We start from the raw sequence: 68,197 nt of genomic DNA on the forward strand, positions 1-68,197 counted from the left end.
AACACTAGCTAGCTCTGTCACTTCTCTGAGCCTCAGTTTCCTTAACTGTCGAATGGGCTAATGATAGAACCCACTTTCCAGGGCTGTTTCCATGCTTGTGTAAATAAAGCCCTGAGCCCAATGCGTGGTCCCTAGTGGGCAATCCGTATTAGCTATTACGTGAAAAATATCACATGCTCCTGGGGGAGGAAGGCCAGATCATAAATGAATCAATATCTGAATATCTAAGCCACTTTAAGGAGATTAAATTTGTCACAACTCAGAGTATGACCAAGTGTCAAATTCTATTGTACAGCATCTATAAGGAAGGTGTGACTCCTGGGTTAGGGGGTGGGGTCCCCCCAAAACTCCCCCATCCCCCACCTCTGCTGTGTTCTCTGTGACTGATGGGGAGGATTGTGGAAGCCAGTCTGCTAAACTTTTGGGGGGGGGATGACTCAAATACAGCCTTCAGCTCACTAGTCAAGAATATTGCTGAAGTGCTCAGGCAGCAAGGAGTGCTGGATCAACCTTAAAGGCCCACAAGAGAACCTTCAGACCCAACCTGGGGAGTCCATAGCCTTGGAGGCAGTTTCCTGAAACTAGGCTGGGGGATGGGAGAGAGAAAGGGGACCCATGGCTTCGCCCTTCCAGGGCCTGACTTTTCTCCTCCAGGGCTCTCTCTGCACCCAACTCCCACCTCCTGTAAGAATTCAGAACCTAAGCAACCCCCATTGTGGGGTGGGGGTGGGCGTCAAGTGGGAGGTGGGTAGATGAGAACAGGGGTGATTGACAGCAGGATGCCAGGGCTGAAGAAGGAAGTATAACTTTAAAGCGGCCCGTGCAGGACTGGACAGAGGCCACATGAAACATACGGTACATTCCAGCCCCAGTGTAACAAACTGTACCAGCCTTTTTGAGAGCTGGGAGCTCCGAGGAGGGGAGGAGAGAGAGCAGACGTTCCTTAGAGGTTGGGCCAGCTTCCTCCTCCTCCACTTCTCCCACAGCTCACACCGCTGGGAAAGTCCCGATGTTACTTTTGCAACCACAGGAAACCTACTATCCCTGCTCACACTCTGTACTCAGTGTTCTTCTCAGCAGCTCCAGACTGAGGGGGAGCAATGAGCGGGCAGTGGGGAGGGGGTAGGCGCAGGCAGCCACAGCAGCCCTGGTAATAATATCAGGGGAGGTAGCAGGCCTCACTGGGACTCACAGTCACAGTCTGTAGGCGCTGCAATGGAGGTAGAGATGACAGCGAGGTGTAGGGAAGGAAGTGCCTTGGCCAAGGTCACACAGCCAGTTGTTCAGCAGGGGAGGCCCAGAGCGCATCTAGAGCTGGGCAGCGCTGGGCAGCCCTCTTGGGTGTAGTGTGTAGGAGTGGCAGGCCAGGGAACAGGCAGTACCTGGGGACTGAGGGTGGGGAGCCCCGATCCAACGTGCCTCTAAGCTCTGCTTGGCTTTGGAGAGGTCTATCTTAGGCATTGTCCCCGCCATCCTTCCCAAACCTACTCCCTTCCTTAAATATTAGAGATAATTCATGTAAAGTGCCTAGCATGGATCCTGGTTTGTGACATCAGCCACAATGAGTCACCTCCACGCCTCCTCACTCCTCCTCCACAGGCACAGGTCAAGGCCTAGAACCTCCTCGGGTCTTTCTCGCCTATCACCACCTCCTTCCTACTAAGTCCCTATAGCTCTTACAAACATTTGGCTTGGGTTATTATTTAACCTCACATGCTGTGTGTTTGTCTCTTCAACTGGCCTGGCAAACTGCCCAAGGGCAGGAAATCATATCAATGCACCCAATATTTATTGAACATCAACTCCAGGGCCAAGCTTGACCTGTGGGGGATGAGCTGAGTGACAGGGGAGGCCTCAAAGAAGCAGACTTTGTTTCTGCCTCAAGGACTTTCTAATCTGGTTAGAAGGACAAGATTAGTAAACAGATCACTAGAATATGAGACAGACCACACACTGTGCTGTGAGAAGCATACAGACCCAGTGATCTGGGCATTCAGAGGGGGGAGAAATCAGATTTGGCTGGTGCGCTTCCAAGCAGGCTTTATGAACTGGAGCTTGAGAGACGGGTGGACATGGCATGGTAAATGGCACGGCCAACTGTGAGGTGCGAAGAGGAAAAAGAAAGGGCTTGTGCCTTACATTCTTTATATTTATTTATTGATTGATTTTTAGTGATTTGAGAGAGAGGGTGGGAGGGAGGGAAGGAGAGAGGGGGAGAAAGAAAAACAATTCATTGCTCCATCCGTTTACGCATTCATTGGTTGCTTCTCCTACCTGCCCTACAGGCATCAAACTGGAAACCTTGGTGTATCAGGAGGATGCCCTAAGCAACTGAGCTATCCAGCCAGGGTCGTGTCTTAAGTTTTAAAATATAATTTAAAGACCAATATAATTTAATTTAATTTAAAGAGTCTTCCATACAGTAGGCGCTCAGTATGTTAAATCCTTGGTTTGGAGGCGGAGGAACTTTCAGGACTAGCTCTCAGTAACATCTTTCTGTAGAAGGAAGGGTAAGGAGAAAACGTGGCTCTGAATAAATATGGCTTTTGGGGCTGGACACAAAGAGAGAGGTCAGGCTCCAGCTTGGGGTCGTCTCCCTCCGCCCTACTGTCTTCCTCCTGTCTGTGCCTGGGCTCTTCCTACCCCTGGCGTCCCGCCAGGGAGTTCCCATGCTATCCAAAAAGGGCTGGGCTTGCTTTGCTAGCCCCTGGGAGTCCCTGGAGTCTCCAGGCTGGTGTGAAGAACGGATCAGAAAGGGAGCCAAGGAGCTGGGCTTCTTTGGGGGATCGCTTGAATTGGCGCCCTCTACCCGGCTTCCATTGTCACGTGACTGCATCCCAGGGCTCCCAGGGCTCCCAAGGCTCCCAAGGCTCCCAAGCCTGGGGCTGGAGCGTTCCCAGCTATCCTCCGACAGACTCCTGGGCTCAGCGCTGGTGAAGCCTGAGTGGAGCCTTCTCCCTGGTGGAGTTACACCACCTGTCCGCCCCATCCCCACCCCCAACTGTGCTACTCCGGGCCCTACACACGCCTGGGGTTTTACACCAGGGCTCAGGGTTGGGCAGGTCTGGGTGTTCTAAGGCTGGTGACCACGTAGGGTTATGGGGGCCGGTCGGCTGGGGTGCGCGTCCCTGGAGCCCGTGTCTGGCCCAGGCCCAGCGCGCTCACAGGCTGCGGCGGGGAGGTTCCGCGCCGAGCGCAAGCCGCAAGCACAAACAGAGAGAGGAGGCTGGTGTGAGCGCCTGGGCCCCGTGCCAGCGCGCCGGGGCTGGAACACAATGTCCCGAGCGGGCGTGCGAGCGGGGAGCGAGAACAGCCTGACTCAGCAGCTGGGTAAGTGGGTGTGCTCGCTCACCAGATAAACCGCTCTTGCAGCCTGCGGTCAGCAACGACCCGACTCTCAAGCGGGAGGGGCGAAGTCAAGGCTGGCTCCGGTTCCGGCCCTCTCCCCAGCCTAAGCGCTTGCTCGGGACCTCCACGTGGCCCGTTGGCGCATCCCTCTGGCTTCTCGCCCCTCCAATACAGCGGCCTACAGGCCCCAGCCTGAGCAGAGCAGACTCTGCCCACCACGCAGGGGCACTCTCCTCACGCCACCAGCAGGTGTGGCGGGGCGTACAGCTGCTAGATCCAAGTCTAATTTCCTCCAAACCCCACCACTCTGGGAGGCCTCTGGACGATGTAACTCTTCGTTGCAGATGGAGGTAGAAATTTGTTCTAGGGTGGTGGGAAGCAGAGGAAGAAGATGCTGGGAGAAATGGGATATGGGGCAAAAAGATCTCCCCCATCTCTTGTCTCAGCTGACCCAGAGTTGAGTCTCTTCTGGTCTGCAGGTCTGCACCCCTCAAAACGACTTGGCCCCTGAAGATTTCCTCAGAGGGAGGGAGAAGGTGGGAGGTACTTTGAAGCCTGAGACCCTGCTTTTCTGCCTTACCCACCCTCCTACCCAAAGCCACAGCAAAGACCTACAAATACTGCCACCCAGCCACAAAGCTGCTTCTTCTTCCTCCTCTGCGCCTTGTGTACCCTGTGGTCTGGTGGGGCCATTGTGAGGATGACAGCCAGGAGTTCAGATAGCAGCCCAGTGCAGTATTCTTCCTGGGGGGCAGGGACCTGACCCACACCCCAGCCAACTGCGGTGTCTGCAAGGTACCCCAGAGGACAAGCTGTGCCTGGAGTGTGCCAGGGCAGGCAGGGAGGGGCTCAGTCCTCTGCCGAGTTCCCGGAAAGGCCCTGGCAATCACACAGGCCTGGGCTCCTGCACTTTCGAGGGTGGGGCTGGAGGAAGGACCCTAGGCTGCTGAGTCCCCTCTGGGTCCCATCTGATGACATCTCTGGCACCCTCTGTAGCCAAAGGTGAGGAGATGGATGCCAACACAGGCATGGGCCATGGACCACCTTCGCACATAGACAGGCATACTGCCCACACATCTGCTTACCCAGCCAACACTCACAGAATCTCCCAGTCAGGAGGCATCTTCGTTGTTACTGACTGTAAACTTCTACCTGATCTATGAAATCTGTCCATGATAGTCCAAGTCATTGATTGTTCTGAAGCTGTTTGCACAAGACACTCTCTCATAATGTAGCCCACTGTCCTTCTGGACTCCTTTATCTCTAAACCCAGTCACATACAGGTCACCTGCCCTCACATGGCCTAGAAGTGACTGAACTTACGTTCCTCACACAAGCTCTTCCCCGTTGCCTACCATGGTCCTCCTATCCCCCAAATTACCATGATGGTAGATTAATTTTTAACTATTTTCTCTCTACCATATATCTGATCTTTTACCAAATTCTTCTCTTTGTTGCTTTTATTACAAGATGCATTGTTATTTTTCTGTCACCCTTTCTTCTCTAACTCCACAAATTTCACCTTTCGCCCAAATTCCTACAGCAGCTGCTACAGTCCTTTTTTTTTTTTTTTTTTTTTGGTCCAGGGTTTTTCTTCCTCCTACACACCCTGTGGAATAATCTTTCTTAAACACTGTTTATTGTGTATGTTATCAACTTTGGACTCCTCATTAAGCACATTGAGTACACCAGCTTCTAACTTGTGTGCTCCATATGAAGGGACCCGGATTCATTCATGCTGTGCCCAGACCAGAGTGCAGCACAGGGCTGGCGCAGTGCCGGAAGGCAGCAAACCACCTGTCTGTTCTGTTGCTCTTTTCTCATTGTAACAGTTCTCTCTCTAGACTTGGTCTCCCCAGCCCCATGAAATCTGTTAGCTTCCTGATGCTCACTCAGGCCCTTTGGTTTTGAGTAGCAACTATTTTTCATTTCCCAAAATCTTCAGAGACGGGTGGGGAAGGGAGAGGCTGACATCCAAGTTTGAGCCAAATACCAACTGCAAAGACCTTGAGTGCAGAGTGGAATGAGTGCAGCTGCCTCCTGGGAGCCTCTGCTGCAGTGAGAAACAAAACCACTGAGGAGGGTGGAAGGCAGAAAGGAGAGTGCATGCAGTGGCTTTGGGTTTAGAGGGATCCTGCCATTCGAGATCCCAGCCTTTCTAGCTCTGCATCCCTGGTCCCATGCCCTCAGATTGTTCTCTTTCTTGGCAGCACATCCTCCTTCGAGGAGGTAGATTTCCACCCCATTTTGATTATTTTGTCATCAACTTCCCTCTGAGCCTTATGAGCTGTCTTCAATCTGTTCTATACTTTGTTTAGTTATTACCTGTAGTACTTTAAATCCCATAGATTATAAACTCTTACTGCAGGGACAGTGTCTTTTTTAAATATCTATTTTGAGAAGGAAGCAGAGACAGATGGGACACCCAGATTTTGGAGGACATATAAACTTGGGTCTGGATCCTGGTTCCAACACTTAGCTGTTTGGCCTTGGGCAAGTCTCTTAACCTCTCTGAGCCAGTTTCTTCATCTGTAAAAGGCACTAGTGATATTTGCAGAATGAGGGGCAAAGATGACAGACTACCAAGTGCCAAGAAAGTGCCTGTTGCATAGTGAGAAGACAATAGCTTGCCTTCCCTTCTCTGCACGTTTGGAGACCCCTGAATTCAGGGATAAGGTTCCTTAACTAATGTCCGCCCCCCACCCCCGCCCCGCCGCCCCCAAATACACACACTGAGACACTTTTAAGCATGAATTGCACCACTACTACAGACCTAACTCTGGGACTTGTGGTTACGCTACCCTCCTAACTCAATAACCAGTGAGGAGGGCAGGGTTTGGATGGAGCCATGCGGTCACCCAGTGCCTGAGAGTGGCGCCAATCCTAGTTCAAGCTCAATGAACGTTTGTTGAATGAACCAGCGAGTGAATAAGAGATTGAAAAACCCGCCCCCACCTCCTCTCGGCCCCACCCGAGTCCCAATGCCTCTGGCAGCCTCCTTTCTCAAATGTCTCCTCTCGCCTCCTCCAGCTGCTCCGCCCTGCGCCCCGCCCCCAGTTGCCTTGACAACGGTGACGTGTCCGTTAGGGGCGTCCTCTCTCCATCCACCGCGGGAAGCTGGGGCCCCTTCTTATCCCAACCTGGAGAAAGGATGAGGTTGGTGTCCTCCACTTTCCCGTCCCCGCCGGGCCTGGAGCTAACTACGTCCACCTGGCTGCCCCGCTGGAGCACGTGGCTAGCGGGATGCGGGTTCCTCTCCTTCTCCCTCTCCGCCGCGCTGAACTGGCGGAAGCCAGGAGCATGTCGCCTTCAGGCCCGGGGATCTCTCTCCACCTTTTCACCCCCGACCAACCAGTGCATCCCGAGAACCCGAGCCCAGCACTCAATCCAGGCCCTCCCTTCTTCGGGCAGGCTTCGGGCTCCTGGGGGATAGGCAAGAAGGGTGGAACGCCGCGGGGAGGCTGGGCGCCACAAAGCGCGGGAAAGAGTTAAACAAGGTGCAGGCGGCGGGGGTGGGGGAGGAGAGCGAAGGGAAAGTGAGAGCGGGGACGCGGGGGAGGGGTGGGTGTGGGGAAACAGCGCGAAAGAACATCCTGTGCCCGCTGCCGGATGCGCGCGGGAGGGGGGACGGTGGACCGGGAGGGAGGGCAAGAGGGTGGCCCCAGGCCGGGAACGGCGCCGCTTCCACCCTGCCTGGTCCTCGTGCTCCTCTGGGGGCGCCGCCCCTCCGCTCCCTGCGCCTTCGCCGTGTTTCTCCCAATCCCTACGCCTCCGTGGGAGTAACGAGCTACCGAGAGGCCCCGGAGTCGGGTTCCTGGGCCGGGATGAGTTACCTGGAGAGTGGACGACCTCTGAGAGTGAGGGGCCCGCGGCAGGGCACGGCCCCCATCCTTTCACCTCTCTGCTTCTGGCTTTCTGCGGGGAATCTCGCGCGTGTTGAGTGTGTTCTGTGCACCGAGTGAGAACACATTCATTCCTGACTGCAGCACTTCCCGGTAGTGGTAGGTATTAATAGATCAGTGTTCCAGAGGAGGAAATTGAGTCTCAGATTGTGGAATTTACCCAGACTCACACCGGTTGGATTCCGAAGGCTTTTCATTAGAGCAATCTAATTTTCCCTTAGCTTCTGTGCACACGAGCCGTGGGCCCCTCCAGAGTCACCCTCCTTAATGACCTAGAACTCTGTCTTGCACCATAGGCCCCCCCCGTATTGTATTAGGTTTTTCAAATGTCTCTAATTTGCAATTGTTCGAGGCAGGCAGCAGGCGGTTAAATGGGTTAACATAGTTGAGGGTGATTAGCCTGAAGAAGACCAGGGTAGGAGGGATAGGGAGTAAGTGGAAGGGGTTGCGTGAGGTGCCTTTCAGGCCTCATTGAAGCCCATCAACGTGTGCTTACAGCCTTCCCATGCCCAACGTTTTTAAACAGGTCAAACCTGATTATAATAGTAATTATCATCATAGTCAACGATTGGTGAGCTGTGTGTGTCCGGCACTGTTCTGAATACTTAATCCCTACAAACAACCCCCTAGGTAGGTATTCCCATTTTACTGGTGAGGGAAATGCAGCGCGAAGAAATCACAAAGCTAAGTCCGTTACTGAGCTGGTTTTGGGCCTGGCAGTCTGGCTACAGTCCACACTCCCACTGGACCAAACTGTACTTGTCGGGATTGAACATCAGCTGTGAAGGTAGAAAGCTGAGGCAGATGGCAGAGAGGCGAGTGCTAGGGCAGCCAATGTCCTTTTGCCTTGATGAGGGTAGGTGAGAAACTTGGGGGCTGGCTGTGTATATGTGGAATCTCAGACTTCTCTCTTGCCAGTGGTTTCAGATTTCTGGATTTGACAGAAAAGCCAAAACAAGAAAACAAAAGCCAAGTTTACACAAAGAGTTGCAGATTTCATTTATGCTCTAAGGACATTTCAAAACACAACTACTATCTATTACCATAATTTCATAAAAGCTAGTATATTTTAATTCTTCTTAAATTAAGAAAGACATCATCCGAATCAAAAGCTGTCATTCCCAAGAAAGAGCAGTCATTGACTTTACACCAGGACATAGACATTCCTGCCTTTACTTTTTCATTGTGCTGTGGACTAGTGAAAATGGTGCAATGCAGGGACGGGGTGCTGGGGGGGCGGGGGGGTGGGAATGTCACTGCCTCTAATCTCTTTGAATCGTTTGAGGACTGAACCGAAAGAAATGGACTTTAGGTGTAGCAAGAAGGAGCTAGGTTAGAGCCAAGAAAGAGTTCTCCTTTGGAGGCCTTTAAAGAACATGTGAGCTCCACGTTTGCTCAGGATGTGAGGGTTGCAGAATCAAATCCATGGATTGGTGAAACCAGTAGCTCTGTGTCACACCCCAGAAAAGGGCAGGGACCTTGTTCTGAGGGATCTATCCACAGATCTACCAGAATAACCTTAGCACCTAAAACAGCCCTCATCAGGCAGCTGTTTCCTTCCTGTAGTTCATGGGTGGTGACTGTTGGTCCCATGGCCATGAGGAGGCCTCTGGGGGCCTCTCCTTGTAGGGAGTCCATGTGGCACTTGGGGCTGCAGGGAGGGGTAAGACTGACTCTTGAGGACCAAGGATGGCAGAGCAAAGAAGAGAATGGCTATGTAAGAGTGTTGCACTCAGCTGGGTATAATGGCGAAGGCTCTGGGCGGACAGGCCTGACTGTCTGCATCATCCTTGTGGAGGCTGTTTTCCTATTTCTCCACCTCCTTCAAGCCCTGGTGCAGCCCAGGACCCAGAGCCTTCTAACAGGAGTTCACAGCTCAGCAGGTAAAGCTCTGTTCTGGTACAACCATGCTCAGTGCTGGCCCTGGGCAAGAGCCCTGCTTGGGGCTTGTCACTTCCTGGTTCTGTACCAGAAGGTAAAGTCAGCAGATGTGGGGGCATGGAGTGAAGGAGGAGAAGTCTGGTCTCACCTGCCCCATCCTAGTAGTGAAGATCAAGGCCTCCCAAGTTGGGCTTTCATATTCCAGGGTGGTGGCATCTTCCGAGTCCAGAGGAGACCTTGAGCCTCGTCCTGCTCTGTGGTGGTAGGGGGTGCGGGGTGGGGGGTGGGGAGAACATGGTACTCACAAAGTTAGATGTCCATCGTTTAAAGGCACAGACCTACCCCAGTTTTAACCCTGGGGTTTTAGAATGGATCTCCTTGGGTTACAAATGCAGAAACTGAGACCCAAGCAAGGGCAGTCCCTTCCTCCTCTGGGGTCAAACTGGTTAAATGGGCCTGGAGCTCCTGTACCTAGATTCTCTGTCACTGTTCTGCCTTCAAGTCCTCAAAGAATGACAGAAGTCATGACTTGAGCACCTACTAAGTACAGGATTGTGCTGGATGTTGGAGGTGCAGACAAGTGCCCTTAAAAGCTCTCGGTCACACAGGTAAATGAAATATACAGGAGAACATGCAGATGCTGGAAGATGGCGGGTTTGCCTCGAGGCTCTGCAGAACTTTGTAAGGCGTGTCCCTCTTCTCAGGGGGCCCTGCCTGCAGAAGCACCTGCGGCCCAGCAGGGGGTCTGGCGAAGAGCCTGAAGATACGAGGGACAGGGAGGTGAGGGAACAGGGGCTGCCAGTGGTCACATCCCAAACACCCCTCCCAGAAACTTCTGGAGGCCCAGCCCAGAAATTGGGCCTCTGCTGCCCTCTAATGGAAGAAAGGCAGCCTCCAGAGCCACCTACTGGGGCCCCACCAACCTGGCTCCCCTAAAAAAAAAAATTGATGTGAAGACCCTTCCTGCCCTAGACTTTTTAAATCCATGGACTCGACCTTCATTTCCTACAGCCTCTAAGTTAAACTTTTCTTCCAAGCACCTCTGGCTGTTCTGCTTCCCGACTGCCCTCCATCCCACCATTTTTCCAGTTTCCTTTGTTGCCTGGGTTCTGATTCTGGGACTCTGGTTCCTGGCCCTGTCAGAGTTCTGGTTCCGGAAGGCCTTTGCCAGGTGCCTCGGGCCTAGCTCCCACCTGGGTGCAAGGCAGCACTGAGGACATGGGCAAGAGCGTCCAGCAGTGCCTGGGGCAGCTGGACATCCGCAAAAGTGTAGTGGGCCTGGCCACGGGCGCCGGGGCCATCTACCTGCTCTACAAGGCCATCAGGGCTGGCATAAAATGCCAGCCGCCCCTCTGCACCACCTCGCCCATCTGCATCGCCCGTGAGTGTCCGGGCCCTGGGGAGAGGGCCCAGCCCCAAGAGCCACCTGCTCCCGAGGCCTCCAGTATGGGAGGGCCCAAAGGTGACTCCTTCAAGTTCCTCCTTCCTCTTTCTCTTTCCCATTTTCCTTAAGCCCACCCTAGCTCAGGGTGTCTGGGTAGTGGACAGCACCTTGGGGACCCTCAGGACTCATCTGGCAGGCCTTTATATTCTACATTCACTCTAGCTTCCGGGATGCCACTGTGAGAATTGAAAAGGCACCCTTTCTGCAAGACTTTTTATTGCATCTGCTGGAATATCATTGCCTTATACTAATTATGATGAAATACTACATATGCCAGGAAATTATTATAGTAATATTAAGAACTATAATATTTATTATGTGAATAATACAGCATTAGGTATGATGCCCTTGTGCAGCACACACCCTGTTCAACTGTACATGGTGGTCCTGCATGTGGTGAGGCAACTCTTCAGAGAAGGCAAGGCAGCTTTGTCCCCAGGTCCTTCTACCCCTCTTCCCAACCCCACTGTTTCATCACTTCGGAGTCCGCAGCCTGAATGGGGCTGGGTTGGCTGTCTAGGCCTGGCAATCGAGCGAGAGCGGCACGGGCGGGACTCCGGTGAGCTCCGGAGGCTGCTCAACTCTTTGGAGTGCAAACAGGATGAGTACGCCAGGAGCATGATCCTGCACAGCATCACCCGCTGTGTGTACTTGCTGGAGGCCGAGGTGAGGGAAGGGAGGTGGGAGGTCCCTCCTAGTCAGCCTGGCCCCTGGGGCCTACAGCTGATCCCTGTCCCCTTGATTGGCCAGACTGTGTCCTGGGACTTTTCTCTCTGGCTGATGTTGGCGGGAGGGGTTGTGCTGAGAGGTCTTGGGACGTGGGGCAGGGGAGAGCACTGGGCCTGGGATAGGCACTTCTGGCTCTTCGCCTCTCCCGGCACACCCTAGGCCTCTGCTTGCACTACCGATGACATCGTGTTGGTGGGCTTGATGCTGGATGACAAGGACAACAGTGTCAAAATCCAAGCTCTGAACACACTTAAGGCTTTCTCTGGCATCAGAAAATTCAGGCTCAAAATTCAGGTGAGCCCAGGGGCAAGAGGTGGGACATAGTACCTGGGATGCCTGCAGTCCATGGGTCCTTTAATGAGCATGGGATAAGTGGTCACATTCCAGAAGTTCGTTCAGGACTGATTTTATAACCCAGAAATAGCTTTTTCCTTAGAAATAAGTGTGAAAATGGAGTATCTCCAAACCACGAACAGCAGAATGTCCCCCGAGGTTCTTTCTGACACCACCTGGGTGTTCTACAATTCAGTGCTGACACTACCTGGAGTTAGCACAGACCCCCCCAGGTCAAGCGCTTAGTCCCACCAGACTGCCCCCACCCCCACTTCAGATGCTAGTCACAAGTCTCAGTGCTTCTGACTGACTGGCTATAAGTTTGGAGGTTCCCACGACCCCCTTTTTTAGGTTTGCTAATTCACTAGAGTGACTCTCAAAACTCAAGAAAACACTATTTACATTTTCTGGTTTATTATAAAAGATAAACTGAGGAGAAGCCAGTGGAAGAGATATTTAAGGCAAAGTATGGGGGAAGGGTCAGAGATTCCATGCCTTCTCTTGGCACACCTCCCTCCTAGCACCTCCATGTGTTCAGCCCAGAAGTTCTCTGAACCCTGGCATTTTGAAGTATTTATGGAGGTTTCATTATGTAGGCATGATTGATTCATCGTTGGTCATCGGAGATTGAACTCAATCTCTGGCCCCTTTTTTCTCCCCAGAGGTCAGGGATGGGGCTCAACGTCTCAACCCTTTAATCATGGCTTGGTCTTTTTGGCCACCAGCCTCCATCCAGAAGCTATCTAGGACTATGCCACAAGTCACCGCATTAGCATAGGTGCCAGGGTGATGGAAAGAAGCTCATTATGAATAACAATAGACCTTCCAATCAGGAAATTGCAAGGATTTTAGGAGCTCTGCCTGGAACCAGGGACCACACCGCCCACGCTGTGCTGGTGAGAAGCGGGTGGCTGGGCCCCTGATGCTTTGGCTGCCACCACATAGAGAAAGTATAGCCGACCAAATGTCAGTTCCCCCAGCTTCCCGCTAGCAGGCCCCCAGCCTTACCTGTTTCCACACCCATCTTCTTGCTGGTGCCATGAAAACAGGGCTTTTTTCCTGTCTGTGGTCAATGTTAGTCTCTGCCTTCGGCCTCACCCTGTCAGCCAGTCTGTCTGACGTGGCCACTCCCACTCCTCGGCATCGTATTGAGCAAGCTCTAGTCCCTCCCATCTTAAAAAAGCACAACTAAAAAAAAAAATCTCTTTCTTGACCTCCAAACTTCTTAAAAATGGTCTCCCTCTCCCAAACTGAAAATACGTGCCACATTTAAAACTTAGAAACACTACAGGTGTACAGTAGAAAGAATAGCAATAAAAGTATGCATGAGCAGAACCCAGGCTTAGAACTCGAACATGGCCAGTAGGTTAGATGCCCTTCCCCAAACCCAGCCTCCTCCCCTACCAGAGGCAATCATTTCTCTGCATTTTGTTCATCATTTCCTTGATTTCTTTGCAGTTGTACCATGTCTGCATGGATCATCTTATATTGTAGCAGGGCAGGGCAGACAATAAATGAATAGGTAAAATATGCTTTGGAAGGTTTTTAAGCTTCCTATATCTGGAAGTATGAAGTTTGCATTGTGTGGTTTGTCTTTTCCCTCTCAACATTGAAAAATTCATCCTTATTGCTGGGGGTAGTTCTGTTTCCTTCTTTTCCACTGCAGTTTTATTTATGCATTTGCCCACGGGTAGGCATTTGAGTAGTTTGCATTTTGTGCCGTGAACATTCTATAGCATCTCTCTCTCGGGGACGCAGGAGGCTTCCTCCAGGGCCTGTGTGCAGGAGTGGAATGGCTGGGTGGGAGGCTGTGCCCAGCTTTTAGGACGGCTTCTATGTATGTGCACCCTCCACCAGCCCTGCAGGACTGTTCCCGTGGCATCATTTCCTTCCCAATTCTTGCTGTTTTCACACTTCAATTTTTTTGGCATCAAATTATTTTTGGGGGGGATAACAGGTCTCCAGGTGTTTGCTTTCTTGCTGCCTCTCTATCCCTCACCTTCCCAGTTTCCCAAAGGCTGTGGTTCTAAACATTATCAGAATTGCCTGGAGAGCTGATTAAAAATGTAGATTTGGGGGCCCCATACCCAGAGTCCAGTTCAACAGGGGATCTGTGTTTTTCACAAGCCCCTGGGCATCGCTGTTCCTTCTTTCCCCAGGGTCTGTGTCTGGAAGACCTGACCCTGTTTCCCCTCTCTCCCCGTGAAAGCAGCCACCCCTTGGCCTCAGTCTTCATCTAGATGTGCTCTCCTGCATCTCTGTCCACAGTTTGGGGACTCCCCTGGCCTCCAGACCCATGACCAGCAGCTCCACTTAGCCCAACACATTCAAAATGGAGCTCGTCCCCATTCCCTAAGTTAGACCACCCTCTCCAGATGCATCTGATCCCATCACCCCCCTGCTTGGTCTTCCTTGAGGTTCCCCACCTCCCTGCCCCAACCCCAGCCATTTACCCTGGATGTTTCATGCTCTCCCAACTCCCCAGGCTTTGCACCTGCTGTTCTCCCTGCCTGAAACCCCTTCCTTGACTTTCTAACTCCTATCTGTTCTTGAGATCTTAGCAGACAGCCAGGGGTGGGGGCAGGGAGGAGCAGGGTTCTAGAGGGAATGCTGTGGTCCTCACTCCAGGATTCTTGTTTCCCTTTTGTGTGGCTCACAAAGGCACAGCTTGTGAGGTTCTGTCTTGGGTAATACCTCTTGGTCCGAGCATCCTGTATCTCAGAGGCCAACGTCCCTTTGTCCATTCAACAAAATGTCTACTGAGCACTTACTTTGCACCAAGGCCCTGTGCTAGGCACTGGAGATATAGCAGTGAACAGAACAGGAAAGATCCATATACCAGTGGAACTTCCATTCTAGCAGGGCAAGGCAAGGGAGGCAATACGCAAAAGTAAACTATCACAAGTGCGACAGAGAAAAATATAATCAAGAAGGTTGGTAAGGAAGGCTGGGATGAAGGTGGTGTTGAAATTTCATTAGGACCTAGGGCTTGATGAAGAGTCTGTAGAAATGACACCAAAAAGCATCATCTATAAAAGAAATATATAAGTTGGACTTCATCAGAATTAAAAATATTTGCTTTATGAAATACCCTGTTGAGAGGATGCAAAAATAAGCTACAGACTGGGAGAAAATATTTGCAAACCACATATCTGACAAAGGACTCATATCTAGGTTATATGAAGGGCTTTCAAAACTCAATATTAAAAACAATTCAGTTAGAAAATGGGCAGAGGACACGGAGATATTTCACTGAAGAAGGTACACAGATTGCAAATAAACACATGAAAATACAACACTAAATGCTGGCAAAGATGTTGAGAAACTGGATACCTCATACATTGCTCATGGGAATGTAAAATAGTTTGGCAGTTTCTCTAAAAATCTAATTATACCAAAAAAATCGAACTATACATCTACCATACAAACCAGCATTTGCACTCCTGGGCATTTATTCTATTTGCTTTCTTTCAAGAAATGAAAACGAATTTGCACAAAAACCTGTATATAATTATTTATAGAGGCTTCATTTGTAGTAGCCCAAAACAAAACAACCAAAATGTATCTCAGTAGATAAATAGTTAGACAAACTGGTAGTCCATACCAATGAAACACTACTCAGTAGTAAAAAGGAATGAACTATTGATACATTCAACAACTAGGATGGATTTCAAGAGCATTGTATTGAGTGAAAAAATCTCAGATGGTCACAAAGTGTGATACCATTTCTATAACATTCTCCAAATGTTGAAGTTTTAAGAGAAAAGGCAGATTAGCGGTTGACAGTGATTAGAGCTGATTTGGTGGGGAGGGGTGTGATATAGGGGCTCCCACAGGAAAGACGTTTGTGATGATGGGATAAGTCTGGTATAACCTGTTAATTGCAGTGGTGGTTACATGAATCCACACATGTGATAAAATAACAGAATTATACACACGCATTGCACCTATACCAGTTTCCTAGTTTTGATATTGTACTGTATGGAAAATGTGACCACTGAGGGAAACAGGGCGAAAAGCACACAGGCTCTCTCCTTACTACTTTTGCTGTTTCCCCTCAAATAATTATGAATTCAACTTCCTGTGAATTCATAATTATTTGAAAATAAAAAGTTTAAAAATAAAAAGTGTTATACGTGTGTCAGTGCTATGGAAAAAAAAAAGATGGGAGATAAGAAAGACTGGGAGGGGAGTGGTGTGGCAGTTTTAAAGAAGGAGGTGGTCAGGGAAGGCCTCACTGAGGTGACATTAAAATCCCGAAGGAGGTAAGAGTGAGCTATGAAAACCAGGATTGAGAGCATTCTAAGTAGAGGGAACAGCCAATGAAAAACCCCAAAATTAGCATGTATCTGGCACGTTCCAGGAATAGCTAAGAGGCCGGTGTGATGGGAATCATGCAAGCAAAGGAGAGAATAGATGAGGCCGAAGAAATACTGGGGGAAGAGGGGCAGATTATATTGGATTGTTAGCCACTGTGAGGACTTCAGTTTTTACCCTCAATGAGCTAGGGACTCTTTTATTTTAAGATTTTATTTATTTTGAGAGAGAGGGAGAAAGAAAGGGAGAGAAACATCAATGTGAGAGAGAAATATCAATCAGTTGCCTCTGTACATGCCCCAACTGGGGACTGAACTGCAACCAGGCATGTGTCCTGACCAGGATTTGAACCAGTGACCTTTCGCCTTGCAGGACAATGCCCAAGCAACTGAGCCACACTGGTCAGGGCTAACCTAGGGACTCTTGAGCAGATGAGTGGCCTGTCTAACAAGTTTCTTGTTCTGAAAACAGGTACAGGGATGGAGTGGTGGAAACAGGAAGGCAGGAGGCTATTGCAGAGATCAGATGTGAGAACAGTGGCTTAGAACAGTGTTAGAAGGTGGGTGATGAGAAGCGGCTTAATTTTTGATAGATATTTAAAATTTATTTTTTAATTATATTTTCTTGATTATGCTATTACAAGTGTCCCAGTTTTACCCTTTTGCCCCCCTCCATCCAGCTCTGCCTCCACTCCCTCAGACATCCCCAACACAGTTGTCTATGTCCATGGGTCCATGCATATATGTTCTTTGGCTACTCTGTTCCCTATGCTGTACTTTACATTCCCATAACTATTCTGTAACTACCAATTTGTAGTTCTTAATCCTTTCACCTTTTTTGCCCATCCCCCTGGCTCCCATCCCACCTGGCAAACCATCAAAACTTTCTCTATATCTATGATTATGTTTCTGTTCTGCTTGTCAGTTTATTTAATACCTTAGTCTCAATTGTTGATAGATATGTACTTATTGCCATTTTATTGTTGATATTTTTGATCTTCTTATTTTTGTTTGCATCCATCTTGTTTGGGACTCTCTGTGCTTCCTGGACTTGTATGTCTATTTCCTTCACGAAGTTAGGGAAGTTTGCTGTTGTTATTTTTTCAAATTGGTTTTCAATTTCTTGCTCTCTCTCTTCACCTTCCAACGCTCCCATATGTTGGTATGCTTGAACTTGTCCCAGAGGCCTCTTACACTATCCTCATTTTTTATATTCTTTTTTCCTTCTGGCTGTTCTGATTGGGTGTTTTTTGCTTTCTTATATTCCAAGTCGCTGACATGATGCTCAGCTTCATCCACTCTACTGTTGATTTCCTGTAAATTGTTCTTCATTTCAGTTAGTGTATACTTCAAATTAGACTGGTTCTTTTTAATGGTTTCCATGTCCTTCTTTATGCTGTTGAAGTTCTCTCTAAGTTCACTTCCTCTTCCCCTAAGCTCCTTGAGCATCCTTATAACCAGTGTTTTGAACTCTGCATCTAGTAGCTTGCTTGTCTCCACTTCGTTTACTTCTTTTTCTGGAGTTTTTTTCTGTTCTTGCATTTGGGCCATGTTTCTTTGTCTCCTCATTTTGGCAGCCTCTCTGTATTTGTTTCTGTGTATTAGATAGAGCTGCTATGTCTCCCAGGCTTGGTAGAGTGGCCTAATGTAGTAAGAGTCCTGTGGGATGCAGTGGAACAACTACCCCTAGCACCTAAGCTGGGTACTTGAGGTGCACCCACCATGTGGGCTCTGTACCCCCTCCTCTTGTAGTTGAGCCTTGATTGCTGTTGGCAGGTCAGTTTACCCAGGCCAGTCAGCTGCCAAGACTGGCTGTAACCACTGACCACCAACCTCTTATCACTGGGGGAGATCAGCTGTGCAACGCCCATTCCACAAAGCAGGACTTACTTCAGCAGGGCTTTGGTGCCCACTGAGTTAATCTCTTCAGTGTGTCACTTGTGGAAGTGGATAGGTGGTGCTCCAATGTGGTCTGTAGCTGTCCATTGGTTGCACAGGCTCTGAAGCTTCCTGGGAGATGCAGGCCAAAGTCAGCCACTGATTGCATTCTGTCCAGGGCTGCCTGGCATAAGCTACAAAGCAATCCTGCAGATGGCTGCTACTTGTGCTAGGCTTGGAGGTGCTCCAGCAAGGCCAAGCTCTGAACCAAGGCCAGCTACTGCTAGTGCTATGCCTGGGGCCACTTAGCAAGAGGTATGGAGCTTGCTGAGTCCAGATGCTGCTTGTTTGAGAGGATTTAGGAAAATCTGAATCATGAGTCAAGACAAGCCATTCATATGGAAAAGTCAGGGGAAACAGCTTGGGTGGGCCCTAAAGTTGGGTGGGATGGAGCCTCAAGGCATCTCCAGGGTGTGGCAAACAGTGTGAGCCATATTGATAGAGTTTCAGATATTGCGCCTACCTGCCAGCCAAGTGGCTCTGTGCAGGGGCAGGCTCATAAAAAGAACAATGGCCTCTGCCAGCAGTACTGCCTGGGAGAAAGCTGTCTCCCAGCTCTTGCCCTGACGCCAGACACTAGAGTTCCTTCCTGTATGCCTCTGGTGCCTTTCAAGCTGCTGCCCCAATGTTGGAGCTCAGAGGGAGTGAGTCTGAGTAAGTCCATGTATGGGCCCTTTAAGAGGAACTGCCTGGGAATCCAGCAGTTTCTGTCTTCTACAACCTCATTTCCCACTGATTTTTACAGCCAGAAGTTATGAGGGCTTATCTTCCTGGCACTGGAACCCTGGGCTGGGGGGTCCACTGTGGGGCTGGGACCCCTTACTCCTGAGATATCTCTCCCAACTTTTATCTGCCACATGTCAGTGTGGGACCAGCCTGCTCTGTATCTCTGCCCCTCCTACCAGTCTCCATGTGGTTTATTCTTTAATTCTATAGTTGTAGGACTTCCATTCAGCTTATTTTCTGGTGGTTCTGAATGATGGTTGTTCTGCAGTTTAGTTGTAATTCTGATGTGATTATGTGAGGAAGCAAGCCATGTTTACTTAGGCTTCCATCTTAACTTTCTCCTGTTGATAGATTTTTGGAGGTAGAGCCAATAGATTTTTCTGAAGGATTGGAAAATGGCTGTGAGAAAGAAAGTAGTCAAGGAGGACCACAGATTTTTGGCCAGATTTTTGGAAGGCAGGCCAAAAGACAGAAGCTGAGACACGGAAGGTGGTGAAAGTAGCAGGTTTTGGGTTGGCAATGTGTTAACTCTGAAAGGTCTATTAAACATTCTGGGAAAGAGGTGGAATTGGCACCTGAATATATGGCAAGTTCAGGGAGAGGTCTGGAACAAACTTGAAAGGTGTTAGCATATGGATAGTACTTAACACTTAGCCTGGATGGCATCACTTCACTAAGGGAGTGATGAAGATAGAGAAGAGGGGTTGGGCAGAAGAACCAGGAAAGAAGTCTGTGAAAGAGAAGCCAAATGAAGAAAGAATTTCAAGAATATGGGAATGGTCAACTGGGTAAAATAATGTCAGGCATTTAAGTTAGAGGGAATTGTCTACTGAGTTTGACTCAGGCATGACGGGTGGGGCAGGGAAGTGTGAAGGCAGAGGCTGGGGTAGTATTGGAGATGATCATACAATAGCAGACCCTCCCTCCCTCCCGCAGGAACACTTCATCAAGGTCCTAGAACTGATATCCACCATCTGGGACTCAGATCTGCATGTTGCAGGCCTCAGGCTCCTCAACAACCTTCCACTGCCTGACTTTGTGCACCCACAGCTGCGACGGGTGATGCCTGCGTTGATGGAGATTCTTCAGTCGGACTATATCCTGGCGCAGGTGCCTCAAGACCATGGCCCAGGCCCTGCCCCCCTGACCAGCCCTGGCACAGCATCTAGAGGGAGGAGGCCCAGACTTACCTGCCTTCCTTTACTATTTCCTTTATTTAGGTACAAGCCATACGACTGCTGAGCTACCTGGCACAGAAGAATGACCTTCTCTATGATATTCTCAACTGCCAGGTGAGAAGGGAAGTGATGAGGGGCTGATGGACATCAACTCAGATACTGGGAAAGGAGGAATTGTGGATTCTCCAGACAGACTTAGCCTTGACAAGGTTGTCTTGTTCCTTTTCCTGCCTCTGCACTAGATACATTGAAAACCACTCTCTTTTCTGTTATCCCAGTAGAATCGTAATCAATTTTGTTGGGAGGGGGATCTTCTTTGAGGGGCTTTCTAAACTCTGAGAATCAGGAGTACAGGTGACAAAACAAAAATTAATGTAGTTATTTTAGTATTTGGGAAAAGTTACTTATAACAAAAACCATTAAGAGAAATAGACAAGGTAGCTACATAATAATTAATCTTTCAGAAGGATAAATCAACTCTAAACTTATATGAACCTAATGATATAATCTCAACAGAGAGATGGCAAAACTTTATAGAATTACAAGGAAAATTTTTTCTATTTTTTTCATGTTTTATTAAGGTATGATTGACAGCTAAATTTGTAGGATATTTAAAGTATACTTTGTGCTGATGTGATATATGTATACATTGTGAAGGAGTCCCACCATCTAGTCAATTACCACACCTATCACCTCACACCTTTTTTGGGGGAGGGGCAGTGAGAAAATTTAAGTTCTAATCTTTTAGCAAATTTCACAGATATAATACAGTGTTTTCCACTATAGTCCCCATGTTTTACATTAAATATATATCCCACCTCCAACCCCTGGCAACCATTTTTCTCTGTTTTTATGAGTTTGATTTTTTTTTTTCTTTTAAATTCCACATAAAAATAAAAGTGATACCAGGTAGTATTTGTCTTTCTCTGTCTGGCTTATCTCACTTAACATAATGTCCTCAAGGTCCACCCATGTTGTTATAAATAGCAGGATTTCCTTCTTTCTCACAGTGGAATAATTATAAAGAAAAATTGACACATCCACTACCACGGTGGAAAATTTGGAAGATTACTCTTTCAGCAATTAATAGATAAAAACCTAAAACTAGTTAAGGGTACACTTACTGGTAATAATACAAATAAGCTTGAGCCATGAGACATACCCAGAATGTTCTGCAATTGGTAAATGCACATTCCCCTCAAACAAACAAAATATTTATAAAAAATTAACCACACCGTAAACTTTAAAATTTGTCTTATTTCTCAGAATCAATATTATTACCAAATTTCTCATTTCTCATGACCACAATGTAATTATGTTAGAGAATGATAATGGAAGGAAAACTAAAAAAAATATTCCATACAGTTGAACCTGAAACTTAAGTATATTGGGGTGTTGAGGCAATAGAAAGATGAAAGAAGAACTTTAGGACTTGCCTTGGATTTCATTCCCATCCTCGCTCCATCCCCATCACAGGTGCACTCCAACTTCCTGAACCTGTTCCAGGCCGCACAACCGGGGAGTCTGCTGTTCGAAGTACTGGTGTTTGCCGAGCGGCTGAGCGAGGGCCGGAACACGCCGCACTACCGCGCCGTGAAATGGCATTACAACGAGCAGTCTCTGCACGAAGCTCTCTTCGGGGACGAGTCACGACTGGCAGACCGGCTGCTCGCCCTGGTTATCCACCCGGAGGAGGAAGTTCAGATCCAGGCCTGCAAGGTCATAGTCAGCCTGCAGTGCCCCCAGCATATGCGTGTGCGGCCCTCCTCCTGCCAGACCAGTCATTCCTACTTTAATAATGGGGAATAAAATTAAGGAGAGCCAATAAATGAGTGCAAGAGAGAAACTTGAGGGGCAGTGTCTTTCCAGGGCCTTCCAGGGCTGTGGAGCGATTTTGTCCAACCTAACCCTGGCCCTAGAGCATGGCAAAGCAGGGGCACACCTCCCAAAACACACCCCCACTTCCCTGTTTAGGGGACAGACTCCCCTCTTCTCTTACTGCCTTTCAAGTTGCAATGTGAAGCCAATCCTTTCAGGTGGCTGCAGGGAGAAGGCAAGTTTGGGGACTGAGGCCAGAGATAATCAACAAAAGACAGTATAACATTGGGTTACTGAGGATGGACTAGGCTGTGCCTCACTAACAAACGACTTCCAAATTTTAGCAGCCTAAAAATGATTAAGGTTTTTCCTTATTCACACTATGTGTCCATCAGGTGTGTGGGCGGGGTGGAGGAAGGGCAGGCATCTGTCTCACATCATCTTCTCTCAGGGACCCAGGCTGAGGGTGGCTCTTTGTCATGTTTCTGCAACTCCTAGAGAAAGCAAAGGAAACGTGGCAGTGGTCACTGTCCCTTAAAAGTTCCACCAGAAGTGGTGCTCACCACTTCTGCTCACATTTCACTGGCCGAAAGGGATAGGGGAGATCAATCTTACCATGTATCCAAAGAAGAACTGAAGATATTTGGTGACAGCGTTAATGGCAGAGAACTGCAGGTACATTGGGGAAGAGTGAGAGCTCTGGAATCAGACTCTCAGGTTCAGATCCCAGCTCTGTCACTAGCTGTGTGGCCTTGGGCAAGCCATTGACCCTATTGGAGCCTCAGTCCCCTCATGTGTAAAGATGAACATAGTCTCTTTCCTCTGCCACTGCAGAGTTGCACAGAGGCAGAGGCTTGCGTGCCTTCAAGATTCTGCTCCACCCATAACCCACCGCCATGGCCTGGGAAGGCACTGCTGCTGGAGGTGTAATGCGCGCTAATACTGCTTGACAAGAGGAGCCGAAGACTGCCTCCTCCATGATGGCCTAGCATGTGGAATTCACAAAGCCGCCAAAGCCTTAGACAAGGGCCAGTCCCACCTTTGTGTGCTTGCATCCAACTGTGATGAGCCTAAGTATGTCAAGTTGTGCTGAACACCAAACCCACCTAATTCAGGTTGATGACAACAAGAAACCAGGGGAGTGGGGAGGCCTCTGTAAAATCAGCGAAGCAGGAAAACCCCGTAAAGTGATTGGCTGTGCTGTGTGGTGGTTAAGGACTATGGCAATGGGTCTCAGGCCAAGGATGTCACTGAGGAGTATTTCAAATGGAAAAAATGAACAAATAAACTTGGCTTTTGTTTCTCAAAAAAAAAAAAAAAAAATTGCAATAGTTCTTATCTCGTGAGTCCCTCGGGGGGATTCTATGGAGATTACCTGAGTTAAGGAATAGAAGTCACGATGTCCTGCCTAAAGAGTATATTCATCAAAGCTTGGGTCTGAGGAGCTAACAAATCGTCACCAAGAAAATGAAAAATTAGCAGTGGGAAGGTCCTTGGAAGGCACTGAGTCTGATGTTTCTCCAGTCTCTTTGCGTTATAGGCACTAAGGAGTTCCAGGGCCCTCTGTCAAGCACCTTGAAATGCTCCTGGAACCAGAGTGATTGTGTAACATATAACCATGCCGTGAGGTCTCCAGAAGCAAGAAGACTGTCAAACCAGTATGGTCACCCCTTCTCAGGTTTTCCCATTCACTGCATTTCCCACTGTTCATTCATTGTGTTATCTGTGATCCCTTGCTGGCACACAAACAAACAGTACTAGTACTGATTGCTAATGGTTTAAGAAAACATTATGGGAGAAAGCCTGAAAATTGGAGTTATTCACAGTCTGCTACTACTTGATTTAGGAGGCAGAACATGGTGACCCAGTTATAGAACTCCAGTGTTCCTTAGAGGTAGGGTTTGTGTGGGGAGCACGTAGTCCAAGGCCAAGCCTGGCATTTTGCTGAAGGGAAAACAAGCCCAAATAGGACAAGTGACTTGCTCGAGGTCACATGACTGGTCTGGGGCAGAAATAGGATTAGAACCATTTAGTCTTGGGCTTTTCGCTTTCATATTCCTTGGCCTGAGCCGCATGAGAGTGGACCATGCATTCCAAGCCAGAGTCTGTGGCAGATGGGAAATAACTCAATGCTTCTGGCTTTCAGGGGCCAGTTTAGGACTGACCTACTTGAGGCTATCTGTCCCTGACCTAGGACCTCATCACTTGGGTGGGTGGGGGTGTGGTGGGTAGAGGGTTATGGATGAGGATGGGCTGATCAGAGAGAGCCAGGTCCTACTAAGGGACGGTCCTTGTCACCATCTCCCAAAGACTGACTTGTCTCTTCTCGGGCAGTCATTATCAGATCTGTGTCACCAGCCCTCATCTTTCTTTTGAGTTCAGGCCTGAGGCTGCTCCTTCCTGATACTTGGGTACACTACTGTCACCCCATTGGAACTTTCAAAAGCCAACACCACCCCGCCCACTCCTCAGCCAGCTCCCTGTGTTCCCATGCTCAGTACTGAACACCACGTTTAGCTGCTTCTCCCCACTACAGCCCACCAGCCATTCTGAATATCTCTCATCTATTCAGTTCTGCAATTTCCACAGCTGCTACCCTGTTCCCTACATCAGGACTTTTGGATGGTCATTTTCTTACTTCTGGTCTCCACCCTCTCCAGCCCTACACATTCCAAGATACTCTTAGAAACTCACATTGCATCATCCTCAAAAACCTTCAGGAGTTCCCCTGTGCCACAGTGAACTTCCAAAGCTAGGCCCCAGAGCTAAGTCATATGACCGGACAAGTATAAATGTACTTATAGCCAAAACAGGTTGAGTTTTGTTCTCAGAGATATGGTCACTCACCCCTTCTATCATGGTAACCACAAATAGATTAGGTTTGCATTTAAGGCACTTCACAATGTGGTCATCTTGCCTGCTACTAGCCTAGCATGTCAAGTCCTTCTCTAGCCAAACGAGCAAATTAGCCTTGCCTCTGGGTTTTTGATACAAACTTCTCCTGCCAACAATGCCCTTCTTTCTCCTCTGCACTGGGCTGCTCCTAAGGCATCTACTGCAGCCTAGAGCCTCCTTCAGCTGTGCCAGCCTTTGCAGCTTCCTGCAGCACTTCTCACGCGAACCTCTCATTTGGCGTTTGTCAAACTAAAGCTTGAGTCTTATCAGACTTGTTCCTTTTGCAGTGGGTCATATCTGCTTAAAGGCCTTGCAGGCAGAGCCTGCTCTGGGTTGGCACGTGACAACAATTGGCTGGTGGTAATGACAGGAGAGTGGGCAGTGGGCGATGAGATGGGGAGGGATGTGATGGTTCTTTGTTCCTATGTAACCAATTATGACAAAACTTAGCATATCAAGCCCAGATTAAAAAAAAAAAGCTGAAGCAGTTCATCACCACCAAACCAGTATTACATGTTAAAGAGACTTAAGAATAAAAAAAAATATGAATAAGAAAATATCACAAAGAAAAAATTCTCGTTGACAAAGGCAAACATAAAAAGCAATGGATCAACCAACACTAAAGCTAGTATTAGTACAAAGGTTAAGAGGCAAAAGTAGGAAGATTGTGCGTAATTACAACAGCAAATTAGGGGATACACACTAACATCCACAAAAGAAGTAAAAAAATATAACAAAAACATAAATGTAAAGGGGGTGAGTAAAAATGGTAGTGATTTTGGAATGTGTTTGAAGTTAAGTGATTGTGAAGACATGGTAACCAAAAATGTAAAAGAGATATACAAGAAATAAAGAGAAAGGAATCCAAACACAACACTACAGAAAGTCTACATAGAAGAACAAAACAGAATAAAAAAGGAACAGAGGCCTACAAGTCAATCAGAAGACAATAAAATGGCAATAACTAACATACCTATCAATAATTACTTTAAATGTAAATGGGTTGAGTGCTCCAATCAAAAGACAAATGGGTAAGGAAGATGATGTACATATATACAACGGAATATTACTTAGCTATAAAAAGAATGAAATCTTACCATTTGTGACAACATGAATGAAACTAGAGGATATTATGTTAAGTAACTCAGACAGAGATTGACAAATACCATATGATTTCACATATATGTGGAATCTGAGAAACGAAAGAAAATGAACACAAAACAGAAACAAACTCAGAGATGCAGAGAACAAACTGATGGTTGCTAGATGGAAGGGGGTTGAGGGGCTGGGTGAAAAAGGGGAAGGGTTAAGAAGTACAAATTGGTACGTACAAAATAGTCACAGGGATGTAAAGCACAGCATAGGAAATATTGTCAATAATATTGTGAAAACTGTGTATGAGAAAAACTATATATGATGTTAGGTGGGTACAAGCCTTATTGGGGGGATCACTTTGTAAGTTACATAAATGTCTAACCACTATGCTGTATACCTGCAACTAATATAATATTGAACATCAACTGTAATTGAAAAAAGCTTTTTAAAAACTTAGTATATCAACCTGGGTCCAGTTAAGAGAAAGAAAACTCGCAGTAATTTGAACAGGGAAATTCTACCACAGGGGTTGCAGCAACAAAGAATCGGTTGGTAAGGAGTGCATGAGGAACAGGCCTGGGAGCAGGCCCCGCCTCCAGGGCTGAGGACAGGGCATCCAAAGACGAGACAGCACCCTGCCCCACCAAGGCTCAAACCCAGACCTTGTTGAGGAGAACACAGCCTCTGGCTCACCAGGTGGTGGAAAAGGCACTCTGGTGTCAATGAAGTGGAACTTGCTGGAAATCTGCCCTCTAGGATGCCAGGGAAAGCCCTTTGTTGGGAGGTGTCATAACAAAGATACTCCTCTACAAGACTGCGTGGAAGCAAGGAAGCGTCCACTAGCTGGGGGCTGCTGGCCTCCATGTACTGCTGGAGCCCTGTGCCAAAGACCCTGAGTGCTGCAGGAGCCTCATGCTGGAGCAGCCACTCATACAGCACGTACTGGGGGCTGCGGAAACTGCAAAAGCTGTGGGAGGTGGAGAGTCCTTGCTTACCCTACACCCTAGGGGGCAGTGCCAGGACAAGCAGCTAGCCATTGGGAGTTATTGGCCACTCCAGGAACTGAGCACTGGCAAAGTGTTCGCCCTGCTGGAGCCTGCCAATCAAGCACGCTAGAACCACGAAGCAAAAACATCTCCCCCTTGCAATATCCCTCCAACTCCCTCCCTTGCGGCAATTTAAAACATCAATAAGCATTTGTTATCTTTCACAGGAATTCAGGAGCATCTTGGCTGGGTGTTTCTGATTCAGTCCAGCTGTGGCTGCAGTCAAGCCTTGGCTGGGGCTGTGTCATCTGAAGGCTTGACTGGGGCTGGAGGAGCTGTTTCCAAGATGACCCACTTATGTGCCTGGCAAGTTGGTGCTGGCTGTTGACAGGAGGCCTCTGTTTCTCTACAAAGGGCATCTCTGCAAGGATGCCTGACAGTCCTCATGACTTAGCAGCTGGCTTCCCCCAGAGTGAATCATCCAAGAGAGATCAGGACAAAAGCTGCAATGCCTTTTCTGACCTAACTTCAGAAATCATACATTATCCCTCCACCATTCTATTCATTAGAGATGATTCTCCAGAGATGAGAGGAGAGAGAAGGAAGAGTTTCTGGGATGGGAAACCAGTTGAACTTGACCAAAAGAGAAACTAATCAGAGTTTCCCTCTGATGGGATTCTGGTGGGGGCTGGGGTGCTGGTAGATGGTATTGGCCATCCAAACTGCCACGACTCCTATAACCGATTTCCTGAAGAAGACGTGTGAGAGTCAGACAATGCAAGCCCCACTACACAGCTTCCAGCAGGACCCCGAACCACACGCATGCATGCACGCACACACACGGCAAGGAATGCTAGGCTAAGGCCCATGCCTGATTTTTGTCTGGGCGCATGGCTGCCTAGAATAAATGTTACATTTCCCAGCTTTTCTTGCAGCTGGGAATGGCCATGTAACTATGGCTGGTCAATGGAATGGAAGAGTCCTTAAAGGGAGGAGTCAGGCCCTTTCCTCCCCCATCCTCCATTCCAGGGCCTGAAACACGGACAGGGTGGTAAGCAATCTTGGCCCATGCTTATGGAGACAATACATATAAGTGCCAGAGCAACAAAATTAAAGCAGCCTGGACCGCTGAGGCTGTGGAGCTGCCATATAGCCCTGCACTGTGTATACTTAGAATGTTACATGAAAGAGAAATAAACTATCTTACACCAAGTCATTTATTCTGTGGTTTCTTTTACTGCAGCTAAGTCTATTTGTCTTGATACAGGAGATTCCACCATTAGTAATTCATTTGTTTTATAATTTATTTATTGGACAAATAATATTTATTGAGTTTTGAGTGCTCTCGTTATATCCTCTTAAATAGGAGCTGGCGGGTAAGCACGGAGCTGGGTACCAGGAAGGCGAAGGAATCTGGTCCATCAAAGAACTCAGAAAGGGGAGGTGAGTTCATCTATAAGCTCACCCTCTCCCAGAAACATGACTTACCTTGGTTTCCACAAATGGCATTTATCATCCTCCGTCAATGAAACAACTGCTTTGGGAGGGGAGACTGTGGTGACCAAAGAAGTCTTGAAGGGGATGAGGAAGTCCAAGTTACCAGCGACTGAAGGAGGACGGGTCACTGCATCAAATTCCTGGTCCACGGGCATCTGGTCGGTGAGGCTGCTGCTGGCACAGAGCAGGGGGAGCTTTCTCCCTCGGTTGTTTTTAGAAGAAAGTGACGAAGGAGTCACTTTGGTGACTTAGGTGAGTGAAAGCTTACCTTCTAGAGAGTGGGCAGGGTAGGTCCATGATGCAGTGCAGCTGGTCAGAGAGAAGGTGATGAGGCACGGGGTTTCCCCAGCAAATTCCCACAGGAGGGGAAAACCCCCGACCACTGGGAATGCAGTTAAAAAACCCCAACATGTTAAATATACATGAAAGAGGAGCATAGAAATAAGCATGGGTTGGCATTCAAATTGGTCTTTAGCTCTAAAAACTGAAAATAGTTTTCAGACAAGAGGTAGAACACTCCCTTCACCCCATCCGGGCAACCCATGCTACTTCCAGACATTTGTCCCAGTGGTGGCTGCTGTAGGTGGCTTGTTCAGCTTTCATTCCACCTCCTCCAGGTAGGTGAGCCCTCCTGAGCAGCAGGGCGAGAAAGCTGAACACTAGGCTATGGCATGGAGGGTTCCAGACGCGGTTTAGATATTGCTGATCACATGTGCTGCCTAAGACCGAACGTAAATGGGGTTAAGGGGGGCAGAGGCATTTGTGGGGGAGACAGTCTGTTTTGGGGCCCGGGCAGATACAACAGACACGGGCAGTAATTTTGGATGGCCGCGTTCTGATCCTGAGGTCACCGCTGAGGTGTAGTCCCGGGGCCGACAGTTGCAGTGACTCCGCCGTCCTGATGGTGGCAGAGGTAGCCGCTCCCACGGCAGCTCGGTACTGCAGTGATTTCTGGGTTTCATTCTCGGAGGCGCAGTGTGACCCCACCCCTGCAGCCCTTCCGGTAACTTGGTAAGCCCCCAGTTATCCGGATTACGCCCCTTTCTGCTTCAGAAATAGGTACAGTGGGGTCTGCTATCTGCAACTGAACCCTGATGATAAAGTGCCTGATAAAGTAGGTATCATTAAATGTCTGCTGAATGAATGGATGGGCAAATAGAGACTGCCAAGATGTCTACAGTGAGTTGGGCAGTCAAAACAGTTGGGCTTGCCCTGACTGGTGTGGCTCAGTTGGTTGGGTGTCCTTCTGCAAAGTGAAAGGTCGCCAGTTAGAGTCCCAGTCAGGGCACATGGCTGGGTTTCAGGTTTGGTCCCTGGTCAGGGCCTGTATGAGAAGCAGCGAATCGATGTTTCTCTCCTTCCCTTCTTCTTTCTCTAAAAATAAATAAATAAAATCTTTAAAAAAAAAAGATGTAATTTCAGAATAAAGAATTGTTAAGTTAAATACATTTATCTTTGACCAAAAACCCCATATCACCCTTATTTTTTCATTTTGCTGTAGACCAGTGACAACATTGTCGTGGAAAGTACCAGAAAGATGCAGGAAAGAAAAGAGACACTGTAGAGAGAGAAAGAAGGGACGGTGAGTAGACAGGGAATGAGAAAAGGGGAAGACAGAGACCTACCAGTGAGGGGTTCCCGTGCTCTGAATTGCCCCCCATTCTCCTCATACAGGACTGGGGTGGCCAGATTTGGGCCCAAACCAACAGGCAGAGCTGTGGCCACACTCATAGGTCAAGTGGCTCAGTAACTGCCCCATGGGCCCTGGAGACTGGTGATCTGGCTCCTACCCCTTCCCAGGGCACAGGTGTCCTGGGTGTGTGCGCGTGTCCAGCGCCAGCTGCACTTGGGGGACAGGCCATTGGAACACGGAAAAGAGCACAGGACTCAGAGTCAGGAGCCCAAGGTATGTGCCTGGCTCCTCCAAGTCACTTGGGGAAAGCCTTTCCTTCTCTGGGACTCAGTTTCATCTTATAATGAATTCTGAACCAGTCTCGAGGAAAACTGCAGCTGTCTCTCAAAAATAACGTTGTAAGCCATGCACTAAGTATTTTGCATAGAATTTCAAGGGTTCCACTACCCAGGCAGGGCCTGCAATGAACTTCCCAGGAGTCCCTAGACCCCAGACCAAGGAACCCAAACTGCCAATCGGGACACACAGCTGCTGGCTGTTGCCTCTAAAGCTTCCCCTTTACTGAGCAGTCAACAATATTTTCCAGTTGTCTAACACTCGCGGTGGCAGGGCCAAAAACCTCAGGGAAGGTGTAACTCTATACAAGAATTACTAGCCCCCAGGGCTCCTTGCAGGTTCCCAGTGGAGCTGCAAGACACAATGAACTTCACGGATGGCTAACTAGCTGACTGAAGCAGCAGGCCCCCAGTCTGGAGAGAGTTTTAGACTGTGACCACTGCAGGCAGAGGACACAGGGCTGACAGGAGTCCATTAGTGGGGGACAAGGCCTTCTGGCCACGAAAGGCAGTGCAGGGGAGTGGGAAGAGCTTAGTCTCAGAAGCTAGAGTGCGCTGGGGTTTATATTTGGCTCTGTGACACAATTGCGCTATTTGGGCATGTTACCCTACTTTGACCCTGTGGGTTTTTCATCTATAAACTGGAGATACAAGTGATGCAGCAGAAATGGAAGAATACACTGAATATTCCCAGATTCCCTTCATTTGCCAGCCTCCCTTGCAAAAGGGTGAGGTCGTGTGACTAGTTTTGGCCAATGGTCTGTCAGTGGAGGAGTCCTGTGCCATGCCTGGCTGAAGCATTTAAGTGACCAGGTGCTTCCTCCATCTCTCTCTTCTGTTTTCTGCAATGACCCCAGAGGCCAGTGTTCCAGGTGGTGTGGCTGCAAAGTGGAAGGCAGGTCTCCTGTCCCATATCAGGCTCTACATAGGTGGCAAATAAAGCATTGTGTGCCAAGCCACTGAAATTACAGGAGTCCTCAGTTGTGAAAGCTAGTGTTAATTACCTCGACTGAATCAGGGAGGGCTAAATAAGATAATGGATACAAGGCCTTCTGAGGTCTAGACGGTGTTGCTCAGTGGTTGGAGCGTTGTCCTGTAACCAAAGGGCTGTGGGTTCGATTCCTGGTCAGGGCACATGCCTGGGTTATGGGTTCACTCCTGGCCCGGGCATGGGCACGTGCAACCTCTGGTCCGGATGCTTATGACCCCTGGTGCAGGCGGCACAGACTCCCCGTCTGGGTGCGTATGGAGGCAACCAATGGATGCTTCCCTTGCATCGATGTTTTTCTCTGTCTCCCTTCCTCTCTGCCTTCTTCTCTCTCTCTCTAAAAAAAAAAAAAAAAAAAGAAAAAAAGGCAAATGAAAATCTCAGGTGAGGATAAAAAACAACAGCAATGACAACAACAAAAGACAAACCAACCAAACAAAAAACAACCTTCTTAGTACAGTGGGGGCTGTTTTCTTAGAGAAAAGACCTAAGCCCGTGTATTAGTCAGCTCAGCTGCCATAACAAAATACCAGAGACTGGGTGGCTTAAATGACAGAAACTTTTCCTCACAGTTCTAGAAGATGCCCAAGATCAGGGTGTCAGGAGGGTTGGGTTTTGGTGAGAGCTCCCTCTGGCTTGCAGACAGCTGCCTTCTCCCTGTGTCCTCACAGGACAGAGACAGAGAGACAAGGCCTCCCAAGGCCCCATCTCCAAATACCATCACACCAAGGGGAAGGCTTCCACATGGATTTGGGGGGGCACAATTCACTCGATAGCACTCCCCTCAACACACAGCCCCTCAGATCTTTTCTTAAGAGCACATTTTTAACAGCAGAAACGGGCAAGGGTGGGTGAGGTGGGAGTTTCATCCAGGGGAAACTGTGAGGAGGGCCCGCCTCCCCCCACTTCCGCTGATGGCTACAGACACTCTCCCTCCTCCTCTTCCGAGTTTTCCTCTCTCCTCCCCGTAGTCTTGACCCCACACTTCACAGATAAATCATAGACAATTAATCGAGTCATTACCACTAGAAGAGGCCATCTTGTCTTACTTCCTGATTCTTGCGGGTGTCTGGACCGGGCCTGGGACAAGGGTAGGAGAGGCACGGGAGTCCTGCTGGTTTCTCAAAAAGTAAAGGGCGGGGCAATTGGTACAGTCCCCTGACGGAGAGTCGGAATATCAAGAGGGAAGCTATTTTTATTTCAGTGTGTAAGTTTTGCATAATTTTTCAAAATAAAGCTTTATTTTACAGTTTTATGTTTCTATTTGGAAGTATTGTATAATATATAGAGAGTCCCCTGAGGTCCCTTCAATCTATAAAGTCTGACCTGTCCAAAGCTCGAATCAAGGTCTCGCGGGGGCGCCTTCTTCTCTGCCTTCCCGGAGTGCCAGAAAGGGCTTCCGCCCGGCTTTTCTCTCCCAGTTGGGCAACCTGTGACCATTAACTTCCTCACCCTCAACCTCCAGCCGGGGGCGGGGGCACTGGGTCACGAGTCAGGGAAGGAGGTTTATCCCGAGCCCCACGCCCACCGGACCGTGCAACCCGCGGACATGGCCACAGCCTTCGCTCTCCTCGCCGGGGTCCTGCTCCCCTGCTGGGGCGCCCTCCCGCAGTTTAGAAAGGGGTTGATGAAGGTGAGCCAAAGAGCATTTCAAACCTTCCGCTGGAGTAGAGGGTGGTGGCCGAGGTATGACAGCGTAGCCAGAAGGCACCGGTAGGGTTTGGAGAGAGAAGTGGCGGTGGGTGGGAACCACCACAGATTTGTTTCCAGGCTGGAAACCTGATGTTTCCCAACAGAAAGCCGTGCTTTACCTCTCTGGTGGCTCTGGAGGTGAAAGAAAGTGACCTTAAGTCCGGCACTATCCCTTCCCTCCCCCACCCAGTGCCCACTTGGGACTGTCTCAGCCCTGGGCTCTCAGCCCTGGGTCCCCAGCCACACCTCACATACCGGCTCTAGTTTCTCCCCCTCCCCTCACTTCTAGGCACAGGAACTCTTTCCTCTCTGTTCCGTCTTTCTCCCCCACCGCAGACTTTCTGCCCATACTCCTACTGAAAGTGTGATCTTGGAGCATTTGCTCCTCTAGCACGGGTCACCCTTTGGGACCCACAGAAATGAGGGGCCCCCCAGGAAAGGAAAAGCAGAGGGAAAGCACTCAGTCTCCACTCTCTCTCCCCTGATCCTCTGAGTGCTGCTGGAGGAGGGAGGAGGAGGAGGGCATTCATTGGGGGTGGGGCTTGGGGCTGGCCACCTCAGGCTTTTCTTCTTGGATCCCTGCGACCTTGGCAGTGCCAAGAGCTTTCCATAGCCGCTCCACAGAGCCAGAGAGCCGGTGGCTCAAGGGTTGTCCCCACAGATGAACGGGGCTTGGTGCTCCCACCACTCTCAGTGCATCAGTGACTGCTGCCTCATGAACCTGGACTACGGTGGCACCTTCTGTGCCCCCAAGGCCAGAAGAGCTATGGTGTGCTTGCCTCAGGTGAGGCTCTGGGGTGGGGCAACCCCCTCTGGCAAGTAGGGTGGGAAAAGTTAAAAAAAACATATGGCTACACCTTCTTTTTCACCCTCTACTTGGGGTGCCCTTCCCCCTTCTCCACCTGGCAAACTCCTATTCATCCTGCAATGCCAGGTGCTCCCTCTGATAAGCCTTCTCTCCTTGGAATTCCCACACCCCTGGCCCCTACCCTCAGCAGAGCATGGATCTCCCTGATGGACCACGCCTTCTGTCTGTGTCCGCCACTGCTTGGAGCTCTCCAAGCGCAGGATTGCAGCATATTCATCTGTGAACCCCCTACCCCTCAGCTTAGTGCCTGCATGTAGCTCAGCAAATGTTTGTTGAGAGAGTGAATGAATGAGTGTCTCTACCCTAACATTACTGAGCCAAAGTAGGTGGGAAAAGACCTCCATAGCAATCCCCCTCCCTACCACAGCGGCCTCACTTCTGTAGAGGAGCGAAGCACTGGAGTGGCAGGGCCACAGCCCTGGAGTTGGGCCTGAGTGTGAATCCTGACTTCCCCACCCCCTGTCGTTGTGACTTCAGGATGGTCACTTCTGTTCTCTGAGCCTTAGTCTCCTCATCTGTAAAATGGGGTTCACGTACGTACCCCACCAGGCTGTTGGGAAGAGCATGCAATCCTGGCGACGACGACAGCGCTCACCCGAGCAGTGGAAGTGCAGGGCGCAGAATGTTCCTGCTTGGTCTTCTCTCATCTGGCCCTGGGCCCAGACCTTTGTTGAGAGGATGCACTCGGCCCCCGTGTCCCTGTCCGGGGAGCTGCCGATGCCTTTAGGAGCCAACCGGGCCCCTGCCCTGGGCTGACTGCAGCTGAAGGGGCAGGAGGGTTTTTTCATTAAGGGCATTTGATCTAATTTATTTCATGTAATCCTCATAATAACCTTAGGAGGCGGGTTACTATTATTTCCCCATTTGACAGATGAGGAAACTGAGACACAGAGGCTCATTAAGCTGCCTAAGCTCATGAAGTTATAAGCTGTAGAGCTGACAGACCCTGGGTTTACCTCACCATCACTTGTGCTCTTGCTCCTGCTCCCCGAGAAGGTTAAACCCCCATCCTCCCTGTACCTTGGTGACCCCCAACTCTCATATTCATTTCCCACAGACCAAGGGAGCCACCAACGTCATATGCCCCTGCCAATTGGGCTTGACTTGCATATCCAAGGACCTGAACTGTCCTCGTCGGTGCCATTTGATTTAGAGGAGGGTGCGGGCTGGTCACTGCCATCCTCCCTCCATCCCCTGGGCCAGAGGCCTTGGGAGTCCCCATCTTGTTCAAAATCTAGCTCCTGAAACATTAAAGTCATTCCTGGCTCTGACCTCTGTCTGCATTTCCTGGCAAAAGGAAACTGATAGAGATTGTTTCATTCAGGGGGTGGGAATTGGAGGAAGCAGAGAGTGAATGGGGAGACTGGAGGCGTGAAAGAACTTCCCAAGGGGTTGGGCCTTGTCTGGAGGCATAGTGGTCTCCAGGCAGTAGTGTGGGAAGGGAATGGGTTAGGGGTGTGGGCGAGAGGAGGCCGGGTCCAGGAAGGGCCAAGTCCTGGGATGAAGGGCTGTGTGGGAGCGGGGCAGGGCTGAGGGATGTGCCTGGAGAGTATATGAATGGGTGCGTGGTAGGAGGGACTGAGTGGGAGTATGTGAATTCTTTGCAAGGGGGCAAAAGGGTAGAGGTCATTGAGAGAGTATTTATGAGAATGTATGTGAAATATAAACACAGAAATGAAGTGTAAATGCCTGTTTGGGAAGGAGTCTGGAGCATTGATCTCTTTGCTCCCTCAGATATGATCAATTACATTTTATGGATAAAGAAACTGAGGCTCCGAGAGCTACATGACATATCCAAGGTCACACCATGGGGGTATTGGTGAGGACTCTTTCTGCTCCAAGTGTCAAAAAAAAAAAAAAAAAAAAAAAAAAGGCAAGGGTACTTGACTCAAAGTTCCAACAAACCATCAGCTGCAGTTGCCGCAGCTCTGTCTTCGGCTTCACGTTGTTTCCATTGGCCAAAACCACACTAAGTCGTCTCCCAGTTTGAGGCATTCAGCAAATAATGGCAAGGCAGATCCAGAAATGGACACCTCATTTCCATGACAAATATGGTAATGCTGTATAAGCTAATGGAGCCACTTGCTTCTGCGCTGCTATATGGACACATACAGCAACACACATTGGAATAGAAGGGAACCTGTGCCCTATTGGCAGAGCACCCCAACGGAATGGAGAGATCAGTAATCATTCCTGCTGGTGTGATAATGAATTGTCTTAAAACCAACTCGTAATTGATGCCAAGTGAGAGCACTGTGTACCCATTAAAATATGGCATGATTGAAGAAATAAAGTCCACTTGAAACCTTCAAAATAAAACCCCCAAATTGGTCCAAATGATGAGGGAATTCATTGGTGATCAGAACGAGACATCCAGAAGCAGGGCGGGCCTTGTAGCCGAATGGAGGTCTGGCCGCCTGTCACTGCAAAAGCCAATATTTGAGAGGCAGGTGCTGATGTAAAGGAAACTGGTTTGTTTTCAAGTACTGGCAGCCTGGAAGATGGGAGCTCGTGCCGCCAAGCCCAGCTCACCTCTCAGTGGAGGCAGAGGTTTTTATAAGGAGGCAGAGGGGAACAGAGCAAAGAGATCAAGGAAGGGGGTTGAAAAGTTTTCTCATGCAGGCGAGCGCAGTCCACTCCGATAGGGCAAGTGATGGTCCTGTGTGCATCATCCTGGCCCCATGGATGAAGGCCAGCCAACCCCCAGGGCTGAGATGACTGAAAGTCAGAACCTGTATCTTTTGAAGTTAGTTCCTAAGATTCTTATACAAACATGCTGTTAATCTGCAAGCTACATATTAGTCAGAGTTAGCACTTACAGAAACAATGTCCAAAGAATGGTGGGGTTGGTTATAATTCTCCACTACTACAGTTTTCCAAATTAATAGCCTCAGGTCCGGCTGAATCCAGCAGATCCATGGCCCTCAAGCTGGATTCCTTCCCGATAGCCACTAAGTTCCAGATGTCAGCTAATAAAGACAGGTAGGGTTTATTGAGACCCTAGTATGTCCCAGACATAATGCAAAGTGCTTTCTAATCTATATTAACTCATTGTTACAACAAAGTTATATTAGGCACTGTAATTACCCTTATTTTACAAATAGGGAGTTAAGGCTCAATAATCCTTCTCAAGTGCTCACAGTAGCCACTGGGACTGGGATTTGGACCCAGGCTGTCTTGCTCTGGAGGGCAGGTACTTAACCACAAATCCATCTCACATATGCATTTTGTGCCTTCCAGAGAAAGGAAACATCTCTGTCCCAGGATTCTTAGCAAACACCCCAAGATTGATTGTGATTGGATTTACAGAGTCTGCAAACTCATCTCCTAGTCAGTCATTGTGGTGGAATTTACTGGTTGGCTTAGCCTGGGTCATGTGCAGGGGTGGAGTCAGCACCTTGGGATAAATATGGAAGGGCTTTGGGGCCCTAATGAGGCTTATCTGAGGGCAGAGGGGATAGGTATCCAGACAAACCAGTGCGGAAACTGCCCTAGGGCGTTCCTTTCCTCCACATAGTCGAAGAGGGCTCATCACCGTATCTGCTGGGCCCACATTCCAGTTAGAAATAAAGAGGTAGAAGGACAGCAAATGCTTCCCCTTCCTAAAAGGGCATGACCAAGAGCAGCATGAATTATTTTCACCTGGGAAAAACTTGGTCACATGACTGCAGATAGCCACAAGGTAGTCTGGAAAACAGGTGCCCAGGTAAAGCTTAGGGTTCTATTATTAAAGGACAAAGGGAAAACCTATAGTGGGAACAACTTGTGGTCATGAAAGCCTTTATTATTATTTTAATAAAGCAAGAGAAGCTTGGATGCCACGATCTGGAGCTAATGGTGTACTGCTAAGCAGCTCTTTCTCTCTTTAAAAAAAAGAAAAGTCCTCACTCAAAAATATGTTCATTGATTTTAGAGAGAGACAGGAAAGAGAGAAACATCACTGTGAAAGAGAAACATCCATCGGCTGCCTCCCGTATACACCCCAACCAGGATAGGACCCGCAGCCTAGCCTGCAACATTTTGGTGTATGGGAGGACACTCCAACCAGCCAGGCCACCCAGCCAGGGCAGGCAGCTCTCTCCTGAGCTACACTTCTATTGGGCTGTGCACTCTGGCTTAACCACAGCATCAGGAGGTGGGGGTGGAGGGCAGCACAAGACCCACGACTTCCCAGCAAGCCCTGTGGTAAAGCCTGGTTGAGTCATTGTTGGAAACATGGTTGAATTGCCGACAGTACTCGGGAGAGCAGCCATCTATGTCTACGTCCATGATCGAGTCACAGCTTTCTTTTCTACAGGAGGTGAACACAGCAAAAGATTGAAGATTTAAAAAAAACAGAAAAATTTAAGAATTTCCTAACAATTGCTTTGGAAAGAGAGCTGAGAATGGCAGTGACTTATGAAAAGTCTTATACTTTTATTTTGAAAAACTTTAAAGCCAATAAAGACTAAATACACTAAATAAAAGTTGCACAGATGACATTTTGCATTGCATTAAATTAGGCAATATGGGTGGTCCTCTACCCACATTCCCATTTGCCATATCTAAGGAACATTTACTGATTTTGCCTGCCATAGGTCCATCGCTTCTTTTTTCTTGGCAACCTGGAATTTCCTGTGAGGAAACCACCCCCTCTCATTCTCAGCCCATGCAGTCGAAGGGCACTGCGTTCACATCAGAAACTGAATCCTCTAGACATAGCCTGGTTTAGTGGGTGTCCATGAGGCTCCTTCTGTTGCTCTGGCTTTAGTGATAGGTTCGGTGGCACATGACCCAGACCGTCCAAGCAGAGTGAAGTTTAGGATTTGTATGTGTTAACAAAGGTGATACTTTCTCTTTCACTGGACTTGAGCATGGGGGAAAGTGGGTCTGTGGCTATTGGCAGCCATCTTACCACCATGTGGACTCAGAATGAAGCCATGTTCCAGTGTCTTCATTTAAGTCCCTGAAACAAGCTGTGCCTTAAGCCAGATTGCTCTACCACTAGACTAAATTATATAATCCAGTAAATTCACTTTTTTAAAAACCACTTTGGGTTGGATTTCTGTCACTTCTGATCAAGAAAGTGCTGACTGACTCTCTGTCCCTTGAAGATGACGATTTTCAGAAGGCCTGCAGAAGTGCGTGCAGGCGTGCTGGATTTTCTCAAGAAACGGAGTTATCAACATTCTAATTGAAGGCCTCTGGCAGAGGGGAGTTAAGTATAAAGATGAAAATGAGTTTAATCTTCTGTCATTTGATAACTTTGTGACTTTGGGGAAGTTTGGCAACCTCTCTGTGCCTTAGGCACCTCATCTGAGAGACAAAATGTTCATAATGCTGTTTATTAATTATAATACACAGTGGGACTCAATGAGAGAATCTTTTGAAATCTCTCTAACTCCAAGAAATTCTGATTCTGAAGATGATAACAGCTTCTGTTTATGGGATGCCTACTGTATATGTAGCACAATACCTGATATTTAAGCATCATGTAACCTTTGTGATACACTGTTATTATCCTGCATTTTGCAGATGGGGAAACTGAGGCTCAAAGAAGTTATAAAACCTGCCCAAGATTACACAGCCAATAAGCAACAGAGCTGGGATTGCACCCGGATCTTGCCAGAGCCCAAGCACTACATTATTCTGGAATCAAGATGAGCCCAGCAACTGGTCCAGGATGCAGCCGTGGGCGGAGAACTTCCACCGCCACCGTCTCACTCGTTCATCCATCTCTTTGGTCTGGGAGCCTCTCAGTGCCAGCCTCTCCTGTCAGTGCTAGACCTGGGCAGTCCTGTTACAGAAAACAACCCCCCGCCGGGGTGTTTTGTTCTGTGGCTCTTCTTTGCCTGCCGCTGTGTTCAGGACTGTGGCTCTCAATGCCAGAGTTTGGTAAAAAGGAAAGGAACTATTTAATTAAACGCTATATAGGTTTTCAGTAATGACAGAATTCTACCATTAAATCTCACTCCCTTTAGAAACAAAGACACACCTACAACACACAGTCCTGCCCTCCCCCTTTGCCCAGTCAGGCCAGTCTCAGAGCATTCCAGTCAGAAGTACTGCCTTCCAGAAGAAGGAAACAGAATTCTGCAGCACCTCTCCCGGTTTCTCCCAGTAATCCATGCTTGGACTGGCAGGTCTCCTACGGTTCCCAGCACCATCAGCTGTGTCGTGCAATCTCCAGCCCTTAATCCAAAACCTCGTAGCACCTCCTCGTGGCCAGCTGGTGAGTCCTTTCATCCTTTTTTTCCCACGTGGTCCCACCAGGTTCCACATTGTCTCTTGTCCCACACGGAGGCTGCCTTTTTGTTTAAATCTTAGCCTGGAACCTCCTCCATAACTCCATTTTTGACTCCTCCTTCAATTGACTTCACCTGCCAGCACTTCTCATATTCTTTGCCTTGGCTGCCGCAGTTAGTCCAGGCAGGCATGGCCCATGGCGTGCAGCGAACGTCTCCAAGCTCTCCCGCAGGCGCTGTAAACGTGGGGAGGGGAGGGCGGGGGCGGCCTCCCAGGTACATCACCTGTCAAAGTCTTGCCCATCTCCTTGGCCCAGGCAGACTGTAAAGCGAACCTGCTGTTATTGATATGCAAAATAACTCTCAATCCTTGTGCTACTGTTTTTCCCAGCCCCCAAGCTAAGCTTTTGGGGAGAGGCCCTGGGGCCTCTCAGCCTGTACCACCGCCCCCCCAACTGTTACAGTTACACCTCACTACTTACCCTCCAGGCCTCAGTCACATGGCAGAGCCGGGTATTTAGTTGGACCTTAGAAATGCCGCCAACACCTCTGGGCCATGATTCAGAGATTGCTGCTTCTGGTCCTTCTCTTCCTCCTCTTCGTGTTCTTCCTCCTCACCAGCAGCCCATTTTTAAAGGCACAGTAAACCAAAAATTTGATAAGGAATCTAGAGGGTACAGTCACCTCCTCTGCCACTATCCTAAGACCCATACTGTTTGGGGAGGGTCGGTGGCCCAGAGGCAGGTGTGGGTAAAAGCCAGAAGTGGAGACCCGCAGCGAGTATTGCGGGGAGGATGTCCAGAAAGAAAATAAAACTCACCTCACCTAGTCTGGGGGGGCAGTGCCAGGGCAGAGCCAGGGGGCAACGCAGAGGCGACTATGACATGGCACTTCCTCCGCCCCAGGCTCACATCTGGCAAGAGAGGCATCCATTCACTCATTAATATGTGAGTTATTTTTCCAGGTGCTAGGGTTAGGGCTGTGAGCAAAACACACACAAAAATCCTTGCCCTTGCAGACCTGACATTCTTCTATAGGAGGTAAATAAGTAAAATATTAATATATCTCAGGTATATTAATATTTTATTCCCCAAGTGTTTATATATATTTAATATATATAAACACTTGGGGAAAAAGAAAATAAGGAAGGGGCTTGAGGAGGGGCGGTGTGAAAAGAGGTTGCAGTTTTAAATGGGGCGCTCAGGGAAGGCCTGACTGACTAAAGCAACTGCTTTACTTCAGGAAAGGGAGCCAGGCAGCAGAGGTCTAGGGAAAGAGCCTCCCAGGCGGAGGGAAGAGCCAGGGCAACGGTCTAGAGATGGGGCCTCACCTGGCAGATTCAAAGAATAACAGGGGAGTGAGAGAGAGTGGGAATAATAGGAAATGAAGTCATACAGATAAAAGGACAGAATATTACAATATCTCCATTTATTCAGCTGTTCTGCAATCAGTACCTACTATGTGTGAGGACATTAATCCTAGGACATTGTTCCTAAGAAATACCATCAGCAACAAGATTGTGGAAGATGCCTGATGTTCTAGCAGGGGGAGGCGAAATATTTTAAAAATAAAAGAAATAAAGAAGATAATGGCAGAGAGTCGCAAGGGTTGTGACCCAGGCGATGGGGACTGCTCCGGCCGGGGGTTCAGGGAGGCCTCCGCCTGAGGCCTGGGGAGGCAGGCAGCCAGGCAGCGTTCACAGGGCAGGGTGTTCTGGGCAGAGGAACCAGCAGGAACAACGGCCTGGGGCCAGCCTGATTGGGTGCCTTCAGAGGTGGCTGCAGGGCTGCAGGGTGTGTGTGCGCAGGTACGCGTGAGTGTGAGTGTGTAGGAGGGAGACAATGTTGACGGGAGAGACCTGGTTCTTCTTGTTGGCGCATGTAAAGAATTACATATCAGCAAATCTATTAGCGCACAATCAGAGTTTATTAGTGATCCGCTCCCGTGGAAGAGAACAGGCCTAGCTGAGAGTGGGATATGGCAGGTGAGAGGCAGAGATTCAGGGCAAAGCAGGGCAGCACAAGTAAGGACAGCTGAAGGCCCGGTGGCAAGCCCCCGGGAGGCCAGGTGACCAGAGAACCAAGAGCACCCAGCGTGTCAAGAGCACCTAAGAGCGCTAAGAGAGCGAGTCCTTTGTTCTGAGGACTTACATAGTTTGTGGGATGGAGTAAAAATGTTACATATTGATTAATGGGTCAGTGTGGTGCCAGCTTTCCTAGGGGGATGTAGCTACCCCAAACTTAGGTGTGTGGGGGGGCCTGTTAGCCCGAATCCTGATCTTGCTTCAGGTTTCATTTGTTCACCTTGTTGTAAAACAGATGCGTGACAGGAAGCTGTTAATTAAAGTTGGAGCAAATACCCAAAGTTATTTATGGGCTGCTGCTTTGGGATCTGGGGACCCTCTCCCGCACTTCAGGCCTTGGGATGAAAGCACAGTTTCAAGTCTTTCTTTCCCAAATAGTGGAAACGCTACATAGAATTTCAAGGACTTCCCTCCCTCCTTGCTGACATAGTGTTTCTTGTGGTGTGGGAACACCTGGCAATATTATCCGACCAGGCTCGGGACTGCTGAGTTTGTGGGCGAGACCTATCTTCCTCCTCCTCCTCCTCCAGGTCTAGGTTTACTGTTCATCCTACCCAAGTGATAAAAGGCGTTTCCTGGCAACCAGGATGCTAGACGCTGGCTGGTAACAGCAGCGCAGCCTCAGAGCTCTTCCCATGCTGCCTCTGCCTCAGCAGCAAGTGATCTAGTGAAAGACAGCCGGTGCTGGGATGAGTGAGCCCTGCAGGTCCCAGAGAGTTTCCTGGTCTAAATGCTCTGGGATGTCGTCGGAGGTTTTGAAGTACAGAAATGGTGTGATGGGATTTCCCTTTTAAAAAAATATTCAGCTAGCTGTTTTGGGAAGAACTGATGGCCACAGAAGGTTGGGGGAGAGGAAAGGGAAGGTGAAAGTGTTGGGTGTGGAGGTGGGGCTCTGGGTGGGTTACTGGCCAGAGTGGAATCAGGGAGACCAGGGAGAGGATATTGCCAACCCAGTCCTCTTTTCCTGCTTTATTTTCTTTATAGCACTTAATCATACACAATAGATATGTCATAATTGTTGCAATTGTTAATTAATAATTAAACAGCATAATTCCCAAGTCTCTTTTCTTTAGAGAATGTTTATGCATTTGAGTCAAACTGATGATATATGCTGGGGAGCACTGTGTCAAATGGTCCTGCCAAATCTTGATTTACATTAAAATCAATAGATTTTAAACCTGTGCAAATGTTACCAAACAAAAGGACCCATGGGGGGGCGGCGGTGCCCAGATGCTATTACCGAAACAACGACACCCTCCTTTCCCGGGGTCCCTCCGTTGTGGGTCGTTTGCCCGTCGCCCTTGGAATTATGGCTCTGAATGGCAGAATTTGGTGAAAAGGAAAGAACTATTTATTCACAAGTTTTACAGGTTTGATTAATGGCTAAATGTCACCCTTAAACCTCAAAATCCCTTCAAAACAATCACTAGCACACACATCGTCCTGCCTTCTCCTCTTTGCCCAGTTAGGTCAGTCAGGGCACCGTCCTTCAGAAGAAAAAGAACAGAAGTCCAGGGCTTGGCTAGGCAGGCCTCTCGCGGATCTCAGCACCATCCACTGCGTCACCGCGATCTCCAGTTCTTAATCCATAACCGTGTGGCACATTCTCCTGGCCCACTAGCAAGAGTCCTTTCTCCCCTCTTCCTTCCCGCGTGGTCTTCACACTGTTCCCCAGAGTCTGTGTCCCTTTGACTCTCCTGCAGGCTCCTGCCTCTCCTCTCTCTCTTTCCCAGTTACATTCTGTATTAAGTCTTTGAAACCTTCCTGATTAGCTTTGGTGATATGCCAAATAACCCTCTTTGCATATGAGGAATGTAGCTATCCTGTTATTGACATGCAAAATGACTCAATGGCCCTGCTCAAGGCTCCCATCCCCCATGGCGGTCCGCCCTGGGGTGGGGAGAATATATTTTTCTTGGACACCCCAATCTCTGGACTCTGTTACCAATACCCTTTGTGGGGGCTCTGGCTGTGCCCCGTTACACAAATACCCTTATAACACCACCCAGGTTAACTTACAGAGCATTTCCAGCCCACCAGAAGGTTCCCTCTGTCCTTCCCCCGGTCAATGGTCCCAAGGGGAACACTGTCCTGACCTCCATCGTTGTAGATTAGTGTTGCCTGGTTTTTATTTTAATATATATTTTTTTAAATCCTCGGTTTTTTAAGACTTATTTTTTAAATCTTCCCCAAAGGATATATGTATTGATTTTTAGAGAGATGGAGGAGGGAGTCGGGAGAGAGAGAGAAAGGAACATCAGTGTGAGAAACACCAATCAGTTACCTCTGGTACACACTCTGACAGGGGACTGAACCCAAAACCTAGGTATGTGCCCTGACCAGGAATTGAACCTGCAACCTTTTTGGTGTGTGGGACATGCTCTAACCAACTGAGCCACCTGGTCAGGGCTACCAGTATTGCCTGTCTTTGAACTTAATGTAATGGAATCACACAGCATGTTTGGTTTTTGGTTTTTTTTTAAATTGGCTTCTTTTGCTCAACATTTTGTCTGTGACACCCTACCTATTTCACTTATGTACTTGTGATCTAGAGCTGCGTTTGTCCAATAGCATAGCAACTAGTCACACACAGTTACTTTAAAGAAAATTAAACAAAATTTAAAATTCAGTTCTGCAGTGACAGTAGTCACATTTTTAAGTGCTCAATAGCTATATGTGGCTGGTGACTACCAAGTTGGGCCATGCAGAAAAAGCACATTTTCACCTTGCAGAAAGTTTTATCAGACTGCTGCTCTGGAATGTCAGCTCCAGGGAGCAGGCATTTGTTTGTTTTGTTCCCAGCTGACCCCCAGTGGGACAGTAGGGGCTCAGCATGTGCTGGTTGAATGACTACTGAATTGTCCAACAGAGAAGCAATGGGTGGCAGTGATAGAGAAGATAACCTGGTAAGCTCCAACATTGGGGGTCATTGATATGTGTGTGGGAGGAGGGGGGGGAGGGGTAAGTGACATCCCAGCTCAGGTAGAAAGGTAGGTAGGAGTTTGCAGAAGGAACTGCACGAGCAAAGACAGGAAGTCCTGGATATCCCTCATATGTGCTGGAAGAGGAACCTGTTTCGGGGCCACTAAGAGCAAACCTGTAAACACAGTCCAGTTCCTCTAGGCACAAGTCAGGTCCTGCCGGCTTTCTCGTTCCCCGCACCCTATCCCCCTGGTCCCCAGCTAGGGATGGCCCAGCTTGGTGGCAGTGAGGGTGGTGCTGAGGGCACAATGTTGGGGAGCCAGCTGGGAGAAAGGCCGCGGAAGGTGGGAGTGGGGGTGGCCCGCGGAAGAGCCGGGTGGGCGGGGTCATCTCCCAACAGGACAAAGCGGAGATCTGCATGCAGAGCAAGAGGTGCAAGAGTGGATGCTGTCACCAGGGGTCTTCCAACTGCGAGTGGCATGGCACCACAAAGGTCTGAGGTCAGCTTCTGTCACACACAGGTGGGTGTAGGCCCAGCGCCAGGGGAGGGGGAGGTAAGAGGAGAGGGACCCGCGGAAAATGAGAGCTGGATGGACCCAGAGCCCAGAGAAAGGAGAAAAGGGTAAGTGGGTGGGAAAGACCCAGAGCTGAGAATTCTCTGCTGTAATTGCATCTCCAAGCCTCCTGTGGACTCAAGGGGGGTCCCCACCCCAGGATTTGGGCATCCAGGAGGGGGGTGTGAGGCATGACGATGCTTCCCATTCTAACATGGGTTCCCGTTCTCCAAGATTCATCTCAGCACACACTGAAAGTAGCACTGTAAACGGGCACAGATAGAAGGTCTAGGCCTATCCATGGTTCTACTCTGCCTCAGATTACCCCACATACCTTCTACAGTCCCAGGAATTCTGCTGGGCTCTCAGGTTTTCCCAGCTGGAGTCAGACTGAGGCAGCCTCTGAGCTCGGTGTGCAGGAGAGGGGAGTTAATTTGCCCAAGAAATGATTTAGAACAGATAGGAGGGCACCGAGCAATCCTAGGGGCCAGCTTGGAGGAGGCAACCTGAGGCCCAGACCCTGAGTAGATGGGTGAAGGTGTCCATTATGCCCAAGCTTCTCAGCTGTGTGCAAACAAATGGGCCCCAGAGCTGGGCTGGGGTGGAAATGGAGGCTGGCCCTCAGGCTGAGGGCAAAGCGGCAGCCAAGGTCAGGATCAAATTCCTGCCTTTCCCAGACATTCCTCTGCCTGTATAATGAGTGTCCCTGCCAGCCAGACCTGACTTGTGTACTTCTGAAGAATGAGAAATTGTTTAAAATTATCTATGGCCATTGTAAGAAAATTGAAAAAAAGAAGAAAGCTAAGGAAAGTTTTTTCTAATGTTCCTCATCCTTGCCTCCTGCCTTGCCTCCTGCCCCTCCTCCTCTACCCACTCCAGGTCTACTCAGAACTGTGTGTTCCTGCCCCTGGGCCCCAAAGCCTCTACCAACAGGGGAGGGGCAGGGAGGGAGGGATTCCGCACCAGCATTGATATAAAGAGCTTTCAGTATTTGCTGCCGTGGAGGTGGAGATCGGGTTAGGCATGGGACAAGTTCCTGGGGCAGAGGGGAGGTGGTCAGGATTTGAGGGAGGAAACAGGAAGGGATCCTCTTGGGCTTGGGGTTGTTGAAAAAAGTTGGCAGCCACTAAGCCTGTGCCAACAGGAGCCCCCTGTCTGAGGTGTGGTAAAAGGAGAAACTCTGTCATGAACAGTTTGCAAACCCCAGAGATGCAGCTTTCAGAGGAAAGCAAAGGTGCCCTTTACTAAGATAAAGGGAAGGCCCATTTTTATAAAGCTCTTATCCTGGTCCCTGATTGGTCTATTTTTATGCAAATGAGGATTCCAAATTTGCAGTCTTATTGGTCAGAATCATGTGTTTTGCATGGCCATTATGGAGATTCTCTAAATGGTCAGTAAAAATGCATTGATTGAAAGACAGTTCCAGGTTGGCTCAGCTGGCAGGAACGCAGTGCAGAAAGCCAGCAGTTAGGTCTGTAGCTTCTCTCTGAAATGCAAATGGGAGAAGCCCCTGTCAGCAATGGTTGCTAGACTCTGATTATGGATTTGTGCCCAAACAACTACCAGGAGACCTTCTTGGTAGGTATATTCCTTCTCAAGGTCAACAGATTCTGTCCCCTGTTGAATAAAAGTCCTTCAGAAGAGGACTTTAATCTGGATTCAGCCCACTCCATAGTAAGTTCAGTTTACACCTGAGCTCTTGGTTTTCTGACCTTCAATTCCAGAAATGTGAAAGGAAATGTACAAAACAAGCATGTATATAAAAAGTGAATGTTTATTGAGTACTTACTAGATGCCAGGGGCCTTACACACATGATTTCATATAATCCTACAAGAACCCTATGAGGAATAGATACTGTTATCCCCTATTATATAGTTGGGGAAGCAGAGGGATTGGGCAATGTCAACATAAGAAATATCCAAACTTGTAAAGAATTTTAATAAGAATTTATTTGAGTCAAACTGCAGACAATTGCCAGGAAGCAATATCTTAAATGCTCCCTAGAATGACAGTTTGCAGAAGAGGGAACTAAGTGTAGGAGGGAGGGGCTCTGTCCTGAACAGCCACTCCGGGTCACCATGGATGGGGAAATAAACTCTACCAGACACAATTTGCCTGTCAGGAGACGGGGTTGGCGATTCCCTCCAGTGTAGAATTCCCCGAGCCCGTCCCTAGAAGTGGCTTTTGTTGAGAACGGTATACACAGGGGCATACAGCATGCATACAAAGCCTATCAATCTACATCAAAAGGCTATAGATAATAAATTGAAGAAATACAGAGGTCTGTCTTACATCAAGGTCTGTCAGACAAGTTGACGCCAGATGCTCATTAAGGCACAGTTTCCGGAGCTCAGGAATTACCTCCTTGCTGTGATGTAGAACACCTTATCAGGGCAGTGGAAGCAGAGCAAGCTTCAGTGGGTACAGTATATTCTTTTGTGGGGCTACAGTTTCCAATGCCTCACAAAGTGGTCCCCAACATCAATATTCATTGACTCCAGGGCATTCTTAGCAAAATAAGTTTCATAGGATTTAATGCATTCCTTTTCCAGGCCTAATTGTCCCCAAGAACCGCCCCATCCAGTTTAGGGCTGTACTTGCCTCTAGATTGTTTCACTGACCAGTCAGGCGGTGGGCAGAGCATCCAAGAGATAAAGAGGCTTCTTTCAGATAGAATGAGGACTCTGGCCATGACAAAGCCGAGGGGTAAGGGTCTTTTTCCCCTTCTCCGTGTCTCCCAAGTCATTCCCTGATGCCCATTGTGACTGTGCCTGTCTTAGGTTGTCCCTGCCATCGAGGGGTCTTACCCGTCATTGACTGACCAGTCATCTTCCAGGGCCAAGCAGGGTGATGTGAGGGAGACAGAGGCTGCACCCCTGCCAGGGGGACACTTTTTGTCTCCTCAGTGGCCTATTTCCCCAAGGCCTCCTTGCTCAGCTACAGCCTTGGGGCCCTCTCACCTGTTGACAAGGCTACAGTTCCTGAAACCAGGCAGGACGGTTCCCAACAACTAAGGAAGATTTAAATGAAGTTGGGAGAAAGCAAAGTGGAGATTACAGCAGTGATTTTTAACCTATGTGCCACAAGAATGTTTAAAATATGGTATACCAACTCTTTAGTCAGAGGCACTGACCTCTTTTCCCTCAGACTGTCAAATAAAAAATGACAAGAGCCAATTCAATAACTGTCTGAGGTGAATGCCCTATCTTGAACCATAAATATATAGGTCATACAATAGAGTCACACTGTTCATTTGTTTATTTATTTATTTTTAGAGAGAGGATAAGGGAGGGAGAAAAAGAGGGAGAGAAGCATCGATGTGTGAGAGAAATATCGACTGGTTGCTTCTGGCATGGCCCCAGCCCCAGACCTGGCCCACAACCCAGGCATGTGCCCTGACTGGGAATCAAACTTGCAACCTTTTGTTTTGCAGTACAATGCCCAACCCGCTGAACCACACCATTCAGGGTGAGTTGCATCTTTTTGTTCACGTGGCAAAATAAGGTTGCATCTGCTTAATTCTTAGTACTGAAAGTCCTTATATATGAATATAGGCACCTGATTTTGTAAAAAGTCACTTTAGAGCAAAACGGGTAGGTAATTACTATTATTATTTTTTGTAAATCAATCAAAATTATACCCATTTTTTGTGAGGAACCCAGGCATGTGCCTTGACTGGGAATTCAACTGGTGACCTTTTGGTTTGCAGGGCGACACCCATCCACTGAAACACACCAGTCAGGGCAACATGCCTGCAACTTTCTAAAACTACTCTTGACTCATTCTTGTCCCATCAGCACATTAACTGTTCCAATTTTTTTCTCACTCTCCTTCCTTGGCTCTCCTTTCTTTCTCATCCCTCCCTTCTATTCCTATGTCCCAGAAGAGTCATATTCATCCCTCCCAAGCTAAGTGACCTTGAAACCACAACCCAGGAATGTGCCCTAACCAGGAATCAAACCAGTGACCTTTTGCTTTGCAGAATGACAGCCAACCAACTGAGCCACACTGGTCAGAGCCCTTTAGGGCATCTTTAGGACATCTTTATGAGAATTAGAGAACAGTGACTCCTCTAGGCTTAAGGTTTAGCAAGAGAAAGGTGCTTTTGAACAGTAGCAACAATAACCCAAGCCTCCCCTTTGTCCAGCAGTCTTATATTAGCCAGGTTCAGTGTTGAAAAAGCAGTACCACTCCAGATATTTCAAATGGAAAAGATTTAATATAGGGGAACAGGGGTCATGCACCACTATCTTCTGCAGAGCCCAACTCCCTACTCACTCCTGGAAATTAGAGATATTTTCCTCATGTCCCCCATAGTGTATAACAGTGCTGGCACTGTGGTCACTTGGTAGTTGTATAAAGAAGTGAATGACTGCAGACTCCCCCAGGCCTGAATCTGGTCACCAAAGGGTATGGCCCAAACCTGCCTCAGGGCCTCAGATCCCTACTGGGTTAAGGTGTTGAAAGCCCCTCTGGTTGAGCAGTAACTCAGGTGTGGCAGGCACTGTTACCAGCCATTGCCCCCATCCTTGCCAACCAAATCCCAACATTGTTTGGGTAGTATGTGTCCAGCCCCTTGACAGGGACCAGATTAGTCTAAGCCAGTGATGGCAATCCCATTCTTTTGCCCAATACTTGCTTTCCCAGACTCCCTTGCAGCTAGAGATGGTCAGGTGACGTAGTTGTAGACATGGAGACATGGAGAAATCTGCTTGGAGGCTTTAAGGCAAAACAAGAATGCATGCTAAGAGAAACACTCTGCCCTACCCTGAATCCCACCCACACTCTACTTCGTGCTTCCTAACTTAGCACATGGTAAGAGGATATGACATTAGGAGCTGCTGTGAAGGCATTTGCCAACTGTGAGAAGGCCAAGAGTGGCAGATCTGCCAGCCCCTTGACAAATGCCAGCACCTTTTATCTCTAAACTTCTTGATTCATGAGAAATGTTTGCCCCTACTTGTTTAAACAATAATTACTTGATTTTTTTTTTGTTACAGCTGAATCTAGTCTTAATTCATAAATCTAATGGTTAATCAAAGGATTCATTGATCCCAGAACTACAGTGTCCTAGGGCTTCTCAATTTCATTTAGTTCATTCTTCTGCAGTCTTTGTGTGAATCTCCTCTCCAGCATCCCCACCAAGGAGCCAGTGAACCTCCGCTTGCACATCTCAGAGACAGGGCCCTGAGGTTTGAGGGCTCCAGAGGGCATGACATTTTTATATTACCAAAGTGAAATTCCCTGCAATTCCACCCGATTGCCTTGGTATGCATAATAGGGAAAGGACAAGGAATTGTAAGATGGGGGTGGAGTTAGATGGGTTTAGTGACAACTTTTTCTAATTCTGTGACATTGAGCAAGGTACTTAACCTCTCTAAACCTTAGTCTCTTTGATCTCTAACGTGGAGACAATAAATTCTCCCAGGATCATTGTGAGGACTTGATTTGCAAGCTCAGTAAGCCCACAACAATGTTAATGGTCTGACCCTTCACACATGGATTCTGTCTGCTGGTTGTTGCATCTGAGAGTTGGGCCCAGAAAAGAGGTGTGAGCTCAGCACTGGGACAGGCACACTTTGATGCAGGGCAAAGAATATGGGTCATTATAATTCCCCACCAAAGGAGTGTGTGTGTGTTTACATGCACCCGCATGCTTGCCTGTCTGTTTTGTCTGAGAACTCGAGGGGTGAGGAGGGCTCCTCAGGAAGGTATGATTGCTCCCCAGCAATGGAGGATTCCCTGCCTAACCACCTTGCCTCTGGTCTCTGCAGTGTCATCTTGCCTGGCATCAGACCCATCCTTCCTTCCTCTGACCTGTTTGATGCCCGCCCTGATGGGGCAAAGCCTTGATGGAAGAAACATCAAGAAAGACGCCAACTCAGCAATAACATCCAGGAGCCTAGGGAAGGTTTGCAGGAGGGGCTTTAATTGCCAAGAATCCAATTAGAAACAGAGGTACTGGTCAAAGGGTAGCCAGCCAGGGAGAGGAGGTAAGGAACTATCTTGGGCTGGGGGCAGGGCAGGTGGTTGGTTTCATTCCCTGGAGCGTCCGGCATCTTGGCAGATGCCAAAGTTCGTGTTGGTGATGGAGCCCACGATGGACTTGTCCACCTCGCAGGTCAGGCCCCGCTCACAGGGACACTTGTAGTAAACCCCATAGAGCGTCTGCAGAGACATGGAGCCAGGGGAGTCACAGGCTGTGGGGGGCTACTTTGGGCATCACCTGGGACCAGGTGCCTTGGACCTGACCCCAGGAACCAATGAGCAATCCATCTTTTCAGATGGTGCTTCTCCTTGACCTGACCCTGGAACCAGTGAGCAATCCATCTTTTCAGATGGTGCTTCTCCTCCTTGATTGCCTCCCCAGGGAGCACGTGGGCCTGGAGTACTTGGGTTCTGGTTCCCACTCTGGCTCATTTGTTCCTACTAACTACATCCCTCTGGGGAGCCTCTATTTATCCATCCATGAAATGGGGACACCAAATCCCTGTCCCCACCCATCTCTGGTCAGTTGTGAGAGACCATGGGATGGGAAAGTGCTTTGAAGCCTGTTGACCTTCCTCTCTTTTCTCTAGATCAGACTGACACTCCTCTCTGATCCCATCCCCAAGCCTTGTGGGCCCCCCTACTCTGGGCTGCCCCCAACACACACACACACACACACACACACACACACACACACACACACACACACACACCACACAGAGTCCTTCCGCACCCACCTTGGCAGAGCACTCGCTGTTCTCGCTGGCCTTGGGTGCGCAGCGGGCCAGGCTCAGCCCACTTGTCCGGTGGCAGCATTTGCTCTTGCACTGGGCGCTGTTCATGCAGAGCTCGCCCTCTTCCTGTGGGGGCAGGTATCAGCCAGGATCCCTCCCTCCTCGGGGTCCCGGCTGACAGTGCCTCCCTGTCCACCCCACCCTCACCCCTGTGAGAAACGGGCAGTGTGGTGCAGAGAAGCTGTCTTACCAGGTGGATAATGATGCCTCGGGGGTCAGGCACTGCATAGGCCACTGCGAGGGTGACGAGCAGAAGGACAAGGATCTTCTCCATGATGAGTGGGCACAGCTGGTGTAGGTAGTAGCCAGCAGGACAGGGGACAGAAGACAGAGCCAGTTGGGGTGGTGGGGCTATAAAAGAGTCCCTGTCCACGTGTGACCCACCTTCCCCATCTCACAGCGCCTGCCGTGAGCAGAGGACCAGCTGTGGCCGTGCTGCTGGGGGGGAAGGGGGAGCCTGATAAAATAAGTGGGTGGCAACTGGGCACCTGGTGCCTTTCGCGTCTTGGGGGATGGTGGGGTGGTGATATTGCATCATGGTTAATAAGAGTGTGGGCTCTGGGACATTAGCTGGGCAAGTCACCTGAGTCTCAGTTTCCTTATCTGTCAAGTAAGGATAATTTCAAGAGCTATAAGCGTTAAGCAAATTAATATATGTTATACATAGTACATATTAATAGATAGATACATAGAGCTTTGAACAGGGCTTGGCCCCTGTAAGCAGTGTGTGTTAGCTGCCGTTGTTGTCGCTGTCATTCCCCTCCGGTGCCCTCGCTCCGTGGCAGGGCTGGGGCTAGAGAGGCACGCAGCGTGTGAGCGCCCCCTTAAATTTTCATCTTAGGCACCTCTCCTGCCTCACTCCAGGCTGGCCTGCTTTTGGCCTCACCCAAACCCAGGTATCTGGCATGTCAGGCCCAGGAGAGGCGGGTCCCAGCTTCCCCGCTCCTCAATGCTCTCAGGCCCCCTTGGGGGTTTTAGGGCAGGCCAGCGTCCCCAAGGCTGGCCAGCGTGCAGCCTCATGGCCAGGGTATGTGTTCTTGCTTGGGATGTGCTTCCTCCCGCCCTTACACCAGGGGCTGCTTCCAAGAGTAACTTCAGAGGCTCTTAAGAAGTCCTTCTCAAATGATTCTCTCCAGGGTTTTTTTTTTTTTTTTTTTTTAGTTTTACTTAATATCTGCAATTCCAGCATGTAAGACACCCCTTTAGTTAAGGCTCACCCTGTCCCCTACCCAAGGCCATGTGTGAGTGGGAGGAGGTCTGAGAGCTTCAGGTGGCCCCGGGGCTGCAGGCTGGGAAGGGCGCAGCTGCCTGGGTGTGCTCAGGTGTGGGACCCGAGCAGCTTTCCCAGGATGACCGGCCGTTGCTGCCAGGAGCCCCGTCCCCCGCCCAGGCCGTGGGAACGGATCCGCGGGGAGGCCCCAGGCCAGGTTGCCTCCAGTACAGCTTCGGTCCAGACAGACCTGCTTTCCAAGTCCAGCACTAACTAGCTACCTGACCTTGGGCAAATTATTTAAATTTGTAAGCTCCCTGAGCGTGTTTCATCTCTCTAAGGAGGATGAGGGATCCTTCATTAGGTCAGGATTGAGACAATGTATGTTGTATGACAGCAAGGATGGGCCTGGAGGGTATTAATGCTAAGTGAAATAAGTCAGACAGAGAAAGACAAATACCATGTGATTTCACTTATCTGCAAAATATAACAAAATAAACAACCAAACAAACAAACTTGTAAGTACAGAGAATAGACTGATGGTTGCCAGAGGGGAAGGGGGTTGAGGGACTGAATGAAAAAGGTGAAGACATTAAGAAATACAAATTGGCAGTTATAAAATAGTTATGGGATGTAAAGTACAGCATAGGGAATACAGTCAACAATATAGAAAAATCTACATATAGTGCCGGGTGGGTATTAGACTTATCAGGGGATCACTTCGTAAGTTATGCAAATATCAAATCACTGTGCTGTATACCTGAAACTAATAGAATATCGAATGTCAACTGTAATTGAAAAAATAAAATCCATTAAAATTAACATTAAAAAAAGACAATGTATGTGGAACCCCTGCGGAGGTGCCTGGCGTCCTGGTGCTCAGCCTGAGTCCCGCTCCCCCTCTTCCCCCAGCCACCACTGGACGACAGAATATATCATAAGGGAGCAGCTGGAGGGACCAGCCAGGGGCCCCTCAAAATGAGAAACCCACCCAATTCTGGAGACACGGGAATCTCATTGACTAAAGAAACACTGTCCTCTCTTATTTTTATGGAACTCAGTGTTTAAAACCACTTTTTCCATGAGCTCATCCTGGCCTCTTCTGTTCTCTCCACCCCTTTCACCCCAGCACTGCTGTGCTCTGAGGCACAGGGAAGCTAATTACGGTTCCCTTCCCACAAATCAAGACTAGGAGGCCCGGGGAAGGAAGAAGGAACGGAGGAGCTATTTCTAGCTGTGAATGAAGCTGTGAAAACACATCAGTCCTGTCTCCAGCTGGTCACTGCCAACTTCCCAAGGAGAAAGAATGGAGTTTTTTTTTCTCTACAAATGAAGAGCATGGCAAAGAGAACATTGGCAATGGGCTTCCAAAATGTTAAGTAAGAATTAAGTGCTTTCTCTACCAAAATCTCGTAAGGTGTAACCACCCCATCCCCAATCTAAGGAGTATTTTGCTTTGGATGTTCCCCTTCAAAAAAAGAACAGAGTTTTGGTTCCCACGTGCAGTCATATGGGTTTAGCTCATGGGCATGAGTGAGAAAAGACATAGACAACGGAATACAGACAGTGATTCCACGTACATGAAGTTCAAGGAGAGGCAGAACTAATCTATGGTAAAAAAAAAAATCTTCAGGGTTGCCTCTGGGAAGGATACTAACTGAGGGGGGGCAGAAGGGAGCCATCTGTAGTGTTGGAATTGTTCTAAATTTTTATCTGGGGTGTTGGTAGCACACATGTAAAAATCCACCTAGTGGGGTGCATATGGTTTGAGTATTTTACTGTGTGTAATGTAGATACTGCACCCCAATTAAAAAACAAACAAAAAATGAAGCAAAATTCTCTCTGGTCAAGTATTATCACCTGAGATGCTGGGGATTGGGGTGGTACCATGCCTCTTGCTGAGTGGGATTGGGATGCAGCGCCTATAGACCTAGAAATGTGTCCAACTCCTCTTTGGTGTCTTCTAGTCTCCATTGTTCCAGATGTGCCCCAGACACATGAGGGCAGGTCTCTGGCAGCCCTGCTAGGAACTGAGCCTGTCTTTGCTCCCCACCCCAGCAGCCTGGACAGGGATGGACCTCCCATCTCAGTGCCTCTCCTAGGATGTATACCGCCCAACAGCTCACCTCAAACTGGTCTGAAACATGGAACTAGGGAGCCCAGGAAGGCAATTTTCTGACAAGGTGATGAAAAAAAAAAAAAGAAAAGCTAGGTAGTAGAGGGAAGGAAGGATGGATTAAACTTTTAGGAAGAAGCAGCGGCAGCCATACCCTGACTTCCAGAGGGAGTTCTGGGTTTTGGTTACACACGCACACATGCAGGCACACACACACACCCTCCCCATTCCTGCCCCCATGGGGCTTAAACTCCCCGGTGTTCCTATAACACATTTGCTTAAGCCACAAACACAGATATTTCAATTCTGGGAATGAGCTCACAGCTCTGGATCAAGGTCAGATGTGTGACAACCTGGGAGTCAGAGCAGGGAGCAGACAGGGAATCCACTCCAGGTTCAGATTCCCCACCGAGAGACTGGTTGACTTAGCTTGTGTCCTCCAACCCCAAGCCATGGCCTGCCCTGGGCAAAGCCCTGGAAGGACAGCCCCACCTGGGCCTCCTGGAATGGGGAGGGGCAGTTCTCCAAAGAGAGGGTGGGGTTTTGTAACCAAAAAACAAAGGGGAAGGATTCTGGGCAAAAACGATAAACACCTTCTCCACTCCACTGCAGGCTGCCTAGCCCACAGATAGCATTTCTTCCTCAAGAAGTGGCTCAAATTACAGTTGGGGTGTGCCATAATTGTAACCTTTACATTTTCTCTGACTATCCGGTCTCCACCTTGTTTAGATGAGGATAGGCAGAGAGATGCATAGTGACTTCCAGGTTGCCTGTCTCTTTTTAATTCAATACTCAGACTTTAAGGTTCTTCTCAGGACCCCATGCTCCTGACCAAGATTGGACTGAGTATGGAGTGAAGCTTATGTGGCTTTAAGGAAGCAGGGGTAGGGGGTCTTTATGATCTTCTGGGTCTTCTTTGGCTGCTGTAAAGATGTCTCTTGTTCTACCTCATCCTTCTGGTCTCAGTGAAATTTGTGCTCTGTTCTCTTAGTATGGTCCTTCCCTTCAGCTGGTCAGTAGTCACACAAACCCATTTTTCCATTTTTATAATTCCCTCTCCTTGTCAAAGTTCCCCTCAAACGCATCCCACCTGTCCTCTGCGAGACCAAAATGTAGTGACTGCTCCAATGTCTCACCAGTCACTGCCCCAGGGTTGTCCTTTACTTTGGTCATGACCACATCTCAACATTCTGCAGCTTAGAGGTTAAACTGTAAAGTTAGACCCCATCAAAAAAGAAAGAGAAGAGAGTTATAAGATATATACATATATACAGGATACAGCAAGGAAGAAAGCTGGGTAGATACTAGAGTCCTTTCCGCAGATGCCACCTGGCTGTGGATAGTACTTAAGACTTTCCTCCTCTAGGCCCCTTCTCATGTTCCCGTGCTCTCAGCCAGCACCTCTGCTGACTGGGGTTCTTCATGCTGGACAGTGACCCAGACCTTCTGTTGCTGAGCTATCTGGGCCCTTGATGTGCCTTCCCCGTGATGGGTGGCTGAAGTTTTCATTACTATGTTTCTTCCTTCCATTAACTTCTACAGTGGACGTGGCAGTAGCAGGAGGCAGCCCAGGCATTCCTGAGCCCTGCACGTGCTCCTTCTGCTCCCTCTGTGTCAGCACCCCCTCCTCTGGGTGGTCAGGATTTGGTACCCCACCCACAACCAGCATTAGTAATCCCCCTTTTAAAAAATTAAAGTACAATCAACACAGTAAATTTCGCCCTTTGTAGTTACAGTTCTTCAAGTTTTGACAAATGCGTACGTCGTGTAACCACCACCACAACCCATATACAGAACACTTCCATCATCCTAAAGAATTCCGTAGTCTGCCCCTTTGTAACCAACCCCACCACCAAATCCTGGCGACTGCCAATCTTTTATTTCCCTATAGTTCTGCCTTCCCCTTGGCGTGGTAGAGATGAACTCACACAATACGGACTTCTGGGGGTCTGGCTTCTTTTTTCTATTTAAAATAAAAATAAAATCCTCACCCAAGGATATGTTTATTGATTCTGGAGAGAGAGAGAAAAGGTGGGCAGGGGCGAGAGAGAGGGAGAGGGAGAGCTGTGAGAGAAACATCAGTCGGTTGCCTCCTACATATGCCCGGACTGGGGATCAAACCCGCAGCTTAGTTGTGTGCACTGACCGGGATCAAACTTGCAAACATTTTGGTGCACAGGACAATGCTCCAACAAACTGAGCCACTGGCTAGGACTGACTTCTTTAACTTTTTAATTTCTTTAATCCTTGAACATTTTTTTCATTGATTTAGAGAGAGAAGAAGGAAGAGAGAGAGAAACATCGGCTGGTTGCCTCCTATATGTGCCCCGACTGGGAAACATACACACGGGACCAGATCGAAGCCACAACCTAGGTGTGTGCCCTGCCCTGAATCAAACCTCAGCCTTTCAGTTACAGGATGATGCTCCAACCAACCGAGCCACACTGGCCAGGGCGGGTCTGGCTTCTTTTACTCAGCATAGTGAGTTTGAGATCTCTGTGTGTTGGTGCAGGTTTCAGTAGTTACTTTATGCTACTGAGTCCATTGTACGGATGGAGCCCCAATGTGTCTGTCTGTTTCCCAGATGAAGGACATTTGGGTTATTTCTGAAGAGTTTGGGGCAATTATGAGTAAAGATGCTTCACATATTTGTGGCCAGGTTTTTGTGTGAATACAAGTTTTATTTCTCTGGGACAAATACCCACATGTGAGATGGCTGAGACTCATGGCAAACGTTTGTTTCAATTTCTAGGAGATGTCAAGCTGCTTTCCAAAGTGCATTCCCATCAAGATGTAAAGCTTCCAGTGGCTCCACATCCTCACCAGTACTTGGCATTGTCCAGTTTTTTTTGTTTTTTTTTTAACTTAGCCTTTCTAGTATGTGTGTAGTCCTATGTCATTGTGGTTTGATTTGAATTTCCCTGCTGACTAATGATGTTGAGCATTTTCTCATGTGCTTAATTGCCATCTGTACATCCTCTCTGATGAAATGTTTGTTCAAATCTTTTGCCAGACAATCTTTAATTGGATTGTTTGTTTTCTTCTTGAGTTTTGACAGTTACAGATGTCACACCAGGAGGCTCAGTGGGTTGAGACTGTTGGGAGCCAGTAGCGACTGGTTGTGTTGGTCTTGGTGGAAGAACCATTCACTGTCTCCATCTGCCCCATGACAGATGTCTTGCTATGAGTCTTTGAGCCAGTGTAGGTGGGGCGAGGGTGGGGGGCGCTGAGGAAGGAGGCTGGCATGTGTAGAGTGAGTCATCCTGCCCCTGATGTTAAATACTCTGCAGTACCAGGGCTCTCAAGAAGGTTCTCATAGGGCCCAAACACTCTCTGGTTTTGCCCCCATTCTGACAGCTCCATCCACCCACCCTTTCCCTAAACTCTTACCTAACTCACTCTGCTTACTCTGTCCAAAGTGGTGTGCATCTACCTCGGGCTTTCTCTCCTTACAGAGAGAGGTGGTATACTTCCTGAGGCTGCCACAAAGTACCCCAGACTTGGTGGCTCGAATCAACAGAAGTTTGCTCTCTTACAGTTCTGAAGCTGTGCTCCTTGCAGAGGTCCTGGGGGAGAATCGTCCCCTGTCTCCTCTAGCTTTCGGCAGTCACCAGCTTCCTCGGCTGTGACCACACCATTCCAGTCTCCGCCTCCATGGTCACATCGCCTTTTCTTCTTTGTCTCCTCCTCTGTGTATCTCTTAGGACACTTGTCCTTGGATTAGGACCCAGACAAATAACCTGGTAGGATCTCCTTATCTCAAAATCTTCAATTGTATCTGCAAAGTACCCTTTTCCCAATTAGGTAACCATTACAGGTTCTGGGGATTAGGGTGGGGGTCTTTTGGGGATAGGTAGTTACCGCACTTGAAGTTCTAGTGTCCGTGAAGATTTCCCTTCCCGGCTGTCCTTGTGGCCATCTGAGTGGGGGTGTCATGCCACAGAAGTCCACTGCTAACTAGTGCTAGTGCACCATCAGAACTCTCTAGAGCCGGCAGAGGAAGGGGCTTCCCCGGGGAGAGAAGAGGCCCACCCTCCCCCCAGGACTCACCCAGCAGGGCATCACTACAACATAGGAAGGAGGTTAGGATGCCAGTCAGCCAAAAACAAAAACAGTGTGACACTTGTCTGCTAGAAATAGGAGTCACCATCCCTGCCTTTTTCAAGCCACTCATAATGACTAATTTCTACAACTCCCTTGGGAACATAACACTGTTTTTGATTTATTATTTGGAGATTGAGAGGGAGCACCAGAGGCTTTTGGCTTAGATCTTCCTGGTCAGGGGTCGGGGGCCAGGTAAGCCTTCTGCCAGTTCCTCAGGTGACCTGGTCTAACCATTTAGGAACATGGGATGTGTTCGAGGCCTTGTTGTTCATACTCTTACACTACCTGAATCTTATAACATTTTAATGGCCCTATGCCCTTTAGCAACCAGGCTTAAGAGATTCTTTGAGCCATGTCACGTAAAGTTCTTGAAGTTCATTTAATTCCTTGAGTCCGTAATCTAGACATTTGAGCTTGTTCATTCAATGTCCTTATAAGCAGCCACCCCATTCGGTGTTCATGGTTTCTTCATTCCCTATAAATCAGTCCATGGCCAAGTCCACACAATAAACCTCAGAGAGCACATGATCCCTGGTGTTTGCAGCAGCTTATAACTTGATTTGCTGTTTCTCCTCTGTGTACCATGGGCTGCTGTTTTCCAAACACTTAATATAAATGGGAATCTCAGAGGTTTTGGCCTGAAGCCTGGGCCTGAAACTCCCTTTCTGGTGCCAAAATTTGGATCAGGTACAACCCTTTGGTCAAAACCTACTCTGTCTAATGACAACAAAAGTGAAGAGAAGGGAAGGGAAGGGAAGGGAAGGGAAGGGAAGGGAAGGGAAGGGAAGGGAAGGATACTGGGTGGGTCACAGAGCTGAAGAAGGGACAGGGCGACCTATTTCAAATCTGAAACTCCCAGTAGCAGGAGCTCATGGATTGTTTCTTGAGGATCTTGCCATGGCTTGACTATGCAACAGCTTTTTTTCCTCACGTCAATTCACCACAAATTCAGATTCCCCAGCCCTGTCTAAGGTCTGCATGCCCTGTCCCTCCTGAGCCTCAGGAAGCAGGAGAGGCTACTCTCAGAGGCCAGGGAGCAACGCTGAGCAGGACAAACTAAGGGTGTACACCAACCCCTAAGAGCTGGGCCGCAGCCTAAGGCCTTCTCTAAATGGGGAGGGTAGGGGGAACAACCCCTACTCTGGGGAAGCTTCCAGTCCGATGGTGGAGACAAAGGCCATGCCCTTGATGAACTTCCAGTTTGCTGGTGAAGGCTGGTCACAAAACCGGAGATTTAAGAGAAAGAGGAAACATAGGTAACAATACAAAGATGTTCACAGGTTTCCTGTTTTTTCTCTTTAACCCTCACTTGAGGACATGCTCATTGATTTTAGAGAGAGGGGATGGGGGAGAGAGAGAGAGGGAGACAAACATTGATGTGAGAGAGAAACATTGCTCGATTGCCTCTTGCATGTGCCCTGACTGGGGACTGAAACTGTAACCCAGGTTTGTGCGCTGACTGGGAATTGAACCCACAACTCTTTGTTCTACAGGATGACGCTCCAACCAACTAAGCCACATTGGCCCCGGGCAGCAAGGTTCTTGTTAATAGTGAAAAACCAGAAACTGTCAAAACACTACCAAAAGGGAAAATGATTTAACAATTATTATACAAGCATTACAATGTTTTTGAAAAAAATAGTAATACAAGAAAATGTTAAGAGTATAAAGCTAAGTGGGAAAATTAGATACTAAATTGTATATACATTATCATCCAACTGTGTAAAACAATATATGCAGAGAGAGGGAAATACACCAAAATATTAACAGAGGTACTAATAATAAAAATAATAAAAATAATAATAATAAATTTTGAGCACTTTTATATGTGAAGTCCTGGGCTAAAGAGTTTACACATAATATTTTACCTTATCTTTATGTGATAGAAAATACTATTATCCCCACTTTACATATGGAGAAACTGAGGTTCAAGAAGCTACATCCATGGATGGTCACTTAGCTAATAAGAGCTGACTCAAATCCAAATCTTTCCAAAGCCAAAGTCTATCTTTTAAAGATCTCTTAAAGATTTGTGGCTTGAGATCAAGAGCTGCCCTTGCCACTACCTATGTGGAGACTTTATGCCAAGTCCCACTCTTAGTGCTGCAATGCCCCAACCTGACGTTAAAGAAGCTGCCCTGGGTGAACATGCCCTCAGCCATGACCGTATACTTCCTGGTGGTGGTATCTTACTTTCTCATCTCTGGAGGAATAGTTTATAATGTTATTGTTGAACCTCCAAGTGTTGACTCTATGACTGATAAACATGGGAATAAGAGACCAGTAGCTTTCTCGGCCTACTGAGTAATGAACAATATAATATATTATGGAAGGATTCGCATACATCTCCTTGTTTACAATGGGAGGTTTGGGTTTCATAATCCTAGACTGGTCCAATGCTCTAAACATTCCAAAACTCAGTGGACTTCTTATTGGTCATTGGATTTGTCTGTGTCCTACTGAGTTTTTCATGGCTAGAGTATTCACGAGAATGAAACTGCCAGGCTGTTTCATGGGCTAGAGTGCCTTTTGAGAAGAAATCTGTGGATGCTGGATTTGTTCCTGTTAATGACGTATTAAAGGCTGTACCAGTCCTCTGATATAAAATAAGGAAAAAGATGAAAGCACAGAAAAGAAGTATCTAGTAGAAAATGTGGGATGCATTTTAAAGCTTGGACTAAAGTATCTTCTTGGTATCAAAGAGACAAGCTTATCGCAATGTTTTTTTTGCCTGCTGACCTACACTGCACACTAACGCACCGATGATGTTAAGTGGCATTTTCTTCTTAGTTTTTAATTTCTTAAAGAAAATATACTCCATTTCTACAACTATAATATTGAATAGAGGGATTATTTTTTACAACTCTCTTAACATTTTTTAGAGATAACATTTCTGGCGTTCAGAAATTAATGTAAAATCAGGAAGCAAGACCCATAAGCTGAGAACTCTGGACAGCTCATCAGCTTCACCTATGGTTCTTTGCCTTTAAACAGAATGTGTGACAGAACATTATTTCAGATGTGTATATAAGACTGTTTTCTGAACATAAGGTGTATGAAAGGAGCAGAAATAAATAATTTTTCTTATTTTTTTAAAAAAGATCATCTTGTTTCTCCTTTGTGCCTGATGTTGGGGTTATGAGTGATTTTTAGTTTTTGTAACTTCCATGAATTTTCCTAGTGCTCTACATTAACCATCTACTTGCCTATAAAATCAGGAGAAGGATGTATGTTTTGAAAAAGAGGGGAAAAGGAAATATGCAACAAAAACATAAACAAGAAGAGAGAGACACTGTAGCAAAAGAAAAGCATATGTTAAGGTCTGAGAAATCTCATAAGGAACGTGTATGCTGTAGTTGCTTCTGTTATCAACCTACACTGCAAATATATATATAATGTATTTATAAATAATTATAAACTAATATATGTATAAATAATGACATATTTAAATACTATATATATTTACTTATGTGTAAATATCTCATTGTTTTTGAGAGCAGGGGCTCTGCCCTTTTTATCTCTGTGGTTCTTGCTTAGGGGAAAGATCCTCCAACATAGGGTTTAGCACATAGTAGGCTCTTAGTAACTGTTGACTGAAAGACGTGAATTAGAAACCAGTGACCTGAAAATAAAATCAGAAGAGGCTTTGTTGGCCTCCGGGAGGATCCGAGGTTCTGGGAGGGCGACCAGGGAGCAGTCCAGGGCGGGGGTGATGGGATGGCGACAGCCCTCAGGCAGCGATTTTGCTGCAGGAATTGAGCGGGAGGAACTTGACAGCCGAAGTCCCACCCTCCCAACCCCTGCCCTGGCTCAGGAGAGTGAAGGGCGGCCTCGGTTCCTTGTGGGGGCGTCGGCCCCGCCCCGCACCCCGAGGCCGCCCGGCCGGCCCCTCCTCCCGGAGTACCGGGGCGCTGGCCGCGGTGCTGAAGCGGCGCTGGCTGCGGAGGGAGGCGGGGCCGGGCCAAGGGGGCGGAGCTCTCTGAGACTCTGAGCTGGTAATGGAGGCGGGGCAGGGCGGCGCCAGCAGGCCCGAAACCCCCAAGGGCTTGAGAGGAGACCGGAGACCAAGGACAGACCGGCTAAAGCGGACACAGGCACCTGGACAAGCTTCCCCTGAATAAGCCAAGGTCGTCTTCCTTGCCCTATTTATTAATTCTCTTTCCTCTACCTTGGAGGGACCCTCACCTTGTGCCCTGACCTCACCTTCCTCTCCAAATCTGTCTGAGGAGCGACCCGCTTCTGGGCCCCCATCCACACAGACGCTGACTTCCAGCCCACAGGCTCCAGCCCAGACCCTCGCGCCCTCACCATGGTGAAGTTGCTGCCTGCCCAGGAGGCCGCCAAGATCTACCATACCAACTATGTGCGGAACGCCAGGGCGGTTGGCGTGATGTGGGGCACGCTCACCATCTGCTTCTCCGTGCTGGTCATGGCCCTTTTCATCCAGCCCTACTGGATCGGGGACAGCGTCAACACACCCGAGGCAGGCTACTTCGGCCTTTTCTCCTACTGTGTGGGCAATGTACTGTCCTCTGAGCTCATCTGCAAGGGTGGCCCTCTGGACTTCTCCTCCATCCCCTCTAGAGCCTTCAAGACTGCCATGTTCTTTGTGGCCTTGGCCATGTTCCTCATCATTGGCTCCATTATCTGCTTCAGCCTGTTCTTCGTCTGCAACACCGCCACAGTCTACAAGATCTGCGCGTGGATGCAGCTGGCTGCGGGTGAGCAGGGGTAGTGGGCGGGCAGGTGGGGGCCTACCCTAGGCCACAGGCACAGCTGCACCATCCCATCCTCTGTGGAAGGTCTGGGTCTCCTATCAGCTGTCCTCCTTTAGCCCAGCTCTACTCAGTGCTCTGCATAAGCTTCTGGGGAGCACAGAATCTTAGAATGGCTGGGATGGAAAGGACCTTAGAGACCAAGTTGTTCAACCACCTTATCTTGCAGTCCAGGAACTGAGGACCAGAGAGGACAAGTGATTTTCCCAGGAGCACACAGCTTATTGGTAGAAGAAATCAGGTGTCCTGACTCCCAGGCCATTATACCAGAAGCTGTTGCCACTCTGGGAGGAAAGGAAAAGAAAGTTTCTATTGTCAACTATGTGGGAATGCAGCCCAACCACATGACAAAATAGTGGTGCCAGTCAAGCACATTCTAGATGTCTATCACCCGCTTCTGTACATTTGTTCTTTCTCCTTTTAGGATCCCCAGATCCCTGCCCTCACTCCTTCTCTCCCACCCCAAACTGCTCTCAAGGAATACTCTAAGGTCAGTCACTGATTTAGGATGTTATACTGCGTGTGACCTCTTCCATAGAAACTTGCATTTACATTCCTCTTTCATTGTGGAATGAAAGTCTTTGTTCCCTAATTAGAGGATTCTATACTTGAGGTAGTAAGTGGGAGTGACATTTTGTGATGTGGAGGAGGTACTGTCTAGGGTCTTTAAAACCATGTAGGGTAGGTGGTTACTTGTGGTACCCAAAGAAAAGACCTTCCCAGCTTGCTCCTGGCCCAGGCAGGCCTCAGTGGGCCAGCTGGCCCTACTCTCCTCTAGAGCCCAGGAAGAGAGGGACTTTGTGTTGCAGCCCTTGGTCCCTCCCCACCTACGGACAGCATACAGCCTGTCCGTACTGGGAGATGTCCAAGACAGGGCTGGGAACTGCAGACAAGAGTGAGTCTGCTTTGCTGTGGTTGACTAGAATGAAGAGCAGTGTTATCCTTAACAAGCCGAATGAAACATGGATCCGAATCCCAGACAATTAACATACAGTCTAAAGACTGCCTGAGTTGGAGAGGACCCCAGAGAGCTACAGTCTCCTGCCCTACAACTATAGATGAGGAATCTGGGGCTGAGAGAGGTGGTAAGACTTGGTTAAGCTATAGCAGACCAGCTGCCAATCAAGCACCTAGGAGAACGGAGGCAGAGTTGCACACGTATGTAGTGTAACGATTTGCAGAGTACCTTCACGTATATTGCTTGGAGGAGCCTCATCATGATGCAATGAAGTGGGTATTCCTTCCATTTTACACATAAGTCTCCTAGGGCACTACTTGTCTTTGAGCACACAGGTAGTGTGGGACAGCACCTTTGATTCCACAGCTTGTACTCAGGCCTTTCACCAGCCTTCAGAGCTGCCCCCCAGCCCCCATGTTCCTTTCTTCTGTAGTCTCTCTATATGGTGAGGGAAAGGCTGGGGTAGGGATGAAGCAAGCCTCAGGAGGCAGTGGGAAGAAGGAGGGGGAATGAAGATTTAGCAGTTTTGTGACACAGTGGGGTAGAATGGAACAACTGGTCCTGCATATCAGAGATATGGGATGCTAGAAACACAACTATCCCTCTTCTTCTCTACACTGCTCCTCCCCCAGCCTTCCACAACAAGTGTCATTTGCCAAACAGTCAGAGCTGGGAGGCCCTGGGAGGGGGAGGGGTTGCCTGGCCATCTGAGCCAGACTCTGGGTCATGGAACTGCAGACATTGTTAGCAGGGGTGGCCAGCTACCATCTCATGAAAGATTTACATTGGGGGAGAGTAAAGGTGGTGTCATGTTCCATTGTTCAGTGCTGGGGAAGAGAAGATGAGCCAGGGAGGATCAGGAGGCGGTGTGTTCCACAGCCAGCAGCTGGGAGATGCATCTATTTGAATAGGCCTTAACCAGTTTGCTTGACCTTGCTAGAAAGCCTGGGACCAAGAGAGGGAGCAGGAGACGGGAAGGAGGACTGATGACTGGACCCGTGTGGGGCTGCACCTTAACAATATCAGATGAGCTTCTGGATGCCAGGGGTAGGCTGCGAGTGGTCCCAGCTCCTAGAAACACACTCAGGGCAAGTTGCTTGTCTCTCTGAGTCTTGGTAACCTCATCTGTATAGTGTAGCAACAGTATTTCCTATTACAGTGTTCTTGCAAGGATGGGATGATATAATGCATGCAAAACACTTTGCACAGTGCCTGACATATGGTAGGTGCTCAGGAAATGTAAAACACACACAAAAAAACCTTTATCAGTCAGGATGGCTGTAGTGGTACCACAGTAACAAACAACTCTCAGATCTTAGTGGCTTAAAATAAAGGTTCATGTCCCCCTTGTGGTACATGCTCACTGAGGATCAGTTGGGGGCCCTGCCCTCACTGTTCTTTTCTGAAACCCAGGGTGATACAGCATCTGTCACTGCAGAGGGGCAGGGAGCTCTAGATGGTCTCCCCCCAGCTGTTAAGTTCTCTGGCCTAGAAATGCACACATTTTATTGGCCGAAGTAATTCAGATGGCCTTGCTTAACTTCAAGGGAGGGAGGGGGTCAAGAAAGTAGAATCCTACTGTGCACCTGGAATAGCTGTGAACAGCTTTGGTGACATCCACATCCACCCAGGTTGTGTCCATCGGACTTCAATGCCTATAATAAGAGCAACAGCTAACGTTAGTTGGCCACTGGCTGTGTACCGGATACTGTAGTAAACTTTCTATACATAATCACACTTAACCTCATAAACCTGTGTTGATTCAGGTATTATTATTCCTATTATACAAATGAGAGAATGGAAGCCAGAAAGGATACATAAACTTGCCTAATACCTTATACCATGCTGGCCTCTACTTAGAGCCCTGAGACACCACAAATGGGGCTGACCCTGCAGTGCCCAGGACCAGAGGTGGCTGGGTGGGGTGCTCACAGAGGGCTGTGGCGCCCATGGTAACAACTTGTTCCCAAATTAGAGGCCCTGGGCTCTTTTCCAGAGCCCCCACAGGGAGAGAGTGGGGAAGGGGAAGGGACCAAGGGGAGAAGCAATGGGGAGAATAGTACAGAAGGGCGGCTCCTGTCCTGTCCACACCCACCTATGCATGGCCGTGTGTGTGTGTGTGTGTGTGTGTCCCTCCTCCCTCCCCTGCCTCCCAGTTAGTCCAGGGGCCATGCCAGGCACCGAAGCCTGGTCTCATACTAAGAGGGGAAGCCCACAGGCTTTACCTAAGTATCTTCCTGAAACACTTCTCAGCTTGTCACTAAGTCTGAAATGTCACCACTAAACACATTCAGCACTTTGGAGAGATGTCATGGTCTGGGAGTAGAGGGAATTAACTTTGAAGTCAGGAAAGTCAGGAGCCCTGAGTTCAGGTCTTGGCTCTGCCATAGCTGGATGACTGGGCAGGTCATTTGGTTTCTCTGAGACCTCAATTTCAATTCTGTAAAATGGGACATTAATATATGACCTACTGCACAGAACTCTTGTCAGGGTCAAGAGAAAAATGGTATATGAAGTACATTATGATCTACGAAAGAACAATGTAAATGAGTTCCTCCTATAAAAATATCAAAGGAGGGTAGATAGACTTAAGTGGGGAGGCGGGACCTGATTTTTATAGTTCCCTGCACATTTGTTTGTTCTGCCAACCTTCCTCGCAGGAGCAGACTGAGCCCCCATTGGGTAACTTCGGGTCCTGTGAGGTGCTTCTCTGAGGGGCTCCTGGGTGTGCACAGCCTTGAGACTAAAGATTCTCCTGCCTGCGGAAGCAGGGCTGGCGGTGGGGGGGGGGGCGGGAAAAAGGCTCCTCTGCCTGCATGGTGGTTGTGCTCGGGGTCACTGCGGTCACATCCTGGGATTATGTCA

General features: G+C 48.5%; 5 protein-coding genes and 2 pseudogenes across 7 annotated transcripts in view; 6 read left to right on the forward strand and 1 right to left on the reverse strand.

The window, feature by feature from the left end:
* The first annotated feature begins 10,334 nt into the window (after window positions 1-10,334).
* Window positions 10,335-21,641, forward strand: ARMC12 (armadillo repeat containing 12). Of its 3 annotated transcripts, none has more exons than XM_054569270.1 (6): window positions 10,335-10,512; window positions 11,096-11,241; window positions 11,464-11,598; window positions 19,554-19,727; window positions 19,838-19,909; window positions 21,272-21,641. In XM_054569270.1, the coding sequence occupies exons 1-6, from the start codon at window positions 10,350-10,352 to the stop codon at window positions 21,602-21,604; spliced, it is 1,023 nt and encodes a 340-aa protein (XP_054425245.1). In that variant the 5' UTR covers window positions 10,335-10,349; the 3' UTR covers window positions 21,605-21,641. The 3 variants fall into 3 exon arrangements, with proteins under 3 accessions (XP_054425245.1, XP_054425246.1, XP_054425247.1); XM_054569271.1 differs by having other exon boundaries at window positions 10,350-10,593; XM_054569272.1 differs by having other exon boundaries at window positions 10,350-10,512; window positions 21,302-21,641.
* An 868-nt stretch (window positions 21,642-22,509) lies between these two features.
* LOC129067410 (40S ribosomal protein S12-like) lies at window positions 22,510-22,927 on the forward strand (annotated as a pseudogene).
* A 9,664-nt stretch (window positions 22,928-32,591) lies between these two features.
* CLPSL2 (colipase like 2) lies at window positions 32,592-34,755 on the forward strand. Its single transcript, XM_054568717.1, has 3 exons — window positions 32,592-32,675; window positions 33,396-33,518; window positions 34,660-34,755. Exons 1-3 carry the CDS (start codon window positions 32,592-32,594, stop codon window positions 34,753-34,755), a joined length of 303 nt encoding a protein of 100 aa, XP_054424692.1.
* Window positions 34,756-35,409: 654 nt separating this feature from the next.
* Window positions 35,410-35,789, forward strand: LOC129067940 (cytochrome c oxidase subunit 7B, mitochondrial-like; annotated as a pseudogene).
* Window positions 35,790-51,266: 15,477 nt separating this feature from the next.
* CLPS (colipase) lies at window positions 51,267-52,479 on the reverse strand. Its single transcript, XM_054568718.1, has 3 exons — window positions 52,359-52,479; window positions 52,112-52,234; window positions 51,267-51,554 (listed from the first exon to the last, which is right to left on the reverse strand). Exons 1-3 carry the CDS (start codon window positions 52,440-52,442, stop codon window positions 51,423-51,425), a joined length of 339 nt encoding a protein of 112 aa, XP_054424693.1. The 5' UTR covers window positions 52,443-52,479; the 3' UTR covers window positions 51,267-51,422.
* An 8,281-nt stretch (window positions 52,480-60,760) lies between these two features.
* On the forward strand, window positions 60,761-61,903 carry LOC129067941 (oligosaccharyltransferase complex subunit OSTC-like). Its single transcript, XM_054570206.1, has 2 exons — window positions 60,761-60,855; window positions 61,642-61,903. Exons 1-2 carry the CDS (start codon window positions 60,761-60,763, stop codon window positions 61,901-61,903), a joined length of 357 nt encoding a protein of 118 aa, XP_054426181.1.
* Window positions 61,904-63,908: 2,005 nt separating this feature from the next.
* Window positions 63,909-68,197, forward strand: part of LHFPL5 (LHFPL tetraspan subfamily member 5) — a 6,597-nt gene continuing 2,308 nt past the window's right edge. Inside the window, exon 1 of the mRNA XM_054570208.1 lies at window positions 63,909-64,320. Coding sequence (XP_054426183.1) covers window positions 63,909-64,320 — 412 coding nt within the window. The remainder of the gene's footprint in view (window positions 64,321-68,197) is intronic.

The sequence above is a fragment of the Pteronotus mesoamericanus genome, unplaced genomic scaffold (assembly GCF_021234165.1).
Source record: "Pteronotus mesoamericanus isolate MK-2021 breed Mesoamerican mustached bat unplaced genomic scaffold, CSHL_Meso_final contig_20, whole genome shotgun sequence".
In the NCBI taxonomy this organism is placed as follows: Eukaryota; Metazoa; Chordata; class Mammalia; order Chiroptera; family Mormoopidae; genus Pteronotus; species Pteronotus mesoamericanus.

Coding starts and splice junctions, on each gene's coding strand:
- ARMC12 (XM_054569271.1), top strand. CDS start 10,350: ATGGGCAAGAGCGTCCAGCAGTGCCTGGGGCAGCTGGACATCCGCAAA. Junction 10,594..11,095: donor CAGTATGGGAGGGCCCAAAG/GTGACTCCTTCA, acceptor TTGGCTGTCTAG/GCCTGGCAATCGAGCGAGAG. Junction 11,242..11,463: donor TGTACTTGCTGGAGGCCGAG/GTGAGGGAAGGG, acceptor GGCACACCCTAG/GCCTCTGCTTGCACTACCGA.
- CLPSL2 (XM_054568717.1), top strand. CDS start 32,592: ATGGCCACAGCCTTCGCTCTCCTCGCCGGGGTCCTGCTCCCCTGCTGG. Junction 32,676..33,395: donor TTAGAAAGGGGTTGATGAAG/GTGAGCCAAAGA, acceptor TTGTCCCCACAG/ATGAACGGGGCTTGGTGCTC. Junction 33,519..34,659: donor CTATGGTGTGCTTGCCTCAG/GTGAGGCTCTGG, acceptor CATTTCCCACAG/ACCAAGGGAGCCACCAACGT.
- LOC129067941 (XM_054570206.1), top strand. CDS start 60,761: ATGGTGGAGACAAAGGCCATGCCCTTGATGAACTTCCAGTTTGCTGGT. Junction 60,856..61,641: donor AAGAGAAAGAGGAAACATAG/GTAACAATACAA, acceptor TTGTGGCTTGAG/ATCAAGAGCTGCCCTTGCCA.
- CLPS (XM_054568718.1), bottom strand. CDS start 52,442: ATGGAGAAGATCCTTGTCCTTCTGCTCGTCACCCTCGCAGTGGCCTAT. Junction 52,235..52,358: donor GAGGCATCATTATCCACCTG/GTAAGACAGCTT, acceptor CTGCCCCCACAG/GAAGAGGGCGAGCTCTGCAT. Junction 51,555..52,111: donor ACAGCGAGTGCTCTGCCAAG/GTGGGTGCGGAA, acceptor ATGTCTCTGCAG/ACGCTCTATGGGGTTTACTA.